We start from the raw sequence: 72,089 nt of genomic DNA on the forward strand, positions 1-72,089 counted from the left end.
TTTGGGCTAATGCACACGTATGAAAAAAACTAATAAATGTGCATGGTTTCTAGGAAAATCATAATAAAATGACTAAAAAGACCTATCTTATTAATTGTTTCACCATTAAATTTTTAATAGTAAGGGCAAAATTGAGAAAGCACAATAAATGTTTTAGTGGCATTCTCAAGTGACAACTATTTTGAAACAAGTCTTTTTTTTTTTTTTCAAAACGACAAATTAAATGGGAAGGAGGAAGTATTAATTAGTGGACAGTGGCATTTTAGTCTAAAAACATACATTTTCGTAAAATCAAGTAACATTTAATGAGATCCTTAATCCTTGTGCAAAGTTAAAAAAAACGACAATTATGAAGGAACAAAGGGAGCACGAGATTTTTAACTGAGGGATGGTGATGCTTTCAATAAAGTATCTAACCAGCAATATCCTAAATTTAAAATCAAACATTTTAATGGTCAGATCAGAAGAGATGGATCGAGACCAGAACACCTTTGTAATAGTCTAAAATGAGCTTCATATAGTGCATGAGATGCAATGTGACAGGATATTCGATATTTATTTTTCGTATTTCCACAAAAAACCCTTTATTTTAACCTGTAGTTTCTGGATTTTTTTAAAAGAAAATCAATAGCAGCCTCAGCAAAATCTGATTATCTAAAAATACCGAAAAACCTTAATTACCTTTGCTCTCAATGTCTCGACATCAGCTTTGAGGACTCTATTGTCAACAGCTGCTTCGTTGTACTTGTGACTTATGTCTGTAAGGCGCTTCAGTAAAGAAGAGTTCTCAACTCTTAATTGACCAACCTGTTATGTAGAAGCATAATATTCAGAATCTAACAGCACAATCAATTATGGGAAAATAACGGGAAAAAAATGAAGATATGATGAACACATGCGAGGCTGAACCTGCGACTCCAGGTCAGTCAAATGGGCCTGCTTTCTTCTTCTAGACCGCCGTGCTGATTCTCTATTTGAAAGCATTCTGACAAATAGTACAAATACATTTATTAAAGGGATAAAATATACGTAATCTTGATGATACTCGAACAATTGCTAAAATTCAAAATACAATAAAAAAAAAAATATATATATATATATATATATATATATATATATATATATATATATATATATATATATATATATATATATATATATATATATATATATTAAATGAGAAGACAACCTTGAACTTACCAATATATTGAGAAAGATAAATCGAGATTCTTTTTAAGGATTAAAGGAGAAAGAATGGCTTTTCGATCGTCTACGAAAAATACAACTGCAATAAAATCTCACCGCGATGAACGGATTTACTTGTACAACTATTTCTGCATTTGACTTCCTAACATGTTTTAAAAGACTATATATATATTGGGTAAAAAGCATATGAAACTAAAAGATTGAGGAGAATACCTTCGGACGCGTTTAGGGTCTGAAGGGCCCAAATTTTGATTAGCTTCATTTTCTCCGTCAGCTTCATCGTCATCCGACTGTTCGACGGACGATCCACTTGTAGTTGACTTGACCTGGGCCCCACATTTCTTAGATATAGCAGGCAAGGGAGGTACACCAACATCCTTATCTTGTACCTTTGATGAATCGCGTCCACTAGCTATAGTAGTAAAGAGAAAGCCAAATGAAAAATAATGAAATGCTTTAAAAAACACAATATTAACTGAAGTGATCATTGTTCAGTTTCGTGGGGCATTTTGTACCTCAGTTCTTACATATTCCAACAGTCTTTATGGTAATTTGTCTAAGCTCCGTATTTATATTAAGGCCAATGATGAAAAAATCGGGATTGAAGGAAAAACAGTTAATGCAACTGTTGTTGCATGATCGACATAAAGAATGTTTTTGTGGTTATCAATTTTATGATACTAAGACTCGGCTCGAAATTGTCTAATAATTAAGAGGATAGACAGACATCAACGAAAGAAACATCTACCGAGTTCCGTGTCGCATATAAGTAGAGGTTAATAGATTTAACATGCATAAATTACTACTGCTACATAACATCAATTTTACTATCACTATTTAAAGAAAGACAAACGCGACAGTTGAGAACGTCATCAAACTGAAAAGTATCTCCAATCACTCTTTACTTTTTCTATACTAAAACAAAAGAAAAAGGAAACGGAACTCCATTTTACAACAATGCAGTTGAACATTTTCTATACAGTTAAGTACTATGGGCTTGAACATTTTTAAATTTCGGAGTTCAGCGATCTCTTACCAGGCTGAAGATTTGGTGGTTAACCCAATGAGCGAGGGTTGACCGGAAGAAGACGAAGATATTTAATAATACATGGCTAAGAAATAGAGCTCATAAGTCGTAAAAAAAATGTAAAAGGATTCTTCCCTTTTTAAATAGAAAATAAAATGAAAAAAGATTTCAACGTTAGCATCTCAATTTTGTCAAGATACGGTCACTCACTTGTGAAACATTCTACGAATCTATTAATAATCAGATCCGGAATTGGAGATAATTTAAGATGCTATTGGATCAAACAATAGCATTCAATTTGCATCGACAAAATCACGATGAGTAGTAAAATAGGCATAATATATGAGTGTTATCAATGTATAATTATGTGAAATCAGGAGCATTTCGTTTATACAACAATAGTCTAACAGTATATGATTTCTTTCATAACCAAGTTTCCCTAATGTTTTCTTTACCAGCAACAATAAATGCAGCGACGTACGTGTAAATGATCGTGGACTCCCAAATCAATGTAGAGAGATACGACGACATGCATAAAAACAGTAATTCAAACCTTTGTAAGTAAGATGAGACCCGAGCTGCGACGTATTAGAAGCTTGAGATCCGTTTTCAGCTACCACAGCTGCAGATTCTTGAACCTTGCCACTGCTTCCCTAAATACATTGCAGATTCCCGATTTTCAGCATTTAGAACAAAACATACATAGATAAATCTTTTTATATCTTTTTTTGTTCTTTTTGCAAGTGTAATCTCGTAGTTAAGTCCTAGGGGTGTAAATGAGCTAGGGCTCGAGCTCGTCAAAATCGGCTCGAGCTCGAGCTTGAGCTCTCAAAAACAACTAATCTAGGCTCGAGCTCGGCTCGTTTACACACCTAATTAATGCACAAATCAAAGGAGATGAATGAAATTGGAGAAAAAAAATTTGACATAAATATCTACAAAGCAGAGGGTATAACGGGTAGAGGAATTGGTATTAATTGATGCAGCGATACATCTTTTTTTCCGGTGAAAGTTATAATTTCAACTTTCTCGAAATGGAAGAGAAAAAAAAAATCAAAATACCCGAGTCAAAGCGACGGCGGCGCAGGCCAGCTCGAGGCGGCTTTTAAGGAAGGCCTGATACTCATCAGAATCGACCGGAATATTCGGCGGTGGTGGTGGGTCCCCCGAAGCCAGCTCTAGCTTTCGCTGGTTACCGTTGACCTTGACCCCCACAGCGCTGAAATGATGGTTTCCTTTGATCTCAACGACGTCGTCTTGCGACGGATGCTTCGACAGCGTAGACGATTGTTGGGTGGTGGTGGTGGTGGTGGTGGTAGTGTTGTCAGGCAAGGCAGCCTCCTGGAGGAATCGCTGGAAGGCCCATTCCGACGAGCTACGGTTCATCCGCATCGACTTCGATTCCGCGGTGGTGGCGGCGGCGGCGGAGGAGGAAGACGGTTGGTCCGTCTCCTCGTCGTCGTCGCCGAGGCGAATAGGAGGGTGGGGTGACCAGAACTGGTCAGCGATCCCATCCACTGAAAACACTCTATCCATTTCTTCTCTCTCCCCTTCTCTCTCTAACTCTCTCTCTCTCTAAAAGCCTACTGCTGTGAATAAAGAAAAAACTTTGTACTATGATTAATTGATTATTATTCATTTTTAGTCTTTGAAATCTCATAATTAATAGTTAATTTGTATGGATATCAATTATTTGATTAAATTGGAGTAAACATCAAGTTTCTAAAAGGAGCATATAAACATAAAACAATGGTAAGTTTCAACTTTAAGTTTCAGATCACTGTCTCAACTCTCAAATGATTATCTTTAATTTGATAAAATTGATTTTCTTTTTCTTGGTAAAATGCAATTATTATATTTATATTATAGATCATAGTAACAGACTATTAATCACCAACAAAAATTTAACAGAAAAATATAATAATTAGTATAACTAATTACTATAAATTTTATTTGCCTGGTAACATAAGTATAACTAATTACGTAATTTGATTGAATTTGATGTGTAGTTAATATAATAATTGTTGGTCTTATTTTATTGGTTGATTTTTTCCATTTCTGTATTCCATTGGATTGAGGTGAATAGGATTCATTGATTTGATGAATTATTAACCAATTAACCAATGGGCACACACTTGTGAAAAAAGATATTTGTAGCTCTTAATTCTTTTTGTTAGTTTTTGTTAGGCGAGTAGGAGCCTTATGTGCCTTCTTACCAAGGAAGTTATTAGTCTGAGTTCAAGATCATCAAATAAAACAACGATATTTGCTCCTTACGCACCACAATTTCGTTGAACTCATTCGATTTTTCGGTCACACCGGTAACCTCGGATTTGATATCAATTTTTTGAACTCAACTACACGGATGCTTACCCAAACTTTAACTTCACAATTGATTAAACCAAACAGAAGCTTAGAAATGGTTCAAACAAATAATTAAAGTCAAATGATTGGGAAAACCACATTTTTCATCCTTTCAATTTTACACTGATTCCCTTTTCACAAAAATTATATATATATATATATATATATATATATATATATATATATATATATATATATATATATATATATATATATATATATATATATAACTCCTCATATTCAATAACTCAACACTTGTGAAAATTACACCTATTTTTCTCAAAAAATTAGATTCAATTTGCATGATTCATTAATTTATCATTTAAGTATAAAGTATTAAAGTGTAGACAAAAAGTGTGTAGTGGGATAAGGAAATGTAGAAAAGTCTTTGATTGGATAGATTAAGATGTGGCGGCTTATATCTATTTATATCTATATCTATGTCTATACTTATAGAGCTATACTTAATATTATGAGTTAATTAACAAAAACACTTCTATACTATGAACTTTGTATCATATATCCTGTAATATACATAAATACAAAAATCTCCTTCACATTACATTTTTTTCCAAAATAATGTATAAAGCCCAAAATATTAGGTTATCAATTTTTGACCCTTTTCAAATTCATTTTGAGGTTTTTTGGGGCTAATCCCTTGAGTTCTGTTCAGCTAACTTCCGATTTTTGAACAGCTGACTTTCTTCTAATTAGCTGACTTCGATTAGTTGACACTACGTCGTGTCGACAGAGTTCTCTAATTAGTTGACTTACGATTAGCTAACTTGATTTAGTTGACCAGAGTTTTTTTCGACCACAATGATTTAGTTGATTTAATGCCAACAGATATCAGCGACATCAACAAGTAATCGGAGATCTGATTTGTTGCGGTGGATCGGCAGCGGTGTTCTAACGGTCATGTCTGGGTGGGTAGTGCTAGCTGTGTTTTAATTATATATATTTTATTTTCATATAATTTTTGTATGTGGACTTGTGTGGAATGGAATTTTGAAAGGGTTTTTTTGGAACTTAATTTTAAGGGAATTAATTTAAAACAAAATAAAATGAGTAATTTGGTCAAAAGTGAAACTTAATTTTTTGGACCTACCTCAAATAACTTTTATTTACTACTAGGAATATCTCCCTTCGATTTCACTATTTTTTCACAAAATTTCTTTTTTTTTTTTGAAAAAATGGATTTATCGCTTGCCGGTTGCGCACCATTTCACTATTCCACCATTTTGGGTGGAAAATTTATATTTTGGAATGCATTTCACCAAATTTTAGACCAATTAATAAATAATAATTGTTGGCACGAGATTTCTATTTGTGAAGATTGAAGAAATCCGCCATACGTGGAAATTAAAGATTGGCAAAGATTTGTTTTCCATGTTTATTTTGGAATTAATTAGAGTCCTATTTTTGTAATATTGTTATTAGGACTTAGATTTATTTCCATGTATTATATTCTAGTTAGATATCTTTTGTACTTATCTAGAATATAAGTAGAAATCGACTAGGATTCTATTACCTAGTTAATCGATTTCTTAGGGCCCAAGTTAGGTTTAGGGTGGTGGATTTCGTGCCTATATAAGGCCCTCAACCTCATATGAGTCCGATGGAGCTTTAATAAGAAAAATCCCAGCATAAAGGCTTTGAAGGGTGCAGCCCGTGCTGCAGCCCTGTCTGCACGGCAGGTGTGGCAACAGAACAGGTTTCTTCTACCAGGCCATAAAGAAGATCGGCGTTTCGGGAGAAGTGCTTAAAAGATCTCGGGAGAGGTCGATCCGCCGTTTGAAGGAAGTTCAACATTGGAGGAAGTCCAAGAGTCCGGAGGAGGAATTGCTTTGATTATCAACAAGTTCGAGTCGTGTGCAAGAACGGCGTATCACATAAAGAGGGAGTCTTTAGTGTTTTATTAAGTCCTATTAATGTACACTTAAATCTGAACTAGTTTTGCAAGTCCTCGTGGATGTAGGGTACATTTGTATCCGAACCACATTAAATTGTTGTGTTCTTTATTCTGCTTTTCGTAGATTTATTACTGTGACAACACAACAATTCTGTTACGTCACCTAATGTCGTAACATGTAGTCTGTCTCAACAGATGAGTGGACTTTGATAGGCATTCAAATTCAACAATAATATTTCACCATTTATAACAAATGAAATTTGGTTTGGTCATCTATGGCAATTCACCATAAATTTCACAAAACTATAAATTTAATGTTTATAATAATTTTAGTATTATTTTATTTTCTAAATATTAATTATAGAACTAATTTTAAGTAATATATTTTTACCTATATAATTTAAAATTTATGTTATTAATTTTAAGACACTATCAAAATATGTAATTAAATTAGGGGCAATTTGTTATAGGTCCCTCTGCATAATAATTTATGTACATAAATCCAAGTCAAATCAATTGAAATCCCAAAAACTCTCTCTATCAAAACAAATTTCCAAACATCTCTCTTCCAAATATTAACTAAAAAATTAAATTAATTTGTAAAAAAAAATATACTATTCATTTTACAAACTCATACTCTAAAAATGCCACCGCCGCCGTGCCACTGCCTATTACTCCGTGAACTGCAAATAACAAACTTAAAATTAGAATTTATATTATTGAATTGTAAACAACCAAATACCTATGATTTCGTCAAAAAATGCAAACAGCAAACTCAAAAAAAAAAATCCAGAATTTGCATTATTGAATTGCAAACAAAAAACTACATATTGACTTCGTCAAATGCAATAACAAACTGAAATTTTTTTTCTTTAATTTTTATTATTGAATTGCAAGCAATAAAACTATCTATGACTTCGCCAAATGCAAACAGCAAACTGAAAAAAAAAATCAGCATCATTAAAATCATAAAAAAAAAATGTGTTTATGGAACACGTTGCAAACAGCAAAAACATTAAATAAAGTGTTTGTTAAATGTAACTTAAGACATGCCTTGCAAATTCTAAACCAGAGGATTGAATCTCAACACCACACGCAATTCTTCAAACAACAAACAAGGTTAAACCAACCTACAAACGAAAATTGCTAACAACAAACGATGGGAAGGTTCTACATACGGAAGACACAATGAGAATTTTGAATAGGATTTTAGATTTCTGAATTGCTTTTTTTTAGGGGGATTGGATGTTTGTTGTCCTCTTTAAAATTTTCACCAAGAAATCATCTCAAAATCTAAAAAGATCCTTTTTTTTTATTATCTATAATATTTCTTCATAAAAAACAAATAGAGAAAAGGAAAAAGAAGGAGAAGCACGAGAGAGGCGTGATATACGGAGAGAGAAAAGGAGAGTTGAACGATTAAATATATGCTGAGAGAAATGTGATTGGAGAGAGAAATATATGAGATTTGTTTTCTTATTAATTGAGGGTGTTCATGTCTATATACTAATTAATTTATTTTATTTATATTATTTTTTTGGGTCAAATGACCTATATTCATCTAACAACTAGAATCTCCACCTAATATAAGTCTAAAATAAGGGGTGTCTAGCAAATTTCCTCATTAAATTAACTCAAATTATTGTACATATAATAAATTTACACATAAAAAATAATCTAAAATAAAAACGTAACAAATAAACATCCCATTCACCATTACTATCATCATTATCACCATCATAATCTTCTATATCGTTTATTTGACCACGTTTATCCCACAAGTATGCTACCAGTTTTGTTTTTAGTTCATTGTGTTTTCCTTGATTATTAGATTTTGATGCCAATCAAGAAAACTAACATATGTCGTGTTATTAAAATCTCTCAAAAGTTCAGGAGACAGGACAGAGGACGAACTTTCATAGTCAACGTTGGTCGGAGATTGAGAATCATAAAATATATAAGTATTTTGATATCCGTTACGTTCTTCCTCAACTACCATATTTTGCATAATGCTTTATTTTTTGTACTAATAATCAAGAATTGTTTTCCCCCACTTGTTGTATTAAAACCAAATCGCAGGCTTCTGATAAAAAACGAGCAGATCTATTAAGATTTATAATATGAATACATTTTAGGATTCCGTTTCCTAGTACCATGGCTAAAATGAACTCGTGCCTCGAGCATCTCTTCTAAGTTGATGTTCGAATATCTTCTTGTCATTTTTACCCCATCCTCCCCCCCCCAACTGAAATAAATAATGTTCCGATGGAACCTTCACTTGTACCATAAATTAGATAGACGAACAAGGCATTAGTCGTTTCTATTCCTTACTATTTTTTTTTATTACCAAGTAAAATGACTGCACCAAATTGAGATCGTTAACAAGATGAATATGCTTTTAGGAATCACTAAATCCTATAAATGATTGGTTAATTCATGTAAACATGAGTTCATGCAAGTCTTCTTTCTTCTAGAATCGAGCGGCTCCTCTAATAATTACAAATCGAGTTTGAATAACTCAAAATGTTCTTTCAACATCTTTGCGATACGATTCATGTTTCTGTACGAAATAGTTTTATTCAACACATTTGGGTACATTAATAGCTTGTACCAAATATATAGGTTATGACGATCAAGACTATTAATAGTTTATGAGAATTCATTTTATATAATTTGCGTTGTAGTTTATTATGTTTTGTCATCATGTTATATTGTTTGTTGTTTTTGTTGACAAATAGAGAATGGTGACTTGATTTTTCATTAACCGAGAGCAAGAATATATATAAGAATATTGCTAGGGTTTGCACCTATCTATGGTAAATTGCTAAACACAAGTAATTACAAAATACAAGGAAAGAGAATATATTTACTATATATTTCCTCTAATATGCCCCCACAAGATGGAGCTCCGGAAGAGACGCCAATCTTGACTCTAAGTGTCTCAAACCGGCTGCGAGAAAGAGGTTTGGTGAGGGCATCAGCAAGTTGGTCGGCCGAGGAGACATGAGCGACTCGAAGAACACCAGATTGAACTTGTTCCCGAATAAAGTGATAATCAATCGCCACGTGCTTCATGCGCGAATGAAATACGGGATTAGAGCAAAGATAAGTAGCACCCACATTGTCATAGTAAATTGACGGTTGATTGGGAATGAAAACACCAAGATTTGTGAGAAGAGAGCAAATCCAAAAAAATTCAGCAGCAGTGGCAGCAACGGATCTATACTCGGCTTCGGTGGATGATCGAGCGACAGTACGTTGTTTCTTCGACGACCAAGAGATAGGATGACCTCCAAGATATACAATATGTGCACTGGTGGATGTATAATCGTCCTTGTTGCCAGCCCAATCGGCATCAGAAAAGGCATGTAAAGATAATGGATTATTCGTGAGAAAGAATAGTCCAAACGTAGATGTACCACATAAATACCTGAGCATGCGTTTTGTTGTGTGCCAATGTTCCGTGGTTGGACGATGCATAAATTGAGATATTTTATTGACGGCATACGAGATATCGGGGCGAGTTAGGGAAAGGTATTGAAGGTTGCCAACAACAGCTCTATATTCACTAGGATCAATAAGAGCTGTACCGGAGTGAAGTGATAGTGTATTACCTGTTGCGAGAGGAGTTCCAACAGACTTTGCACCAGTCATGTTCGTCCGAGACAGCAAGTCGGTGATATAACGGCGTTGGGTGAGAAACAGACCCGACGAGGTAGAGAGAACCTCAATACCGAGGAAGTACGATAATTGACCAAGATCCTTGATAGAAAAACGATGTGCCGTAAGATCTATGAAATGTTGAAGAGCAGCGGGATGTGTACCTGTGATAATAATATCATCCACATAAACGAGAAGGAAAATGGTAGTGTCACCGGAATGGATAACAAATAACGACGTATCTGCATGAGAATTTGTAGAACCAGATTGGAGAAGAAACTGTCGAAGCTCATGACACCAAGCTCGTGGAGCTTGTTTGAGACCATATATAGCTTTCTTGAGTTTACACACGTGAGTAGGATTATCCTTATCAATGAATCCTGGAGGTTGGCCCATGTAGACATCTTCGGTAAGGTGTCCTTGAAGGAATGCATTATTAACATCCAACTGTCTTAAAGACCAACCCCGACTGATAGCCAAGCTGAGGACTAAATGAATGGTGGTGGTTTTGATAACGGGGCTGAAGGTGTCGTGATAGTCCACTCCAGGGCGTTCGTGAAAGCCCTTGGCAACAAGTCGAGCTTTATACCTGTCAACAGAGCCATTAGGAAGATGTTTAGTACGAAAAACCCACTTACATCCAACAAGGTTTTGTATAGGATTTGATGGAACAAGGTCCCATGTCCTATTCCGAACAAGAGCATCAAACTCATCTGACATAGCCTGTTTCCATTTAGGTTCTTTAAGTGCTTGTGTCACAGTATGAGGTTCAACATCGGAAGATTGTTGAACAATAGCTGTGAGTAGGGGTGGGTTTGGTAGGGCAACCGTACCAAAACCCTTCGATCACTACCATTACCAAAGTTTCGGTATATCAAAATTGATTACCATTACCCTACCAAATGTTTTGGTATACCGAGTTTCGGTGTACCAGAATTTCGGTAGGGTATGATAGAGTAATATGTATTACCGATTTTAATAATAAGAAAGTTTTATTTTTAAAGAACATGTTACTAGGAAAATGCATAATAATCTGGAAGCAAAAATAATCAATGCTTAGAGTAATCATTTAAATAAAATTCATAATGCTTCCAATTAAAATTATCATAGTACAGAAGCTATTTAAATATACCCAAACTAGAAGCATAACCAGGTGACAAAATAATTTACTTATCAAAAAAAAAAGGTGACAAAATAATTACAAAACTAACTTGATAAAATTCCTCCTGGCAGCATAAACTAACCAAACTAACAGGCATATTGACATGTTCTAAACATAAAACTCCCTGCACAAAAAAGACAAAAGAAATTCTCCCATATTCCAGCAGCTATTTTTTTAGGAAAAAAAAAAAAAAACAAAAGAAATTCTCCCATATTCCAGCAACTGTTCTTTTAGGACAAAAATAGCAGCAAAAGATAGGCCGGTAACATCATTCCTTTTGTGAAGATTGGATATCTGCTGCATCACAAGAAGAAAAATATTTAGAGAAAATAACTTAAAATGAAAATTCTTTACAAATTTACTAAAGAATTTTGAATAGTTCTTACCTTTTTCAACTTCTTCCATTTCTTTATAAAATTGAAGCATATCTTCAGTTGGCTCTTTGTAGAGATTTACTTCATCTACCCTAAGCCAATCACTGGTACATACTAGTGCCTCTACCATTCTCGGAGATAATGATGCTCTAAAAGGATCTACAACCCTTCTCCCTAAACTAAATGCATTTTCACTAGCCACAGTAGAAGTGGGGATAGCAAAGATGTCTTTTGCAATTTGTGAAAGAATAGGAAACTCTTTTGTGTTTGATTTCCACCAACTTACAAGATCAAAGCCACCACCAACAACCAAGCTTATGTATGGAGCAGCAAAGTACTTATCCACTTCATTAGATATCTCCGAAATTCGTTTCTCTCTTCTTTCCTGTACAAGTTTCTTCATCATTTCAACTTTGTTCTCATCGCCCCCACAAGCTTGAATAATAAACTCCTCATTTAATTCCACATCTTCCGCTGGAACTCCAATGGTAGTGAAAGAAGTCTTTCAATACTCATTATACAAATCAAGCAAACATTTTTTGATTTTTTTAATCATCAAATCCACCTTTTCATCATCCCATCCAAGTCCTTTGAGATTGATCGTAATCATTTGAAGCTTAAAGCAAGGATCTAGCACTTGAGCAAGAAAAATTAATGGGTTGATTTTTTCTAAACTTCCCCAATAATTATTAAATTTGCGCATCATTGAAGTGGCAACCTTTTGCAAAGTAGGATTAGTAGCATCGTTCTCTTTTTTCTCAATTTCTTTTGGCAAAGCAACCACTTGATCCCATAGTATCGTTGATGTGATTCTTTTGGTTGCGCTAAGTTTCAAAGTAGAATAATAGAATTTTTTAAGAAAGTGGGTAAAGGCCTGTGACTTCTCCCAATCCTCCTCTACAGGAGGGCCCACTCTCTTTACCAAATTCTTCTTTGAAAACATCTCCATTTCTTCAAAGTAATCACGAAACTGAACATTCCCTCCGCCATTCGAGAAAATATCTTTCTAAATTTGTATGCAACATCAAGCATTTTATATGTTGCATTCCACCTTGTGGACACATCAAAAGGCACATTTGACATTTTATCCATCTTGAACAAAATAGCAAAATCCCTAAACTTATCCAATCTAGCCGGCGAAGAATGTATGTACTTGACACAATTTCGAATTCCTTCAATCGACTTAGAAAGCTCTTTCAACCCACTCTTCACAATCAAATTCATGACATGACATGCACACCTCATGTGTATGTACTCTCCGTCAACTAAGAGGGAATTCATTTCTTTTAACCTCTTTTTCATATAGCCAATAGCAACCTCGTTTGCGGAAGCATTGTCAACCGTAATACTAAAGATCTTCTCTATCCCCCATTGGTTCAAGCACACCTCTAGAATCTTCGCAATGTCTTCTCCCTTGTGACTTGTGATCTTTGTGAAATTTAATACCCGTTTGTGCAACTTCCAATCACTATCCATGAAGTGAGTTGTAACTACCATGTAGTTGACGTTTTGGATTGATGTCCAAGTATCAGTTGTGATACTTACTCTTTGATTACGCATTGCTTCGATTATTTTCGTCTTCTCCAATACATACACATCCCAAACACCTGCTGCAATATTTTTCCTATCTGGAATCTTGAACCGGGGTTGAGCCTCTATCATCATAGTCATAAACCCACTACCTTCAACAACCCTAAATGGTTGTTCGTCCATGATGACAAACATCACAACCTTTAGCTCTAGTCTTTTCTGGTTAAAAGTGTGGGGAACCAACGCACCACCCAACGTTGCGTTTGTTAGGACCGATTGATTTTTGTCACGTTTCACATATAACGGAGATGCTTCACAAACCTCTTTAAGGTGATATCTTATACTCGATGTCCCATTTTTCTTGGAATCAGCTCGACACTCTTTGTTGCAAATCTTGCAAATTGCAACTTCAACCTTTTCTTGATCACCCACTTTTCTTATCACTTTCTTTGCATATTTCCATACAAGTGCTCTTCCAGCAGTTACTTCAATCTCAACGGCATCCGTTTCTTCACTTTGTGGTTCAGAATCTCGGACCTTGGATCTGAGTTGGGATAGGGATTGTGACTGAGATAGAATGGTCGGAGATGGAGGTGTATTACTAGAACCGATTCTGGACTCCATTTTCAGCTTTTACCTACATATAAAATTAAGGGAAAAATGAGTTTTCTCTAATATAGAAACCCTAAATTAAAAACATTTTGCGAGATATTGCCGTTTGCAAGTGAGAAGACACAAGTCATACCGGGGAATCGAGGAGAGAATGAAAAAAAAAAGATGCAAAATATATATTATCAACATATGCAAGTGGAGAGAGAGAGAGAGAGAGAGAGAGAGAAGAGAGAGAGAGAGAGAGAGAGAGAGAGAGAGAGAGAGAGAGAGAGAGAGAGAGAGAGAGAGAGAGAGAGAGAGAGAGAGAGAGAGAGAGAGAGAGAGAGAGAGAGAGAGAGAGAGAGAGAGAGAGAGAGAGAGAGAGAGAGAAGAGAGAGAGAGAGAGATTTAGAGAGATTACCTGAAGTTTGGAACTAGCAGATCAAAGATCAAGTGTGTGAGTGTGTGTGCATGACGGCGAAGTTGGAAGGTAGTCTTGGAAGTTTGAAGAGACTTTGAGAAATTAGGGTTTAGAAGAATATAAATCGGGAGGAGTAATGAATTGGGAGTCAGACTTTTGAAGTCATATTTTTTATTTTTTAGTACATTAAAAAATATTAAATATATAAAAGATCATATTTTTTATTATTTAATAATAATTCGGTAGGGCAGGGCAATACCAAAATAATATCATTGGGTACCATTACCCTACCCAAAAAACTCGGTAGGGTACGGTAGGGCACTATTACCGATCGGTAAAACATTTTTGGTAGAATGTCGGTATGGTAGGGTAGGGCAATGGGTTGGTAGGGCATTTTGGCAAAAAAAAACCCACCCCTAGCTGTGAGAGTCAGTTTTTGAAGCTTTTTATGAATGTTGTTTTTGGCTTTGGTGGTCATGTGATGGTTATTTTGTGGGACTGTGCTCGAGGGGGATTGGTGATGAGAAGAAGTGGATGTGGTCAGTGCAGATTCGGGAGTGGTATTGGTGGTCAAGTGGATGGTGGGATCAATTAGTGGGGGTCCGTGAGGAGGATTTTCAGTTGGGATTGTCGGCGGAGTCATATGATTACCTGAGGTTATAGGTGGGGAAATAGTGGTGCACAGGGGCTCTTCGCGCGATGGCGTAGTGAGTGGACAGTTCTGTGTATAAACGACGGAGATGGGTGGCAGCCACTTAGATACTATCAGGAGTGGGACGAGAGAGGTGAGGATTATGTGTGGCAAATGGAAAGGTGGTTTCAAGAAACTTGACTTGACGAGAAATGTATATTCTAGACGTAGAAAAATCGAGACAAAGGTAAGCACTTTGAGTAAGAGAGTATCCGAGGAAAACACATGGAGTGGAACGAGGATCAAGTTTGTGTTTGGAGTAAGGTCGAAGACACGGATAACATAAGCAGCCAAACACACGAAGTTTAGTGTAGTTAGGTAGAGAGTGAAAGAGCTTGGAAAAAGGAGAAAGAAGATCAAGAGTGGGTGTTGGCATTCGGTTTATAAGATAGACAGCAGTGGCAAATGCGTAGTTCCAGTAGATTAGAGGGATTGATGCATGATTAAGAAGAGAAAGACCCGTTTCAACAATGTGACGGTGACGACGTTCAGAAATACCATTATGTTCTGGGGTATGTGGTGGTGTTGTAAAATGGGAGATACCATGGGTGGATAAAAATGTTTTGAGAGCTTGATATTCACCACCGTTGTCAGAGTAAAGAGTGACAAAACGATGTTTGAATTGGTTTTCGACTAACGCTTTGAAGCGTACAGAGACTCATAAACATGGGATTTTCGTTTGAGTGGGTAATACCAGATGTATTTGGTGTAATGGTCGACAAACATAGTATTGAAAACCATCAACCGAATACACAAGAGAGGTCCATACATCTGAAAAGACAATCTCAAGAGGATGAGTGGAGATTAAAGTGGATGAAGAGAATGGAACTTTGTGGCTTTTATTGCAAGAACAAGCATTACACACTAATTGGGAAGATAAAGTACGGGATAATGGTAAATTAAAATTAGAAATAATATTCTTAAAAATAGCAGAAGATGGGTGTCCTAGTCTAGAGTGCCACTCGCACGAAGTGGTCTTGACACCAGAGAAAGCAAGTATTGGCGAGGAAAGAGATTAAGGGATTGCCACTCATAAACACCATCTTTAGGTTTGCCCGTCAAAAGAATTACCCCTGTGCGTAGAGCCTTCACATGAAAAAAAGATGGTGAGAATTCTATAGAAACATGATTATCACAACAGAATTGATCGATGGAAATTAAGTTCTTTTGCATAGAGAAAACACAAACGACACTATGTAAAGTAAATGTTTGTGAATGGGAGGGTAAGATGGCGGAACCAGTGTGAGTGATTTGAAGACCGAAACCATCGCCAATGACAACATGATCTGAACCGTGATATGGGCTATGAAGAGAGAGATTACTCAAGTCGGACGTGACATGGTGCGATGCTCCACTGTCCAATAGCTAAGGAGAAGTGTTGTTGGTTGTAAGAATAGCATGGTTTGCACGAGGTTGCCACGGTGTGGATGGACGAGATCCGTTGTGGCTGTGTGGGCGAGGATTTGGTGATGGTTGATGAGAAATAAGGCGAAACATAGGGCAACGCTTGGCGGTATGACCTTGAGCTCCACAGGCCTAGCAATGACCAAGGTAAGGGTTTGGTGGTCGTGCGATGGGATTGGGTGAAGAACCGGAGTATGGCAGATTGGCCGAAGAGGGGTGCCAGTTTGGACGGTATCTTGATGTTGTTGGATTTGCTGTCACAGGGAGTGGGAGATGGATGGATTGGTTGGCTTGAAGTGAGGCTTCTTTGTTAAGTAGTTTCTCATGGAGTTCGGGGAACGAGATGGGTGAGTCGCGAGCATTGACGGCATCAATAATGGATCTGTATTCATCTCCAAGCCCGTCAAGAACTCTATCGATTAGATCCTCATTGTCAACTGGTTTCGCAAGGAGAGCAAGTTCGTCTCAACGAGCTTTGATGGTGTTCATATATTCAGTGATTAACGCCGAGCCCTTCGTGCACCGTTTCAACTGATCTTTTAATTGCCTAATGTGACCACGTGATGGTTTGGCATGTGTATTGAATAGGGTATTCCAAGCGTCAACTGAAGATGTCGTGCGAGCAATGAGTGGTTGTAAAGGAACTGATATAGCACCAAGGAGAGCACTAAAAATCAGTCGATCTTGACGTTGCCAAAGGGTATAAGCCGGGTTTGGAGAGCTGACACCATTAGTTGTGAGCATGGGGCTGGTATGGTTTGAGTCTGCTCAATAAAACCTTGCAGATCATAGCCTTGAATGAGAGAATGGATTTGTAGACTCCATGTGAGATAATTGGTGGCAGAGAGTTTTGTAATATTTGATAGATTTATGGTGAATAAAGTATATTGTGAGTCTGGAGTATTATTGAGGGTGATATGTGTGGTGGTGGCAGAAGGATTTTCATCAATAGCCATTAAAAAGATGGGTGGTAAGTTATTTGCTGTGGTGGCGGAAGAAAAAAAAATGTTGAAGAAGAAAACCACAGCCCAAGGATTATATTGCTCTGGATACCATGTTGACAAAGAGAGAACGGTGACTGGATTTTTCATTAACCGAGAGCGAGAATATATACAAGAATATTGCTAGGGTTTGCACCTATCTATGGTAAATTGTTAAACACAAGTAATTACAAAATACAAGGAAAGAGAATATCTTTAATATATATTTCCTCTAAAACTTGAGTAATGCATTTCAATTTAAAAGTCTTGTCATGTATTTCATCAATTAAAGTGTGTCTCGTTAATCATTCTATTGTTGATTATTATATTTTATCAACAAGAATTAGAGTATTAGTTAAATAGAAAGAATGAATTCGTCAAAATACAAAGATATACAAATTAATTAAAAATAAATATATTTATATGTATTAAAAAAATATTAATAATAAAAATATTTTGAAATTTAAATTAATAATTAACACTAATGTATTTCAATAAATATGTTAAGAAGTCGGTAATCATGTTCAATTAGTTAAAAATGTTATTTAATATGAAATTAATAAAATTATATTAATTACACTATGTAATATTCTCACCCCTATATTAAAGAGGAAATATAGTACTTAGTAGAAAAATGGGAAAATAGTTAAAGAGTGGGAGATGAAAATTCTTTCTCCAAAAAGTTCGGTGGAAGAATAGGTTTTGGGAATATAGTGATACTAGGGTTGGCCATCATGGGAGGCCAAAACAAAATCTCCATAATTGTAGGTGTACTAAATGATTAGGAATTTAGCGTTGGAGACTAAAAATACTTAAATTACACCTTTAAAAAAATGGTGATGTGTAAACCTGTAGGAGATACTCAAAGAGCATTTTCCATCCTTAACACTATTTTTTCACCAAATCTTTTTTTTTTCGGTTGAAAAATGGGTTTATTTTTTATATGTAGCACACCATTCTACAATTTCACTATTTTTATGACAAATACTATATTTGGTCTCCCACCAATTCCATCAAATTTTACACCAAAAAATAAAAATATTAATATTTCACAATTTTGTCATGTATAGAGAATAAGATTTGGTTTAACCTCTCATTACATTTCACCAAATATGTCACAGAATTATAATTTTAATGTTCATCGTAATTTTAATCTATTTTATTTTCAAAATATTGATTGAAGATCCGATTTGAAGTAAAATTTTATTGATAAATAATTTAAAAATTGTGATAAAGTCAAACAAAAAATTATTTGAACATGAACGAAAATCAACTTAAATTATTATCTTATATTTAAAAGGAAGATATTTTGAACTACAGTCCTAAACCTAACCTAGGGGCAATTTTGTAATTTAATAAATATCATATTTAAATACATGAATTCCCTGTATTTTTGGACCCCATGTTTCTAATTTTCTGCCAATACACTGTCTTTTATGTTTTTCTTTTCTCGTTTTTTAATATTATATTTAAGGGATTATTTGAGAAAAACCCCTCATATGCTTTTTGTAGTTAGTGTAGACCCAAAGAAATCCCCTTTTTGTGATAAATCTACATATATTTTAAACAATATTTTTAATATTTTTTTTCTATAATACCCTTATGTATATATGGTCGTATATTATTAATGGAATTAAGTATATTTGTCCCGTATTTATTTTGCACGTTCTCAATTCCAACCCTTATTTTTCTCTTTCCCAACCGTGCTCTGCCTTTTCATCTCTCTCTCTCTCAGCGACGACCATTCTTGTTAGCACCGCCATTCTCACCAGAAATTCATCGACCATTATTTTCACAGGGGAAAAAGGCATCTTGCTTCTATGGTGGAGCACCTCCGTGTTGTGCTGGTGCATGAAAGCTTTTCTGGGCCTTCCTGGTACGTTCCCTCCGATCTCTGTAGATGCCCAACCAACGGAGATGTTTCTGAACTTCATCAATTTATTATTTTCACTATATTAATGTGTTCATGAATTTTAAGATTCATAGTTTTTATATTTGAGATTCAAAGATTTTTTATTCAATTTTATTTGAAGATCGATGACCAATAAAGAAGAATAAAATCAATATTACTCAATGAGCAATTATATTTTTATTTCTTTATTTTTTTAGTAAAAATACAATAAGCGAATTAATAAGGTGAAGCACTAAATATTATCGAAAATTCCATAATTTACAAAAATATTTTTAAATTGTGGAATTTTTTTTTCTAAAAATTAGAATTATAATTTATTTATTTATTGTATTTTTTTGCTGCAATTGGCTATTGTTTGGCTGCTATTTTGCTGCTGCTGTTTTTGCTGCTATTTTTGCTGCTGTTTTTTTTTGGCTTTGTTGCAATTTGCTGCTGTTTGGCTCCTAATTTGCAGCTGGTTTTGTTGCTGTTTTTGTTGTTGTTTTCGTGTTGGTTTGTTGGTTTTTAAGATGTTGGTTTGCTGTTGTTTTTTGTTGCTGTCATTTTTTCTCTATATCCATAAATAAATTCTATATAATGGTTAACAAAATAGAAGTGACAACTAGTCGAATTGTTGAATGAGCTATTATATATGAGATTTTCAATACACTTTTGAGGCTCCTTCATGTTTTCGGTCACTATTTGTTATTATACTTTTGCTGTAATTTTTTAGTGGATTAACTTATTTCGTAGTGGATTATGTTAATATTTTAATGGATTTCGATAATTTTTGTAGTAGGTTCTGACGAGATTATAGTGGATTTTAAATTCTTGCTTTGGAGACCGATTTTTAGTGAATGAATTAAATTGACACGTTGTTGTCTTATTTTTCTTTGGTTTAGGTTCTTGCACAAGCGGGTGATGGCAGCAAGTGGGACGATGTTGGGTGATGATAAGTTTGTAGTGTTTATCACCGGGTCACTCTAACCTAACGAAAACCACGAGCAACACTATCATAAATTCGGAAGTTTGTAGTGGATTTTGATAAGTTTGTTGTTGATGTATAAGTGTTATTCTACGATAAGATTTTAGTGGATTAACCATATATTACGTTAATTTTGTAGTGGATTACTTTAACCTATAAAGTGGATTTTGATAACTTTGTGGTGGATTAACCATATATTACGTTAATTTTGCAGTGGATTACTTTAACCTATAAAGAGGATTTTGATAACTTTGTAGTGGATTTTGATAATTTTGTAATGGAATAAGTTAATTCGTAGTGGATTAAGTAATTTTTTATTCGATTTCGATACGTTTGTAGTGCATAATATTAATATTAAAGTTGATTACGATAATTTCATACGTATTTATACGTTAATCGAATAGTGGTTTTTGATGAATTTATAGTGGTTTTCAATGAGTATGTAGTGGATTTCAATCCATATATTACGTTAATTTGTAGTGGATTACTTTAACCTATAAAGTGGATTTTGATAACTTTGTAGTAGATTTTGATAATTTTGAAATGGATTATGTTAATTCGTAGTGGATTATGTAAGTTTTTATATGATTTCGATACGTTTGTAGTGCATTATATTAATATTAAATTTGATTAGAATAATTTCATACTGATTTCTACTTTAATCAAAAAGTGGTTTTCGATGAATTTATAGTGGTTTTCAATGAGTATGTAGTGGATTTCATTTTTTTGTTAAACTTGCGGTAAAAAAAAGCTAATTACAAAAAATGAAAATTGAAAAAATATATATTTTTTTTAATCAAAATTACAAAAAGATTGTATAAAAGAATGAAAAGAAAAAATGAAATGCGTGATTTGCATTCAGAAATTTGGGGGAATTGGTGAGAGATTTAAGGGGAGTTATTTTAGGGGAGTTATTTTAGGGGAGTTACTTTAGCAACAATAATTTAATTATATTTTTATGAATATAATAGGGGTAAATGAGGTATTAACCTTAATGAGGTGTTATCCTAATAGTAAATAAAAAATGGATTTACGCCTCTAAGAAATTTGTGGACCCCATCTTCTATTTTTTTGTGATTTAATAAATATCATATTTAAATATATGAATTCTCTATATTTGTGGATCCCATGTTTTTAATTTTCTACCATGTATTTGAATACACTGTCTTCTATTTTTTTTTAATATCATATTTAAAAACATGAATTCCCTATATATGTGGACCCTATGTTTCTAATTTTCTGCCATATATTTGAATACACCCTGTTCTATTTTATTTTATTTATTTTTTCTAATTTTTCTTCTCCTCTTTAACAATCCACTAACTCACCTTCATAATATGATCTCAACCCATTGTCAATTTCATTATTCTATTTAAACTCACGAGAACTCCACCAAAAACTTACATTTTTTTTTTTGCCAAGCCTCTTCTTCTTGCCCATTTAAAATTTTGTTCGTCTTCTTATTCCTCACAAACTATATTTAACGTAACCAATTGCTTTCTACAAGTAAACAACAATATTTGTTATTTAGATTTATTTATATCATATGTTTAAATTTCACATTACATAATAGTTGCTAACGATTTTGATTTTTTTGTACAACTCAGGCATAATTTCCGTTTAAAATGACTCCCGTATGACAGTCATATGCCTTCACATAATGTTCATCTCTTTCATTCTTTGGTTAACCATCGTATTATTCGTTTTCATAAACATATTATGCCATTTTGTTTTATTTTATAAACTCATTATCTTTTATCACTTCAAGGGTTACCGTCTGTTAACGTTGGAGGCACAACAATTATTCCAACATTGGTCGCATTGCTTGGCAAGGTGTTCCGACGTTTTCGCGGGAAACCTATCGTTCAAACAGATTTTACTACAATACAATCCACTAATGCATTTGTGAAAGAAGAACCTGAATCAAATTTCTCACGGAGTTGGTCATATTGTAAGAAAATTTCAGCGAACGAGTTCTTTTTAAGCTGCATATATTGTGACCACTGTCTATTTCAGCGAACGAGTTCTTTTTAAGCTGCATATATTGTGACCACTGTCCATATTGTGAGGAAATATCAGCGAACGGTTCGATTCGAACAAATTAAAAAACCGACAATTTTAATTAAATTTCAGATCCGATTTTTCAATTTTAAACAATTTAAAAGATGGAAAAATTCTAAACAATATTTCAAAAATATTTTAGACTTTTGAAAACTCTCAATTACATAATACAATAATCGCTACTTTAATAAATCGAACATGCATCAAAATAATAGCATATTAAAAACGCAATTAATTGCGCAACGAGTTCTGATACCACTGTTGGGAATCCGACACGTGTACGCAGCGGTAAACAAAAATTTTATGCGAATTAAACGAATTTAAAACACATAAACACATGCCCGATAATTGAAAACAATTAATTGCGTACCTTTGCGCTTCCAGCGAAATTAAAAACAACATACATGCGAATTATTTAATCGAAATTAAATCAACTAGCATGCTCGCATTAAATCAAATAATCATGCTCGCAGTAAATAATCAATATCATGTAGTCACCCAAAATCATACAACATACTTACTAAACGAACATGCATATTTAATTTAAATAAAACCGAATCGAACGACAACGGATTCGAAACTTTACCTCTTGAAGCGTGAGGTAGGCGCACTTAACGAAGCTAGATTGCCACGGAAACCAATCCGTGCAATCCGGGGCAGCAACGGCGATGCGGCATCGGCGATGATCCGAGCTACGGGGACGCGTGTGGTTCACGCGCTGACTTCGAGCGGCGCATGGAGGCGCGTGCGTCGTCGGCTCGGTGGCTGCTCCTCGATTCTTCGATCTTCCTCCTTTCGGATTTCACCTCGTATACTTCAATCTACTAAAATGTGGCACTAGACACGCAGTAGTTAGAATAAACGGAAAGAATAAACAAAGAAAAGAACTACCACGAATTAATCGTCCAAGGGAGGCCGATTCCGGAGAGTGGACGGCGACAGCGGCGGTGTTGGCCGCGGGGGGAGATCGGCCGAGAGAGATGGAGCAGCTAGGGTTAGTGTGTGAGTTGTGTGTATGTGCAAGACCTATAAATCAAGTATTTATAGTGTCTTGTATAAAAACCCTAACGGGCTTAAGTTGGACCGGGCCCAACAGCTTAAGTTCGTTAGTTCTTTTACTCGCTCGTTTCTCTCAATTCGATGATCGGAAAATTGTAACAATTACATTTTCGGAATCATTATAATGTCCTCGTCATTACGAGTGCCAATTCTCAATTTCCAACTTTCTAAAACTGCAAACCCTAATTCAGTGCACTTTCTAAATTTGGAAACTTCCCGATTTGAAAAGTCCACTAAGATGTTCGCCTATTCTTTTCCTTTTCTTATTCTCATTCATAATTCCAAATTACGAATGTTGGACCCGATCATATTGACTTCCAATCATGCAAAGATAAAACATTTTTACCTTTGACCGTTCATTCAAAGATCTCATGTGCACGAGCAGTGTGACCCTCGATTGTTCAGGTGTAAGCTAGCCATGGGACCACAGCCCTTTGTGGTCAAAACTCGTCCCTTAGAGTTACGATTAAGATGAAGCTCGTTTCACCTTAATCAGCCAACAAATCAAGATTGGCATCTAGCAACTACGCGTCATGATTCCCCAGATACAAATGAAGTGCCTGCAAGAACCTTTTGATACAGTTAGCGTACAATACGATCCCTTCGATTCATATGTCCCGATTGAACTAGAGGCATTGGTTCATCGAGACCTCCTTAGTAGTTCAATGACTATGCGATTGTTCTAAGTGTTGTAATTGTTACGTGCATGACTTAGAGAATCGAATTCTCTGATCATCACTTAGTCAGCTCTGGCCAAAGACTTAGAGATTACAAACTGTGAGAACACACAGGACATCCAAGACTATTCTAGCGATCGAATCCCCGACTACAATGCACAGATCTCCCACTAGATTTCGGACTGCACGAACACTGGCCCTTGGGGTGGTCCTCGGTGGAACTCAGGGACAGGTCATGATACAGCTGATCCTCTAGTGAAGTCACGGTGATGTCTAGGTCATAAGGACTAATGGTGTACAACTAAACCATAGATATCTCTACTTGATTATTGAGAACCACTTAGAGATTTCTAGGGTGAGGGAGTTCAGTGAACTCGTCAACTTACGAGCACCCACTTATGCATGCCGATATCACAATACCGTTTACTGATGAGATGCAGTACACATACACTAAGTGCTAGTCTCTTAATGGAAAAGGCCGATATCCTCATTGGTGGCGTAACCCTTCGACTAGGAACACGTTTAACATTCATAATACTATAGTAAATATCTCATGATCCTAACGATCAATTACTAATACTTGTAATAACTGTAAGGTCTATATATATGCTTGTGACAAAGGGACAAAGATATAGAATGCCAATGTGTTTTATCATTCATACGAAAAAGGTTTGTTTATTACAATAATAAATATGAAAGACCACAGCCACAAGTTGGCTTGTTGGTCACCTACTCTAACAAAATTTGCTTTTTTGATCAATTGTTTTCTGCTTAAACATACAGGTGAAGTGAGTTTTTCGTATTGTTATATTTTTATTATAGTTGAAGTATGTTTTTTTATTGTTATATTTTCATCACCAATATAAAGAGTTTGATTAATGCAATTTTAATGTTTTCTTAGCTAACATACATCAGATATCCGTTTTCTTTTCTCCATTTATTATTGTCCAGCGACTTATGCAATTTATTTACAAACTTTGATTTTTTTTTTCTTTTTCTCTTTTAATTAGATGTTATTAGATAAAAATTAGAAGAGTTTTCTTAATAAAATTATATGCATATTTATATATAGACAAATAAATTCAGATGCTACCTAATATAAAATAATATGATTAATATAATATATTTAATCTCATTAATATAATATAATAACACCGCAAATTCATCTTTTATAGTCACTACGAATTTAATAAATAAAATTTCTAGGAGTTATCGTGAGAGGCCTGAAGAATGCATTCTAACATATGAACAAATTTAATTTTTAAGAAAGCGAAGTTTCGATGAATTTTGAAAAATCACATTAAAAACTTTTATAATTAATAAAAATTAAGTTAGTGGGATAACTGTTTGGGAAAATGAGAGATAACCCCCTCATTCGGTAAATAATATAGTCTTGGCCCAATTTATAATTGACCATTTGTAAATAAACTCATTTAATATTTTCTGAATTGTGTGACCCCTAAGCTTATGTTAATGCCCATTATGCCCTTTTTTGTCCATATTTTTCTCTATTTTCTCTCTTCTCTCATTATTTCTCTCTTATCCGTCAATTTTATATTCTCCATTCACTTCTCTCCTATTTTTCCTCACTTTTGATGCGTTGTTCTTTTACTCTTCTTTTCTCTTCTCTCTCCTCTTTCTCTCTTTTGTCTCTCTCTCTCTCTTCTCTCTATTCCCGTATCTTTTTCTTTTATTTTTTTTCTCCCTCTCTCCTTTCTTCTCTCTGGCTCTTCTCTCTCTTCTTTCTCTTCCCCCATTTCATCTCTTCTTGTCAGTTTATGTTTTTTTTTCTCTTTATTTTTATCTATTTCTTCTCACTAATTTACCTTTTCTTCTACATTTCATTTTTTTGTCGTTGAAATCAATCTATTTTCTACTCTATGAAATTCATGTTTTCACCGGAGATGAGATTTTTATCATGAGTATTCGATTTTATAACACCATAGTCTCTTAAATTTAAAAATAATACGGTGAATTAATGAAAAAATTATAGTTGACTATTATTTTTTTTATAGTTGTCAGGCAACAATATAGTTAACTACCATTTTTTTATAGTTGATATCGTAAAAAATATAGTTGACTATCTAATTTTTGTAGTTGACTTTGGGAACAATATAGTGAACTCTCCGATTTTATAGTTGACTCTGAGTGTAGATGACTACAATATTTTATGTTTTTCGACAACAATGATTTCTTCTTTGTTGTGAACTCTGATAAAACAAATTTCATAGGAAACAAATATTTATGAGTCAACAAATAGTGCGACTATAGATCAGTAGATCTAAAAAACAAGCTTGTTTACAAACTCCATTTTTTAGTAATCAACCATGGAAGAACTCTGAACCGTCGCATATGGTCGTCGCATTTCTTTGATTTCGCGTCACTAAAATTAGGGAAAATTCAATGATTCATGTATGAAAAATAACATAATTAATCAAACACCTATTAAATCTGCAACATATCTAAGTGAAAATCGATTGTCGATTTCAAGCTTTTTGTTGCATAGGAATTCTGTACGAGACTTCGATTTGTGCTTCGAAGACGCTGAGAAGGGTGAAAAACATAAATTATGTTGTAAAACTACAGAAATTAAATTTAATAGAAGTGGATGGGAGCCATGAATGTATAGGAAACTACATGTCTTCGGTTTGCTAGCTTTCACCATTGTTGCCGGCAGGTATTTCTTTGCAATTCGCACAAATCTCAGTTTTTTCTTTTGTGAACGAATGTAGCAAACTAGGGTATTGTTGGAACCCGAAAAGGATTGTATATATTTTGTAGATTTTTTTGCGATTTTCTTGGAATAAATGTCGTAAACTAGCGGAAATTTGGAGATACGTTACATTGAAGATCTGGTTGAAGATTTCGTGATTTAGGGGAAACAATGGGGGGGTCATTGCTATTGAAAAATATGGGGGTAGTTTAGTAATTGGTAAATGTGAGGGGGTTTGACCCATTTAAAATAATGATAGGTTACTTAATATTTTTTTTGTAATTAGGGGTTTATGCCTCATTAACCCAAAATTTTTTTGTATATACATTAAAGCCCATGTCTAATTGTAACCACCAATAACACACGTAACTAAAGTTTGCATGAATTTTGAAAAATCAGATTAAAAACCCTTATAATTTAACAAAATAAAAAAATTAAGTTAGTGGGATAAAAGTTACCGTATATACATTAAGGTGGTGTTTGCAAATGCTTTTTGAAAGTGATTATGCGGTTTTTTTTGCTCATAATCTGTTTTTAGGTGTTTGCAAAATCAACTTTTGCTTTTGCTTCTCTTAAAATAATCTGATTTAAGCTATTTTTTTAAAAGCACCCCTAACCCTGCTTTTTCAATTTTAGTTCATTTTCCGAAATTTTTGCAAACACCCCCAACTTTTAGAAATAAGCACTTAAAACTAACTTAAATCACAATCACTAACTTCTGCTTTTAAATAATCATTTGCAAACACCACCTAAATCCCATGTCTAATTGTAACCACTCATAACATACGTAACCACCCATAACACCCACCCATAGTACACGTAACCCCCCATAGCGCAAACCCTCTACTTCACTACATGTTGGGTTTTTATTAATTTATTTATTCGCAAGATGATTATATTTTCTACGTTGTTTAATAGATGATCAATTTCCTATTCATTTTCCCACTACTTAGGTGGTTACCGTGTGTAAAACACAACCGAAACATCGGTTTTATCTATATATATGTATACATATTTCATTCTCACATTCTAGCTCATTCACTTTTTAATATGTATATCCTGAAACTTTTGTAAGATTTCTACAATGGCTCCCAATATCATGAACATTGTTGACCTTAGTCCGACTACAATAGCTTGGACGGTTATTGTACGAGTAATGTTGTTGTGGTTTGTTCCACATTATGATAAAAAAAAATGTAATTGTTAGTCTTGATATGCTTCTCATGGATTTCAAGGTGATATGCAAAATTTTATTTTATTTTTATTTTAATACGTCTACAAAACATTTGTATGCTGTTAATAATTAATATATACATTATATATATACTTATGGCAGGGCGGCAAGGTACATGCCAGCATTAAAAAGTAACATATGAATACGTTCAAAGCTAGAAGGAAAAATATGCATGTTATGCAAATTCATTGTTAGTCCAAACAGTGGGAACACTCGAATCACTGTCCATCGGTACAAAATTACAAGCATTGGATCAACCATCATCACATCATTCGGTGCAGAAGAAATTCCTAATGTTAACTTTGACTTTATGGAGTTTAAACAAATTTAGAACAACAACAAAGATGATTTGTTAATATGTAAAATTCCAATTTTAGTCTCTTATTTATTTTCACTCGGTTATAGTAACATCAATTAATTGACTGTTTCTTAGATGTAATTGGGCATGTGGCCGAGACAAACCCAACAAAGGAGATAGCCATCAACGGAAGGACCAATAAATTACTTGATGTAGTTCTTCAAGACTTGGAGTAAGAACAATTTTGGTTTATAATTCATTAGAATTGCAACTGTTTTATCTAAAAGCAAAATTTTTAACTAACTTCAGCATTCGTTTTTAATTATTATGTTGAATGTTTTTTCTTTGTTTTTACGTGGGCAGTGGCAACAAAATTAATTGTGGTTTGTGGAACTCATATGCTGATAAGTTGGATGGGTTCTTCGTCAATCACGACCCACAAAGTCAAGTTATCATTATATTGCAACTTTGCAAAATAAAGAGTTTTAAAGGTAGATATCGTTATTTGGTTCAATAGCTGTCGTCTTTATGTCTTACTTATTTTCATAATAACCATGTTCAATATAATATATATATATATATATATATATATATATATATATATATTAAATTATAGCACAGATAAAAAGAATATTCCCTCTCACTATCACGGATAAAATATGCTCATAAACTCAAACTTGAAGGAGGCTCTTAACTATAGGGACAAGTAGTCTATGTGTCCTTTATTTTTCACCAAGTATATTTAAAAACCATTAAATATAAAGGAAAATAAACAAAAGCCAAGGTCAATCTCTGCAAAAATGTTGGTCTATATCTTGAAAACCCTGTTATCTCATGGACAACTGTACGTAGCTATTTCGAGGTTTACCAGTCCAAAATGTTTGAAGATACTTATAGTTAACAAAGAAGGAAATACTTCAAAAAATAAAACAAACATTGTTTATAAAGAAGTTTTTCAAAATTTAAGGTAATTTTTTATGTACAGTTTTTCAAATTAGTTCTTATGTATGCCTTATATTCAACTATGCATAATGTGTTCTTGTTTCGCAGAGTGTGAAGATGCAATATCATTAAATTGAATGTATTGCCACAAAGTTCGAATTGTCACACAACATCAAAGGTTATTGTTTTCCATATATTTGTTTCGTATTTTTTCTTTCAATATTTTTTTGTGTTATTTGAACTCATATATGATGCTATTGGGAATTGTTAATCTGCAGTAATGTCATGGGTACCGGTGAAGTGCACACATTTTCTGAGCGGTTAAAGTGTGATTTTTAAGTGTGTTTTTATAGGAATCTTCTTAAAGTGTTTGCGCGCCGCCCCCTTTCTCTATCTGCACCGCTCAACGAGCAATCTCTGTGCTGTGGTAACCAACCACCGTCGCCGTGAACTTTCCGGGCAGCAACACCAATATGTGGGGTGCTACCCATCCAAGCAAATATTATGCATAGTGGATTTTGACCTTTCATTATTAAATCCACTGTTGTGCAGAGTGGTTTTTATTATTTCCATTTATTAAATTCACTATTTATGCAAAGTTAATTTTCACCTTTCCATTTATTAATACACTATTGACATTAATATTTAAAGTGAATTTCGTTAATGCCATAGTAAATTTACGTTAATTTCATAATCGTTTTCGATAAATTTTAAATAATTTATGCTTTCAGTTAATAGTTCAAATTCTTAGTTTCAGACTTTCAGTGATTAGTGGATTTTAAAATTGTGCTTTCAATAAATAGCGGAATTCAGTTTTAGTGGATTTCATTTTAGGTAAACTTGATGTTATAGAAAGAAAATATAAAATAACCAATTATTATTTATTACAACGAAATTATATAAAAAAAACACATTGTTTTTTAAAAACAAATATCGAAAACTAAAAAATGGAAACAACACCAATTGAAAGGGTTAATGGCAAGGAGGTCCATGACAATGACACTTAATTTAAAAAGGGACATCTAACTTTTTTGTCTTTCAAATAATTCCAGCTCATTCAAACTTATTTGCAAATAAGGAAAACCCTTTTATATATACCTGATGTGTATAATTGGAGTTAGACACAAAATGCTCAAATTGGCCCATCTAGAGGAAAAACCCAATTAACACTGTTAAGTACATTCAACCTGTCCCACATTGGTTTTTAACAAGAAAACCACATCAAACTCCACCTATAAATATGTGTTATCATACACCTAAGAAGGTACGCACTATTTAGGAAATTGATTAATATTATTTGCTTGTATTGTGATAGTTTTCTGCCTTGATCATCGGAGGACAATCGCCGGGCTACCCTATGCATGTCACCTAGTGTTTTCAACTGTTTTGTAGGTTAACGAGTGAAGCGGTCCCTTCGACTACCTTATACGCATGGCAGTGACTCTCAGCATTCTCTACCCTTGTTGGCCTAAAGACTCTTGGGTTGCCCAATTGACTGAGCAGTATCATTTTAATGTCGTCTGTGCGAATGCAAACTAGATCGCGTGTCACGAACGGAGGTGGTCAAGGCGATCTCAACCAGCCGCCTCGAGGTAACGGCAGAGTCCTAGAGCCGCCTGGAAGGAAAATAACTATGTGAGCGACCAACGAAGAGGGTCAAGGCGATCCCAAACAACCGCTTCAACGTAGCGGTGGAGTCTCAGAGCCGCCTTGAAAGGAAAAGAACTACGGGAGCGTCCAACGAAGGCGGTCAAGGAGATCTCAACCAATCGCTTCAAGGTAGCGCTGGAGTCCTAGAGCTGCCTTGAAGGAAGAGAATAACGGAGCGACCAACCTTGCCGGATCTTCAGCGCCGGTCATCATGACTGTAGAGGAATTACAAGCCTTAATGGAGGAGACAACGGCCAAAATAACAGCTTGGGCAGCGGCGGACGTTGTAGCTCAGTTTATCAATGCTCAAGGCACAACTGACTTTGAAGAAACTATTCCTATGAGAAGCGATCCTACGGATTTCGTGCATGTCCGAATCGTGGAGCTCCATGACTCAGAGGAAAGAGTATCGCTCAGTGGCCAAAAATTTTCCTCCGAACGAGCTTCTCGAAGATACGTTCACCGCCACTCACCTCAGCGTATCACATCCTCATACCGCGCACCTGGAATATTCATTATATTATTGTCCCCAACAGTAATATTACTGTCTAAGACAGTAATTTTATGTTTGGGACAGTAATATTAGTAATATTACTGTTTTGGTATTCAATATTACTGTTAAAGTCAATTAAGAGTTAAGTTTCAGTCTCCCACGGTTAAATTATTGTTGGAGACAGTAATTTACCAGCCAAGACAATAATATTACTTAAAATATTTCTTTTTAAGAAAAAAAAATTCAAAAAAAAACACAAAAAAGTCAACGGCAGTACCGGCCGGAAAAAATTTCAGAAAAAAAAAATTTCAAAAAAAAATGTCAACGTGTAAAAAAAATTTCAAAAAGAATAGGTCGGAAAAAAAAATTATTTTTTCAAAAAAATATGAAATGAGGGTTAATGTGCTATATTTGTTTAAATTCGGGATCATTGTGTAATATTTAGAAAGTTAGAGTATAATGGATGGAATGGATAAAAATTATATTGTATAGGGTATTTAAATAAAAGACCTGGAGATGAGTTTATTTGGAAGACTGTTTTTTGTCTGGACCAATGTGCATTTAACTCCATTGTCATGTCCCTCTTTGCCATTTGACCTAATTGAAATGAGGGGTCTATTTTAAGGAGGGGTTATAATAGGATTCTAAATTGGGGCGATTTGCATATCTACAAGACCTTTTAATTGATTTTCCATAATAAATACAATAAAGCAAATTTAGTATTTTGTTATGGGATGAGTTATCTCAAATATGAGATTTAAATTTGGATTTATTACTCTACCTGATACGAACCCCGTAGAACTTGTTACGAGACCCTAATACCCTACGCGGAAGCAAGATCGAAAACATCCAAAAACAAAGATTCAAAGGGGTGGAACCGCGACCCGTTGCCTATAAAGAGGCAAGAACCTTGGTATGTGAAGACGCCACAATCGATTGTGAAAGATCGATTGATAAGTCGGGGTGAACAAACGGAATCCACCGATATGTTCGAAGAGTTCTTAAAGAACCAAAGAGAATAATCTCAATTAAATCATCAAAATTCGTCCAATAAAATAAGCCAAATTGGCAACTTATTCATAAGGTCTAAAAAGACTCCTTTTTCACAAGGAAAAGGACTCATACCTAAACTATAATAAGGAAATAAATAAATAAGCAAATCCTAAGCATAAAAGACTCTAAAATAATAAAAACATAATAAATACTAAATTAAAAACGTGCATAAATAAATTAGATAACTTGATCTTCAAGTCGACTTCTCGATCACCCTTCTTAACTCGCGACATTAGGCTGTGCACGTGCATGCAATTAAAGCTCAATTTTGACATTGTTCCACTTCGCATATCTCTTTGCTCAAAACATGAAAGTTGTAGATCGTTTAGTTAGCTTTTCGAATCATTTTGAATCAGCTCAATTGGACTTCGGATGCGAGAGTTATAACTCGAATGGTAAACTCTGCCAGAATAGGCGAGAATCTCGGATGCATGGAATTCGACTTGTCCAACGACTTTTTCTCTTTCTTTTCTTCCAATTCCTAACCACGGACTCTTCAATGATCTTATTCAACCCTTTACTCTCCAAGGACAGCTCGAATAATGTCTTTCAACTCGTACTCTTTCGCGTCTTCCAATTCTTCGTCATGGAGCATCTCTGGATCGTATCACTACCGAAATTGAATGAGGCGGTTTCTCAAATAGCCCTTTAAATTAATCTTGAGGATGTTGAGAAACAATGGTGCAAGAATGAGAAGTGATAGATACGTTAGACTATAAAATTGGCTGGAATAGCTCAGTTGGTTAGAGCGTGTGGCTGTTAACCACAAGGTCGGAGGTTCGACCCCTCCTTCTAGCGTATTTATTTTTTTAATGAGGCCCGCTTGTAAGTTCATTTTCTTAATAGAAATAGAAATTTTTTGACAAAAAAATAGGGATATGTTGGACTTTAGAATTTTTTTGACAAAAAAATAGGGATATGTTGGACTTGAATCTTAAATTATAGTGAAATCATTCAATCTTAGATGCTCAAGCCTATTTCCTTTCTTTGTGTGGATGCGCTCAAATACATTCCAACTACACTCGCATCCAGAAGAGGAAGCAGTTTGACCAAGGATCTTTATAGCCAATTTTTGTAAATTTGGCACATCAATACCAAATACTCTCCACCATTCATCTATTATAGTTATCAACATTGGTGTATTTATAAATCAAAACGAGTACGAATGCAATAATTGTAAAACAAACTATAAAAAGTAAAAAACAATAGCATCATAAATTAATATTTACCTGGTCTAGTGGTTTTATAACAAGCAATTGCCTTTGAACAAGAAAAACCATTCTCACGCTCTCGAAAAATTCTTAACTCATCCAGTATTTTTAGGCTATCGCCGCCTTCCACCTTATCCGACACATTGATCACTCCACGCATAATCTCAAGCTTTTCAGTAAGAAGATTGATCGTATTGAAAAGCAGGGTTCAAATAATATGTTGTTGCATGGAGATCTTTTGTCAGCATAAGATCCCATCTCCAGTCTATAATATTAGTGTAGGGCATGTAGTCTTTTCTTATGTTTAAAAATATTCATAATTTCCAAATGTGCCCTGTGCATTCTCTCATATATATATATATATATATATATATAAAAGCAACAATGGTTTCTCATCAGTATCGCAGAGCCGCAACAAGTGTATCAACGGTGTCGTAATCTACAAGATCATCAAACAACTGTCCCAATATTTCTCATCCAATACAATTTGTTTTACTTCTTTACCTATTTCACTTTCAAATATTTCTTGAACTCAGCGCTAAGGACCAAACCCTGCAAATCGTCCTAATGCACATGTAAGCGTTGTAAAGCAATGAATGTAGTAGTAAAATGGGTTGCAACATGACGGATAATTTCTCGCCATCATTGTCTCGCCAAAATGGAGTGGAAAGTTTATGCTCTAGCAAGTATTCCAAGCTTTTCTAGTATGTTATAATAATGAAAGACCCATGAATTTGGTAGGATCTCCATTTTTGAACTACCATCAATATTGCCAAGAATTTTTCGCATAGATAGATAATCCATTGTTCTTGGGGCCTAGTGTCTTGATGAGGTAAAACAAAGGGTGACCTCCTTGCATTAAGACAACTCCTAGCCCATGGTAGCTTGCATCTATTTGTACAACAAAAGACTGAATAAAGTCTGGCAGATGCAACACATGGGTGATGATCAAAGCCTCCTTAAGCTGGTTGAAAACCTTGGTAGCCTCTTGACTCCGCATAAATTGCCCTTTTTTTAATAAGGCAGTTAGAGGTTTGGCAATTCACCCATAGTTCCTTACAAACTTCCCGTAGTACTCCGTTAGGCCAAGAAACTTCCTCAAGACCTTGATGGTCTGTGGAATAGGCCACTCTTTTATATATTAAATTTTATTCGGATTCACCCCTACCCCTTCCTGGTTAATGATGTGCCATAGATTCTCCACTTGGGTGATGATCAAAGCCCCCTTAAGTGTTGGGAATCGGACACATGTACGCAGCGAAAAACAAAATTTTTTATGCGATTTAAACAATTTAAAACACATAAACACATGCCCGATAATTGAAATCAATTAATTGCGTACCTTTGCGCTTCCAGCGAAATTAAAAACAACATACATGCTTAATTATTCAACCGAATTTAAATCAATTAGCATGCTCGCGTTTAAATCAAATAACATGCTTGCAACAAATAAAACGATTTCATGTAATCACATAAAATCATACAAGAACGAACATGAACATTCTATTTAAACTTAAACGTGTTAAGAACAATGAATTCGTGAGTTTACCTCTTGAAGCGTGAGGTCGGAGCACTAAGCAAGACGAGATTGCTACGGAAACCAATCCATACAATCCGGGTCAGCAGCGGTGGAGCGGCAGCAGCGGCGAGACGGGCCACGGCGGCGCATGTAACTCACGCGCGGTCTTCTGGCAGCGCGTGGGGATGCGTGCGGCTTCGGCTCGTGTGCTGCTCCTCGATTCTTCGATCTTCGATCTTCCTCCTCTCGGATTTCACCTCGTATACTTCGATCTACTAAACACGTGGCACTAGACACGTAATAGTTAGAAAAATGGAAGAAAAGAAAGAAGGAAAGGAATACCGAAAGGGATCGGCCAACGGATGGCCGATTCCGGCGAGACGGCGGCGGCGACGGCGGTGGCGGCCGCGGGGAAGAGTGGCCGAGAGAGAGAGAGGGACGGCTAGGGTTAGGGTTAGGTCTTGTGTGTTTTGTGCAAGACCTATAAATCATGTATTTATAGTGTCTTGCATAAAACCCTAACGGGCTTAAGTTGGACCGGGCCCAACAACTTAAGTCCGTTAGTTATTTTACTTGCTCGTCTCTCTCAATTCAATGATCGGAAAATTGAAACAATTACATTTTCGGAATCATTATAATGTCCTCGTCATTACGAGTGCCAACTCTCAATTTCCAACTTTCCAAAGGTGGAAACCCTAATTCAGTGTACTTTCCAAATTTGGAAACTTGCCGATTTAGAAAGTTCACTAATATGTTTGCCTATTCTTTTCCTTTTCTTATTATCATTCATAATTCCAAATTACGAATGTTGGACCCAATCATATTGACTTCCAATCATGCAAAGATAAATTATTTTATCTCTGATCGTTTATTCAAAGATCTCATGTGCACGAGCAGTGTGACCCTCGATGGTTCAGGTGTAAGCTAGCCGTGGGCCCACAACCCTTTGTGGGCAAAACTCGTCCCTCAGAGTTACGATTAAGATGAAGCTCGTTTCACCTTAATCACCCAACGAATCAATATTGGCGTCTAGCAACTACGCGTCATGATTCCCTAGATACAAATGAAGTGCCTGCAAGAACCTTCAGATATAGTTAACGTACAGTACGGTCCCTTCGATTCATATGTCCCGATTGAACTAGAGGCATTGGTTCATCGAGACCTCTTTATATGTTCAATGACGGTGCGATCGTTCTAAGTGTTGTAATCGTTACGTGCATGACTTAGAGAATCGAATTCTACAATCATCACTTAGTCAGCTCTGGCCAGAGACTTAGAATGATTACAAACTTTCAGAACACACAGGACATCCAAGACTATTCTAGCGATCGAATCCCCGACTACAATGCACAGACCTCCCACTAGATTTCGGACTGCACGAACACTGGCCCTTGGGATGGTCCTCGGTGGAACTCAGGGACATGTCACGATACAGCTGGTCCTCTAGTGAAGTCACGGTGATGTATAGGTCATAAGGACTAATGATGTACAACTATACCATAGATATCTCTACTCGATTATTGGGAACCACTTAGAGATTTCTAGGGTGAGGGAGTTCAGTGAACTCGTCAACTTACGAGCACCCACTTATGCATGCCGATATCACAATACCATTTACAGATGAGATGCAGTACACATACACTAAGTGCTAGTCTCTTAATGGGAAAGGCCGATATCCTCATTGGTGGCATAACCCTTCGACTAGGAACACGTTTAACAGTTATAATACTTAAGTAAATATCTCACGATCCTAACAATCAATTAGTAGTACTCGTAATAACTGTAAGGACTATATCTATGCTTGTGACAAAGGGACAAAGATATAGAATGCCAATGTGTTTTATCATTAATACGAATAAAGGTTCGTTTATTACAAAAATAAATACGAAAGACCACAGCCACATGTTGGCTTGTTGGTCACCTACTCTAACAATCTCCCACTTGACCTAAAGCCAACTACCCATGAATCGCAATCCCATCGACTCTCGATGTTTCTCGTGGACCGATCTCGGTAAAGGCTTCGTGAAGGGGTCTGCAACGTTCTCTTCCGAGGTGACTCGTTAGACTTTAACTTCACCTCTATCAATGATCTCTCGGATCACATGATACTTCCTCAGAGTATGCTTCGACTTCTGATGAGATCGCGGCTCCTTAGCTTGCGCCACGGCTCCGGTGTTATCACAGTACAACGGTACTGGGTCACTAGCATTAGGATTGACACCCAACTCTTGGATGAACTTTCTTATCCAAGTCCCTTCTTTTCCAGCTTCGGATGCTGCAATGTATTCCGCTTCAGTAGTGGAATCAGCCGTCGTGCTCTGCTTGGAACTCTTCCAACACACGGCACCACCATTAAGCGTGAATATAAATCCAGAGTTCGACTTTGAGTCGTCCACATCCGATTGAAAACTAGAGTCGGTAAAACCCTCTAATTTCAACTCGGTACCCCCATAGACCAAAAATATATCCTTAGTTCTTCGTAAGTACTTGAGGATATCTTTCACGGCTTTCCAATGTGCCGGTCCGGGGTTAGACTGATATCTGCTTGTGACACTCACAGCATACGCAATATCAGGTCTCGTACACAGCATGCCATACATTATGCTTCCTATGGCAGAAGAATAAGGCATCCTTTTCATCTCCTCGATTTCACTAGGTGTTTGAGGACACATAGATTTCGAGAGACGAACACCATGGGACATTGGCGAGAATCCTTTCTTCGATTCTTCCATGCTAAACCGTTTCATAACGGTGTCTATGTACAGGCTTTGGGATAATCCAAGCATCTTTCTTGCTCTATCTCTATAGATGCGTATTCCTAATACATAAGATGCTTCTCCCAAATCCTTCATCGAGAAACGTGTAGACAACCATGCTTTCGTTTGTTGCAACATTCCTACGTCATTCCCAATGAGTAGAATGTCATCAACGTGAAGCACTAAAAATATCACTGTCCTCCCACTAACCTTCTTGTATACACAAGGTTCTTCCGGATTCTTCTCAAAATCAAACTCTTTGATAGTTGAGTCGAACCTAATGTTCCAACTTCGGGATGCTTCCATAAATGGATCGCTGGAGCTTGCAAACCTTTTGCTCACTTCCAGAAGATATGAAGCATTCCGGCTGCGCCATGTAAATTTCTTCCTCAATGTCTCCATTAAGGAAGGCGGTCTTCACATCCATTTGCCATATCTCGTAGTCGTACCACGCAGTTATGGCCAGCAAAATTCTAATGGACTTCAGCATCGCGACTGGCGAAAAGGTTTCCTCATAGTCAACACCTTGTCTTTGAGTGTATACTTTCGCTACCAATCTAGCTTTATAGGTCGATACCTTTCCATCCACTCCAATTTTCTTCTTATAGATCCACTTGCAGCCTATAGGAACAATTCCCTTAGGTGGATCTACCAAGGTCCACACCTTGTTGGAGTACATGGATTCCATTTCGGATTTCATGGCAGTTAGCCAATGTCCCATGTCCGCATCCGATACGGCCTCATTGTATGTTCTTGGATCTTGTCCAAGATCAACATGATCTTCATCATTCTCGAGGAGGAATAACCTATCCGGCATTTTCCGAACTCTTTCGGATCTACGTACCGTAGGTTCAGGAGGTATATTAGTGGTTTGTTGTATTGGTTCGATTACTTGTTCTTGCGCTTGAACTTCACTTTGTGGTTCTTGAACTACTTCAAGTTCTATCATGCTGCATTTTCTATCCGATAGAAACTCCCTTTCCAAAAAGGTGGCATTTCTCGAAACAAACGTCTTTGCTTCCTTGACATAATAGAATTCGTATCCCATCGAGTCTTCGGGATACCCCACAAAGTAGCATAGGTCGGATTTACTATCCAACTTGTCTCTCACTAATCGCTTCACATAAGCGGGACAACCCCATATCCTAATATGTTTGTAGTTGGGTTTCCGGGAATGCCAAAGTTCATAAGGTGTGGATTTAACTGCTTTGGTGTTAACTCTATTCAGCAAATACGCGGCAGTACGAAGTGCATGACCCCACAAGTATGCCGGTAAGTTCGAGAAGCCCATCATTGATCGAACCCTATCCAATAAAGTTCGATTCCGACGTTCGGAAACTCCATTGAGTTGAGGAGTTCCAGGTGGAGTCCATTGAGATTGTATCCCATTCTCTTTTAGATAGTCAATGAACTCGATGCTCAAGTATTCACCACCACGATCGGATCGCAGCTTCTTAATACTTCGTCCGAGTTGCTTCTCTACTTCGTGTCTAAAATATTTGAACCTTTCAAATGTTTCGGACTTGTACTTCATCAAGTACACATACCCATACCTAGAATAATCGTCAGTAAAGGTAGCGAAGTAGTTGTATCCACTCTTCGCACTAACACTTAGTGGACCACATACGTCTGTATGGATCAAATCCAAAAGACCCTTGGCTCGTTCCATTTTCCCTTTGTAGGGTGACTTGGTCATTTTCCCTTTAAGGCACGATTCACAAGTTTGTAGTGATTTCACGTCCTCCAAAGAGAACAATCCTTCACTAATAAAATCATTCATCCTTCTTAAAGAGACATGACCTAATCTAGTGTGCCAAAGTTGTGCGGGGTTTTGATCTATCTCCTTACGTTTTGCTGATATAACATTAATAGGTATTTCATTTGGATTTAGTTCATACAAGTTGTTTAATAGTCGTCCTTTGCAAATCAAATTCTCATTCTTTTGTATAATGCAAATCGAATTTCCAAAAACAAAAGTAAAACCTTCAATATCTAATACAGGAATAGAAATAAGGTTTCTAATGAAGGACGGAACAAATAAACAATCGTTCAAAACAATAGGAAAACTAGAATCCAAAACATTTAAGTAAATCGTGCCAATGGCTTCAGCAGCAACTCTTGCTCCATTCCCCATCATTAGGTAGGTCTCACCCGCTCTAAGCTTTCGACTTCTTGTCATTAGCTGCAAATCATTGCACAAATGTGAGCCACAACCCGTATCCAATACCCAAGAAGAAGAATTGACAGACAAATTTACATCAATGAAATACGTACCCTTTTCAGAACTTTTCTTCTTTAGGTAAGCCTTGCAGTTGCGGCGCCAATGTCCTTTCTTCCACAATGATGGCAAGCATCATCAACTTGCTTGCTGACCTTTGCCTTGGGGCCCCCACTACATTCACCCACTTCGAACTTGCTGTTTGGGAAGGGAACTCTTTCCTTTCTCTTCTTTTGGGAAGAACTCTTCTTTCCAGAAGTAGCAGCAATGAGAACAGATTTCTCTTTCTTAATGGTGGACTCGAAACCGACCAACATGTTCATTAACTCATCCAAAGGAGGATCTAGTTTGTTCATGTTGAAGTTCACTATGAACGATTCATATGAACTAGGAAGAGACAACAGGATCAAATCCAACGAGAGCTCGGCCGGGAGGGTGACATCGAGATTCACTAGCTTTTCAAGGAGAGTGATCATTTTGAGACAGTGCTCATGGACCGAAGTCCCTTCGCGCAATCTCGCCGTGATCAACTCCATTGTTGCATCGTACCTCGATGCCCTAATATTCTCACTATACATGCTATCGAGATGAGCCTTTATATCGAAAGCATGCATGTGAGACTCATATTTCCTCGCAAGCGCGGGCTCCATGGCGGCTATCATATAGCACCTAGCATGTGTGTCATCCTTCTTCCATGCTTCATAAGTTTCCTTTTCAGCATCAGTCGTTGTGGCAGGTATAATGGCGGGAAGTCTCTCGTTCAAAACATAGAGACGCCCCTCAACGGTTAGCACAAGATTAATACTACGCAACCAATCTAGGTAATTAGGGCCATTGAGTTTATTGTCGAGGATTGACATTATGGGATTCTTAGACATGATTATCTGAGAGGTATAAAGAAGAGGATTATTAGAGATTCGCGTTAAATGATTGTTTACAATTAAATGTTTGGTCTTATGTTATTTAATTGTTCTCCCACTAATTTTATCGAGTTCCACTTCCCTCTAGTAGACAAACGAGAAAACTGATTTTTCTTAATGGGCTTTAGGTCCAATAGACAAATATAACCCGTAGTTAATCTAGCCCGATTATATTTGCCCAAAGGTAGATCACAATCAATCATATCCACAATATGACCCTAAATTAATTTTCCTCACACTTGATAATGACCTAAGTTAATCTCGCGAATATCAAAATCGTCGTGTGTCAAGTCTAACCTACCAATCAAAGATGCTCATAGAACTTGATTATGCCAAACTAATGCAGTCCCTAGTTAATCTAGCCGACAACGTTAATCCAACATAACCCTTTTCTATGGCTACCTTCATCGCTATGTCAATTGGATTACAGCTTACTTTACCATAGTACTCCCCGCTAACACGGCTTACTGCACTACAGTAAAGGGCTACACATAATCCAACCGTTGGCAGAAGGAAAGAAATAACTCAACATATTGGGTTTTTCTTTATAGCTTGAAATGATTCTTAATTAGATTAAGAATGGGGGATTTTTATCAAAAGTTTTTATCTCATCAGAAGGTTCGGATTGGTCTATGTGATTCCTACATCTATGTTCTCTAAAAGTATATGGAAACGCATATTGTCCTAAGAGGAACATACGACCTAACTACATAATTAATTACATTAATTAATTATCGGGTTTTCAAAATAATTATAGAACCTCAACTAGCATAAATCATTCAAATAATGCTGAGGTACTACTAATTAAGTTGAACTATACTCAATATTATATATGTGTTCTATTAATTGAAATCAATTTAACAATTTAAATTAATTAATTAATCTAACACCTATTTACTAAAATTTATGATTGTTGACTCGATTATCTAATTGGTATTAATTGAAAATAATTTTCCAAAAATTAAAATCAATTTGTTTTAAGTTTAATTTTAGAAATCTGAAATTTTTTTTTTTTTCAGCGAACCGGTTCGGCCGACCGGTCTGACCGGTTCCGACCGAAACGGTCCGGTTCTGCCCGGTCCAGTTGACCCAAATCAGTGGGCCGGGTCAGTCAGACCGAGAACCGGTCTGACCGACCCGAATCCACTTGGATTCGGTCAATTTGATCGCACACAACCATCGAACCGGCCGGTTCGACCGGTTCGATCCAAACAATTAAAAAACCGATGTTTTAAAAATAATTTCAGATCCGATTTTCCAATTTTAAACAATTTTAAAGCTGGAAAAATTATAAACAATATTTCAAAAATATTTTAAACTTACGAAAACTCCCAATTACATAATACAACAATCACTACTTTAATAAATCGAACATGCATAAAATCATAGCATATTAAAACGAACGCAATTAATTGCGCAACGAGCTCTGATACCACTGTTGGGAATCGGATGTTGGGTTTCGGGCACGCGTACGCAGCGGAAAACAAAAATTTTATGCGAATTAAATGAATTTAAAACACATAAGCACATGCCCGATAATATAAATCAATTAATTGCGTACCTTTGCGCTTCCAGCGAAATTAAAAACAACATACATGCTAAAGTGTTTAACTGAATTTAAACCAATTAACATGCTCGCGTTTAAACCAACTAACATGCTCGCAACGATTAAAACGATTACACATAATCACATAAAATCATACGAAAGCAAACATGAATATTTAGTGTTTAAACGTAAACGAATCAAGAACATGAATTCGTGTGTTTACCTCTTGAAGCGTGAGGTAGGAGCGCTAAGCAAGTCGAGATTGCTACGGAAACCAATCCGTACAATCCGGGGCAGCAGCGGTGCGACGGCAGCAGCGGCGAGACGGTCACGGCGGCGCGTGTATCTCACGCGCGGTCTCACGATCCTAACGATCAATTACTAGTACTTGTAATAACTGTAAGGACTATATCTATGCTTGTGACAAAGGGACAAAGATATAGAATGCCAATGTGTTGTATCATTAATACGAATAAAGGTTCGTTTATTACAATAATAAATACGAATGACCACAGCCACATGTTGGCTTGTTGGTCACCTACTCTAACAATAAGCTGGTTGAAAGCCTTGGTAGCCTCTTCACTCCACATAAATTACCCTTTTTTTAATAAGACAGTTAGAGGTTTGGCAATTCACCCATAGTTCCTTACAAACTTCATGTAGTACCCCGTTAGGCCAAGAAACCCCCTCAAGACCTTGATGGTCTGTGGAATATGCCACTCTTTTATACATTGAATTTTACTCGGATCCACCCCTACCCCTTCCTGGTTAATAATGTGCCATAGATACTCCACTTGGGTTTGATGAAACTACATTTAGAAGCATTAGCATAGAGTGGATTCTTCCTTATTATCCCCAATGTTGTCTTTCAAATGTTGTAGGTGCAGATCCTCATTCAAGCTATAGATGAGGATGTCATCAAAAAACACCAAGAAATACTCCCTAAGTTGTGCCCTAAACACCTCATTCATTAGGGATTGGAAGGTGGCAGGTGAATTTTTAAGGCCAAAGGGCATTACCTTAAACTTATAGTACCCGAGGAAATCACAAATGTAGTCTTTGGTATGTCTTCAGGTTTTATCCTGATTTGATGATACCCTGCCCTGAGGTCTATCTTGGAAAATACCTTAGCCTTTCGCAATTCATCCAGTAGATCATGAATACGAGGAATTGGGTAACTGTCCTTCGTAGTTAAGGCATTTAGCCTTATGTAGTCCACATAAAATCTCTAGGTTGTATTTTTTTTTTCACTAGAAGCACTAAAGAAGAAAATGGGATATTGCTAGGTTGTATGACCTCTGAGTGCAACATTTCATTCACCATTTTCTCAACTATGGGTTTTAGCGAGAAGATTATTACTTATATCCATTGATCCACTTTAAGTATGTTGATCATAACATGACATATATGAGTTTTCAAGAACGTGAGCGTGTCTACTTGAAGTTGAAGCCCTACAAACAAATGAGCCTCATAAGGAGTCACATTTGGAAACTTACCCCTAAGTATTGTGGACGATTCAAAATTACTAAGAAGATTGGAGATATCGTCTACGAATTGGAATTACCCAAGATAGAAAAAATATACCATGTTTGTTATGTGTCACAACTGAAACGAAAGGTAGGAAATGCGATATAGTTACTGAAGTCATACCTCCAATGGGTGAAAGGAAACAGTTTATGCTCGTGCCAGAGAATGTGTTGAAACGTCGATTAGTTAAGAGAAACAACGCGGTCGTGAGGCAATGGCTTGTGCAGCACCTTCCTAGCGAAGAATCCACCTGGGGAGACGCCGAGAAAATGCTACGAAATTACCCTGCTCTACAGCCATGAGGCATTGCTGGAGTAAGAGAGAGGTAATGTCACGATTTAGGGAACTTGAGCTAGCAATTGAAGTTAAGTGACAATGTTTTAAGAGAGGAGTAAAAGACTGAACAAAGTACCTTTTTTTTATTAGTTAAATGCATTTTCTATTAATATCGATGAATAGACTGCAAGACACGTACCTGAAGCACGTGAGCTGCAAACCCCTCTGGAAATGCCACCTGGATTTAGGGCTACCAACTCTACTATAAATAGAAAGCTATGGAGGAGACTTACCCAATTTGGAATGATAACTAGCTAAGGTAATTAAGTAGAGATTCTTCTATGTAAAGACTTCTATCTGAATTAACATTTCCATTATAATATCCAGCTCACTTGGAGCTTATGAATTCAATGCAATTCCCTTTTTATCCTAGCAATTTTCAATACTGTTTCATGGTTCAATTTACTCATTACTACACTTCGGCAGGACTTATCTAGGTCGGGTTTGTTGCAATTCCATCTCCGACGGGAATTATCTAGTAGTGTTTTTGGTGGGGTGGAGAAAGCTAGAAGAAACCTGCTTTTGGTGATGGGTCTTGGGTTGATTGGAAGAGAGGGATTGATGAAGAGGCGACGGAGGCGGAAGTGTGCGAGGCCAAACTTTTCCAAGGTCGTTTAGGCCCTCAAATAGGCGTTTTTGCCATTTTAGGAAAGTTCTAAACAATTCATAATTAATTCTAGAAAATTTGGATTTGAAAACTGCAAATTGGGTTATTTCTAGTTTTCGGTATTCTATTAGTTTGAGGAGTTATTTCGTTTTTATTTTTTTTGATAATTTTTTCGTTTTCCTAGTTTGATTAGGGGTTTTTCCGTTGTCATTAGTATAAATAGTTGCTATAGAGTTTACTTTTCAGCATCGTTTATTATCAATAAAACTTCCAAATTTTCTTGTGGATTCCAAAGTTCTTGTGTTCTTTCGGATTAATAATTCGTTGCAACTAATTATTCCCCGTGCTTCCGTTCTGCATTAGGGGGTTTCTGAAACGATCAGGGATGGAATTGAAAATGTTAAAAACTTCATTATGGGGCTTACATAAATAATTCTTAGTCAATTGTAGTATTTATAATTTTTTGACTGGAAGGGTAATTATGTCATTCACAATCCTCTATGTTCTTTCTTCTGTTGTTCTCACTGTATGTTCTTTCCATCTCTCTAAAACCTCACCTTCTCTCTTACCAGTGCGTGAAAACACCTATTCATCGAACAACATGCCGGAGAAGAAACAACCCTCGCCGCGCGGATAGTATACTAACTCTCTTCCATTCGAGCTTCTTCGGTTAGTCTCTCTCTCTCTCTCTCTCTCTCTCTCTCTCTCTCTCTCTCTCTAATCTCTCTCTCGAATTTCCCCTGTGTTGTTAATTACTATGAAGAATCTTTCACAATTGCGGAGATTATCCACATTCCTTAACACAACAACCGAAACCCACCTCAAAAACCCAATTGATTTCTCAGCTCCCATCAATCACAAGAAAACCCCAATTTTACTACCTCACAGAACGATGCCTCCAGCCAAAGGTCAAGACTTGGATTTCATAAACATAGCCCACAGCCATTTGATTCATTCCGAATGGGATAAACTCAACAAATTAGCCTCCGGTTTCACCCCATTTCGAATCAAGCACATTTTGCTGAAAACCCGACAAGATTACGTTCTCTCTCTTCAACTCTTCAACTGGGTCGACCTAACCAATTCCCAACTCAACACCCTCGATGTGGTTTCCATAATCCTCCACATTTTGACCAAGAATCGCAAGTTTAAATCCGCCGAATCGATTCTCAGGAGAACAATCGAGACGCGTGGTGGTGGTGTATCGGATTTGGATTTTACGCGAAGGGTTTTCGAGGCCTTGGTATATTCTTACAGGATGTGTGAATCTTCCCCACGTGCTTTCGATTCCTTGTTTAAAACCCACGCGCACATGAACAAGTTTCGGAATGCTTCCGATTCTTTCTGTTGGATGAAGGAGTACGGATTTTATCCAAATATCGAGTCGTGTAATGCATACTTGAGCGCGTTGAACGGTATGAACCGTGGCGACATTGTCCTGGCATTTTACAAGGAGATGCGCCGGTGTAAAATTTCGCCGAATGTCTACACCGTAAATATGGTTATTCGGGCTTACTGTAAAGTGGGGAAATTGGAAACGGCGGTTGAGGTTTTTAAGGAAATGGAAGGATTAGGGTTAGTTCGTAATGTGGTTTCTTACAATACTATGATAGCGGGTTACTGTAGTAAAGGACTCTCGAGCAGTGGTTTGAAGCTCAAGTATACTATGGAGAAGAACGGGGTTCGACCGAACGAAGTGACGTACAACACACTTATGAATGCTTTGTGCAAGGAGGGGAAATTGCACGAAGCGAATAAGCTTTTCAAAGAAATGAGAAGTGTGAATGTGGGTCCCACTACTGTGACTTACAACACGTTGATAAGTGGTTACAGTGAAACTGGGAATAGCGAGATGGGGATTCGGCTATTTGAGGAGATGTCGGCGAGTGGTGTAAAGGCCGATATTTTGACTTATAATGCTGTGATCATGGGTTTGTGCAAGGAGGGTAAAACGAAGAAAGCTGCGTATATGGTTAAAGAACTCGATAAGGAGAAGCTGGTGCCGAATTCGTCGACATTTGCTGCTCTTATTACAGGGCAGTGTGTGAGAGAAAATGCTGACCGTGCTTTTCAAATATACAAAAGCATGGTGCGGAGTGGGTGTGGGCCCAATGGAGCAACGTTTAAGATGATAATATCTGCGTTTCTTAAGAATGGCGATTATGAAGGAGCGTTACAGATGTTGAGAGAGATGATGGGGAGAGCTATTGCTCCTGATTCGGATACGTTATCTTCTCTTTTTGACGGACTTCAAAAAAGTGGGAAAGGAGATTTGACCGTGGATTTGTGGAGCGAGATAGAATCGCAACGGCTTATGCCTGAAGGTTTTGTGAAAACCACGATCGGTTCTTGACTTGTCGGAAAAAAGGAACTATCATTATGCAGTGAATCGGATGTTTTATGATTACATTGAATTAGCAAGAATTGCTACTTCTTACCTTGCACTCGCTGAAGTTTAGTTCAGCGGAAGTGATCGTTTGCCTGAAAGCAGCAGAGTATATATGAAAGGTATGTTGAAGCTTTTTGTCAATACATATGAATTAATCTGTTATTGTTACTTTCCGTGTTTGTGTTGACCGGTTATACGAAAATGTTTCTAAACAAATTCTGCCCGTTTTATGTTCACAAGTTTTCGTCTAAACAAAGTCACTATTTTTCGTACTACTGGGTGCTTTCGGATATCAAGCATATCTGTCGTGCTTTGGCTTTTTAAATGGGTTTTAAATCATTGAATTAGTTTGGCAAGTATGTAGCTAGAGGGTATCAAACTTATTTGAATGAAATGATCGATAAGATGATTTTTTTCGTATGTAGCCGTTGCAGAGTTTTGGAAGGTGATAGATCAGTCGTAAATTGATTTCTATTATCTATTTCAGATGGCTATTCGGTTCGATAAAGCCTCTGTTTTTGTGCTTTATGGTTCATTAACATAATGTTTGGTTGCGGTAAACGAGTTTTCAAAGTATTGCATTTTTTTTTCTCAAATATATATGTGTTATTAGGAAATAAATATAAAACGTGTACGAACTTCTTTATGTGTAGACAGCTAGTTGTTCTAAGGAGAAAAGAAGGTCTGAATTGCAAGATTGATGCTGCATATATATATATATATATATATATATATATATATATATATATATATATATATATATATATATATATATATATATATATATATATATATATATATATATATATATATATATATATATATATATATATGTGTGTGTGTGTGTGTGTGTGTGTGTGTGTGTGTGTGTCTGTTTCTTGTTGTTTGACCGTTTTCGAGAAATCTTGGAATAATCCACACTTTTTGAAAATATTGTGGCTCGACTTCTCCAGCTATTTGTACCTGCATGCATATAACTACCATATTTCTTCTTCTACACAAATTTCACTATAGATATATAGAGATTTATTCTTTTCACCTATTTGTTTTCAGATTGTTGGGGGCTTTCTGGAATTTGTTAAATGACGATCCAATCGTTGCCGGATTTAGTATGCTACCAAAAGATCGATCATCTAATTTTATGTAAGAAAAAAAATAGAATGTTTCAGTCTTCGATCAAAATAAATTCGAATTTTAATTGTTTTTTTTTTCTACAGGACCAGCGAAAAATTCGTAGTTCTGAAGCTCGAATAAATGGAAAATATAAAAATATATACTCAACAACACGCAAAAGTGATACAGTAATGTTTGATCGTCCAACTCTATGTAAGTTGTTAGCAACAAGCTTGATGTATATCAATATATTCATTCATTGAGAGTACTATTATTTAGTCCTTGTCATCAAAAGATTCTTTTTAAATAAGACTATTTTTTTTATTCCTTATTTACTTTTTTAAGAATTGGGTTGGCATCTTGAAGGATTTTGTACATTTAAAACGATAAAAAATAATCAACTCATAACAATGACTAATTAATTGTCTAACTTTAAATCCGAACTCGGAATATTTCAATCCTCGATCGAATTTAAATTAGTTGTTATGGTTTGGAATCAAATGATCCACATGGCAGAGGCCTTACCATAATCGAATATTGTTGCGCTTGTGTGTGTTGAATTTCTGCACCGTCAACTTAGAATTTGTGCATTTTCTACCACCCGATTTTATATAGTGAATGGTTGCGCTCTGGGTGGACCCGTGGACCCAAGACTTTTTATAATTGGGACGATTTTGATTTTATTTTTTCAGAATAATACATCAGTGAATAGGTTTAAAAAAATTAGCGTTCGAGACATTGTTCGATTTTTTCAGAGGAATTCATGAACAAATGCAAAGTAAATACTTAGTACAAGTTTTAACTATACTATTTTAATTCGTAATGGTAAATATATATACACACACACAAATATGGAAACTGAAATGCTAATTGCAGTGTGGTTTTTACTGAAATTGGTTTATTTGCTGCAGTACTCTCATTTGTCAATTTTCTAGCTTTTAAAAAAAATCGAAACTCTCTCAACTAAAAAAAGTCGAAAACTTAGAATTTGAAGTTCGTTCGACAAATTTGAAACCAAACAACAACAATTTTTTCGATGACCAATCGAGATTGCTTTTACATGGTAAAATCGAAGAAAAAAAATTTGAAGGGAGTGATCGTGTTGTGCAGCACATGGAGTATAAAAAAAAAAAAAACAAATTAAGTACCCGTCCTCTAGAGGACGGGAGTCTAGGGTATAGTTTCTTTTTTTTTTTCTTTTTTCTTTTTTTTTTACTTTATTCCTTAGTATTATTAATATACTAATTATTATTTTTTCTAATTTGGTAGGGTGAAGATGGTTATTCTAACGAACAATTTGACGATGAATATGCAAACGAGTACAATAATCCCAATATGTGTTATCATGTTTTTCAAATAATTACAAAATTCGATATTTACAAAACATTTGGGGATTAGAGCCCTTATTTATAAAATATTACTTAAAAATAGTAAAATACCTAAGATTTGTTTTACTCTTGGGGGTCACAACCCCTCCACCACTTAAATGGTCCGACATTGGTAGCGCGTGAGGTCGTACAAAATTTAGATTTCATTTGTTTTCAAAGAAAAAAAGATTAGTGACACAATTGTTTTTCTAAAGTTCAGTTAAAAAGATCAAAAAACTAGTCATCAATAATATGTAAAGGGACGGAATAATGCCTGTTTATTTAATTTTTGTTATGCAAAATTGGAATATATCAAACGTCGACTAGTTTAAATTTAGATTTTAGTTTTTTCTTCATTTTTTTCCAGAGAATGTACCAATGACAAATTTGTTATTCTTAGCCTCAATAAAAAAAAAATTCAAGAAAAACTCAACATGCAAAGTGATGCGATATTGAAAAATACGAACAGATGTTTGCAAATAGCAATCCGGATCGAACATTCAGATAGAATCATACGCTGTTCTAATTTTAGTTCGAGCGGCGGACGGACTTTACAAAAAATAGATCAAACTTGAATTAGTCTAAGTCACAAGAAAGTCTAAGTTCAACTCCTACTAGTTGAAAGGATAAGGATTTTAGGTTTTTCACTAGACACAAGCTCTTTACAGGATTTGCGGAGGTGACAAAAGAACGACGTTTTGCGCGAGTCTTAAAGAAAGCATCTGATACTTTCGTGGCCTACTTAATATAGCGGCAAGGGCAAAAACACATATATTTTATTTAATTAATGGACGCAGTAATCACTCTCACCCCCATGGCCGCCCTTTCCCACCAATTCTCCGAGCCAGCTCGAAATCCTTTTTCACTGACAAATTAGTAATAACAAATCAAGAATTAGAGTTACATTAATAAGTAAGAGGTGGACGAGACACAATAAGCACAAGAACTAGGTCACAATCTCAGCACCTAAAATGCAGGCATAGAATGCGAAGCTTATAATATCATTGGAGACAGTGGGGACAGAGTACTATGTTGAGAAACAATAAACGAATAAGGGTATTTTAGTCATTTCCTACATTTATCGATTTTCTTAATACGGGAGCAACAATTAAACAAATTAAACTACAGGCTATTTATTATTGTGGAACCACCTGAAAGTGCAGACTTTGCAATGATCCTCACATGTATGCATTAAAATGAAATAAGATAGGATGACCATGTGTAAAGAAAATGCAGTTGCAGGTAGTGAATGCTACTTGTAATTAACCAAGAACTAAACACAATAAAAAAAGGAAGTGGAACTTACTCAGCGTGACGCGCTTTGCATGAATGGCACATAGTACAGCCTCTCCAAACAACTCAACTATGTAATCCTCGGCAGCCTAGAACAGCAATCGGAAATAGATAATATGCTAACAATGGTGAGAAACAGCAAAATTAGGCTAATAGTATGTTCTTCAACTTGAAATACTTTCATCAGGCAACAACAAGTTCTATAAGCTAAAATGCCTGATTTTTTTAACAGAGATCTGACAATGGAAGGTTCAAAACATCCTTATCCTTGACTTTTTTAATCGGACACTAATGGAAAGAATATGTTCTGAGGATCAAGCAAATAGTATAATGCAGATTATCTGAACACAAAAGCTCGGCAAAGCCTTCGAAAGGGAAAATTGGAAACATAATAGACATGCAAGAAAGTTATAGTAAGGCGATGGAATCGAGTCCAAGAGAATTTGGTTGCCTAATTTGGATGAGGGGAAAGGAAAGACTGAATGGATGGTTTGCATTGAAAAAGTTTAGATAATTTTGCAAGAAACTAACTGAAGTGTTATAACAATTTCAAAATAAGCCGGAAAAAGTTAACAAACCTTCGTATGGATACATATGGATTAGTTACAACAGTAAAGAACAAAGAGGGTGTAGCTTTTAATCTGGACCATAAGGCCAAGATATTGAATAACGTACCGACGACTGTTTTTACCTTTTAGCAACAGATGGTATCCAAAATTATGATCAGTACATTAGCTATGAAATGGAGGTAATTATCAGGAATGAAAATCACAAATCTTAACTATTTGGTCCGAGAATTAAAACAAATTGTCAGAAGGTTATTCACGTTGTAGGAATTTCTAAACAAAATTACTAGCACAGTTTCTTGGAGGATATTTTAATATTGCCTTCAAATTCAGATTTCATGTCTGGTACACAGAATACTTTCGCAGGAACAAGCGATTCAAAGCATGCTCATTCACATATCTAAAATATAAAGACATAAGTATATAACAGGGAACAAACTAGACAATAAAGTTGCAAATGTGATGTTAATGCTAACACATTCTCTAACAAAAGTGGATCTTTTTAGGAGACGTATACCTCCTGAATGACAACTAAGGCTTCTGCTTGCCATCGTGCAACGCTTGGGGCATAGTGGAAGCTGATCTCTCTTACCTGTGTTAAAACGGAGAATATGTTGTTCAAATTTTCAGGAGAAACTAGTGGACAACATGCACAAGATATTTCCAAAACTGTGCAACTTTCTGGTAAATGGTTATTTTAACAACATTGTAAGAAGTAAAAGTGACTAGATAAAAATCATGCTACTGAACATGATAAGAGGCAATAATGTATACTGTTGTCCAATTATAATAATAATAATTGATATTTCGAATAAAGCTTCTCAACTAAACAACTCACTGCAAAACCAGAAAACCTCGACCTAGTTAACTCAGTCGTGAATAATATACGAACGCACTATTCTATGAGCAAATGTAAACAAAAGAGGAAGCAGCAGAGGGAAAAAGTTGGTGTGTCAAGAAACCAATACTTAGGACATTGCTTTCAGTTTGCCATTTGGGAAATTGTTGGCGGTTCAAGAAAGGTAATGCGCACATCAGCTTTTTGGATCTAAAATAGTTAATTAGGAAGTGAGATGCCTTAGTTAAGATGTACGAACTAATTTTTCGAAAAAAAACTATAGCATACTGAAAAAGCAGTCATAACTTATAATAGCAAAACAATGATGTAGTAAGCTGTGACAACTGTGAATATGCCGTAGCCTAGTATTTACATCACAAGCAAAAGATCCCGACTCATTATACAGTTAAAAACTACACAAGTGAATGGTCCAGCAGACAATGAATTGAAATAGGCACATCAAAATTTCAATCCTAAGGAAAACCAGTCCCCATCTTGCATCTAACAAACATTGCAAAATTTGCATGTCTGCTGGTTTTAAGTGATCATAAGCAAACAGTGTATGTTTGTCTAATCTTCCCCTTCTAGAATAACGCTGCAACTAGGAAAATACGAAGCTCGCCAGTTAGTCTAAAGACTTTGCAAAGACTATTTATCGACTCCACCAATAATAGAAGTCTAACGAATGGGGAGTCTTCTTGGACACTGAGACACCTACTGCCACCTCCAAATATACATTACAACAAGAACTAGACACGGGTAGTTCATAAAAAATTTAGTAAAATGTTCGCCTATGCTACTTTATTCGGCAACTTACCTATTCAATGACTTCGAACCCTAGATATTCCAAAAATGGATACTAGGTTGTTATTTCACAACAATTGCAGTCCCAACTGACTAGTTAATTAAACACACCGTTGCATATTAAATCCCTATAAACATGGATTCTAATTGCTAGGCATCATATACCAACAAACCACAAAATGTGACTTTAAAGTTATAAACTATGTCGTAGGTTGGAAATATTACAGTTCGAATGAATGGAGCAGCAGGAATTAGAAGGTTGCAGGTCTTCTGATATTTCCGAATCTCACGTAAAGCGACTGTTCCTGGCTTACGCCTTCTCCGTACTTTTCCATCACTCTTTGCTGGAAAAACAAACAAAAAAAACACAAAACATCACTCGGCACTTCCTAAATTGAACCCGAAATTAAACAAACACCCAAATTACGAAAATGAATAATTGAAAATAAAGAGAAACTAACTTGGTGTAGCAATTGTGCGAGGGCTTCTTCTCGGAGTGGACTGATAAAGAAATTGAAAAAGGTAAGATTAAGGAATTAGAAATACCGAAAGCGTAACGAAGAATCAAAAGTACTTGGAATCTGTAAAAAATGATTATTCCGCCGTGCCTGAGGCTGAGGAGTGGAAGTTGAAGGGTTAACTCCTGCAGCTTCGGTTTCAAACCAGGAAAAAAAGAAATGGTTAGGGTTCCAAAAATACAGAGAGAGGAAAACAAAATTAATTTAGCACAGAGAGTTAGTTAGTGTAGAATGCTTCTCACCGGAGGGTTTCTTGCGAGAGCCTTTTCGGGCGCTTTGTTTCGTTCTCGCCATCAATTTTGGATCAGAGGTTTTTTAAGGTGCTGAGAAATGAGAGAATTTTGCGTTTTGGGGAAAATGTTTCCCGCTCCGTTCTATCTATTATCTATATAGGGTAAATTACAAACACCCCCCTGAGGTATGGTCAAATTACAAAAACACCCCTCTTGTTTGGATAATTACAACCACCCCCCTCAGCTCTTCAAATTTAGTGGAATCTTCGAGATTATATGAAATATTATCACTTTTGTACCCGTTTTATACCATTCAAACTCTACATTATGAAGTAAGATGATCATAATATGTGATTTTTAGCTTGTGTATATCAGTTTGTGGTGCATCGGAAACTGTATTTTTACACAAAACTAATACAAACTAGAGCACATTCCACGGAATCTAGATGATTATATTGAATATGGCATAATAAGGGTGGATGTGTAAGAAAAAATCATAGTTGAGGGGTAGATGTAATTATCCAAACAAGAGGGGGTTTTTGTAATTTGACCATACCTCAGGGGGGGTGTTTGTAATTTACCCATCTATATAATATAAAAGGGTAAATTACACCTACACCCCTAAGCTATGCTAAAATGACTTTTAAGGTCCCTGTGGTATAGGGGTGGCAATTTGGATCCGGTTCCATGGATCCGATTCGGTCCACATGGATCCACTTTAGATTAAATCTAGTTGGAATAAATCGGATCGGATCGGATCAGTTGAATTTTTTTTAAATTGGATCCATATGGATCCACTTTAGATCCATTGAAAATTTAACCAAAAAATGAAGAGGGTCATATTGGATCCAATCAAAACCCAATTAAATACTAAAATAATTTTCTCAAAAAAAAAAAAGTCAAATATTATTTTAATCGCTAAAATTTTCTCTCTCAGATTTCGGCCCTAAAATTTCTCAATCCATCGCCATTCTGCCACCTCCTCGCCGCCGTATATCGCTCCTCGCCACCGCACGCCGATCGCCTCCGTCAACAACCTCCACTCCGCTTGCCGCCGCACGCCACTCGCCACCACACGCCGCTCACCGCCGTCAACTGCCAGTACTTCCCTAAAGATCTCTCCCCAACTATTGGTGTGTGTGTATTTTGTGAGTGTGTTTTCGTTATGGGTTCTTTTATACGATCCATCGCTCTCTCTCTCTCTCTCTCTCTCTCTCTCTCTCTCTCTCTCTCTCTCTCTCTCTCTCTCTCTCTCTCTCTCTCTCTCTCTATATATATATATATATATATATATATATATATATATATTTATATTGTCTCCAGCACTTCATGGACTGAAATAGTCCGTTAGAAATCAATAGGACTAACGTTTCCTATACATTATCCCATTAGAATTTCTAATAATGTTTCAGGGATAGTTGTAATTATCGATACCATATAAACTTTAAAGTTATTTTAGCATACTTCAGGGGTTTAGGTGTAATTTACCCTATATAAAACGAAGATAGAATTTATATTTTCAATTTCCGCCGCACATTCTTTTCATTTCTTTCAATTCGGTTTACTTTCCTTTTATGACACCATTTCCACGGTTTTTACAATTCAATGAAAATCCTTTTCTGGAAGCTTATAACAATTTCCACACGTTTTTAATTAAGGCCTTTGACCGGTTTCATTATTCTATCCACAAAATCCGATTTTTATATTATCACTAGTACTTCACCCGTGCGATGCACAGGGTATTGAGAATTCTAATAAATATTTAATAATAAAAAAGTTCTTAAAATAGTAAGATGAATGGTGTCGCCGCCTCCGTCACAATATATCATCTAGTTTATTCTCGGAATTGGAATCAGAAGGTGGGTGGTGCGGGTGGAGAGATGGGGGTGGTAGTGGTGTTAGAGTAGGTGACCAACAAGCCAACTTGTGGTTGTGGTCTTTCATATTTATTATGGTGAAAAACAAACATTTTTCGTATTAATGATAAAACACCTTGGCATTCTATATTTTTGTCCATTTGTCAAGCATAGATATAGTCCTTACAGTTATTACAAGTACTAGTAATTGATCGTTAGGATCGTGAGATTTTTACTTAAGTATCATAACTGTCAAACGTGTTCCTAGTCGAAGGGTTACGCCACAAATGAGGATATTGACATTTCCCATTAAGAGACTAGCACTTAGTGTATGTGTACGGCATCTCATCAGTAAACGGTATTGTGATATCGGCATGCATAAGTGGGTGCTCGTAAGTTGACGAGCTCACTAAACTCCCTCACCCTAGAAATCTCTAAGTGGTTCCCAATAATCGAGTAGAGATATCTATGGTATAGTTGTACACCATTAGTTCTTATGACCTAGACATCACCGTGACTTCACTAGAGGACCAGCTGTATCGTGACCTATCCTGAGTTCCACCGAGGACCACCCCAAGGGCCAGTGTTCGTGCAGTCCGAAATCTAGTGGGAGGTCTGTGCATTGTAGTCGGGGATTCAATCGCTAGAATAGTCTTGGATGTCCTGTGTGTTCTCATAGTTTGTAATCTCTCTAAGTCTTTGGCCAGAGCTGACTAAGTGATGATTAGAGAATTTGATTCTCTAAAACATGCACGTAACGATTACAACACTTAGAACGATCGCACGGCCATTGAACAAATAAAGAGGTCTCGATGAACCAATGCCTCTACTTCAATCGGGACATATGAATCGAAGGGATCGTACTGTACGCTAATTATATCAAAAGGTTCTTGCAGGCACTCCATTTGTATCTAGGGAATCATGACGCGTAGCTGCTAGATGCCAATCTTGATTCGTTGGGTGATTAAGGTGAAACGAGCTTCATCTTAATTGTAACTCTAAGGGACGAGTTTTGACCACAAAGGGTTGTGGGCCCACGGCTAGCTTACACCTGAACCATCGAGGGTCACACTGCTCGTGCACATGAGATCTTTGAATGAACGGTCAAAGGTAAAAATGGTTTATCTTTGCATGATTGGAAGTCAATATGATTGGGTCCAACATTCGTAATTTGTAATTATGAATGAGAATAAGAAAAGGAAAAGATTAGGCGAACATCTTAGTGGACTTTCTAAATCGGGAAGTTTCCAAATTTAGAAAGTGCAATGAATTAGGGTTTCCACTTTTGAAAAGTTGGAAATTGAGCATTGGCGCTCGTAATGACGAGGACATTATAATGATTCCGAAAATGTAATTGTTACAATTTTCCGATCATCGAATTGAGCGAGACGAGCAAGTAAAAGAACTAACGAACTTAAGCTGTTGGGCCCGGTCCAACTTAAGCCCGTTAGGGTTTTATGCAAGACACTATAAATACTTGATTTATAGGTCTTGCACAAAAACAACACACGAAACCTAACCCTAGCCGCTCCCTCTCTCGGCCGTTCTCCCTCCCTGCGGCCACCACCGCCACCGTCGCCGTCCACTCACCGGAATCGACCTCCCCTTGGGCGATTAATCGTGGTAGATCTTTTTCTTTTTATTCTTTCCGTTTTATTCTAACTACTTCGTGTCTAGTGCCACGTTTTAGTAGATCGAAGTATATAGGTGAAATTCGAGAGGAGGAAGACTGAAGATCGAAGAATCGAGGAGCATCCCCACGAGCCGACGTCGCATGCAACCCCACGCGCCGCCCGAAGACAGCGCGTAAGCCACACGCGCCGCCGTAGCTCGCCTAGCCACTGCTGCCGTTTCGTCGTTGCTGCCCCGGATTGCACGGATTGGCTTCCGTGGCAATCTAGCTTCGCTTAGTGCACCTACCTCACGCTTCAAGAGGTAAAGTTTCGAATCCATTATCGTTCGATTCGGTTTCGTTTAAATTAATATATGCATGTTCGTTTTAATAAGAAACTTGTATGATTTTATGTGTCTACATGAAATTGTTTTTATTATTGCAACCATGATTATTTGATTTAAACGCGAGCATGCTAATTGATTTAATTTCGATTTAAGTAATTCAGCATGTATGTTATTTTTTATTTCGCTGGAAGCGCAAAGGTACGCAATTAATTGTTTTCAATTATCGGGAATGTGTTTATGTGTTTTAAATATGTTTAAATCGCATAAAATTTTTGTTTTCCGTTGCGTACACGTGTCCGATTCCCAACAAGTGGAGGGGCGGAGGAGCAACAGTAGGCCATGGTGGTTGGAGAGAGTGGAGGGAGAATGGTGAGATCTGGATATTGAGAAGAGAAATGGGAGAGAAGAGAGAAAAAAATGGAGAAAAGATTAGATGGAAGAAAGATGGAGAGAGAAAAGAATAATTGAATTAGAGTTTGGAAGGGTATATTGGACAATGTAAATGTGTGAGGAATACTATATGTAAGGCAAAAGGAGTTTTCTCAAATTATTACTTACATCACATGAATTTCTCTAATTTCCCTTATAAAAAAAGAATATAAAACATTTCGATCCAAATTGGAAATAAGGAGTATTTTCCTGTATATTGTGTTGAGGGGGTATTTGCTTTATCTGTAAGTAGGGGTAAATTAATCATTTCATTTAAGTTAACAACTCATTTTCAAATAAGGGGTGCTTCGCTTTGTGAAACATAATATAGGGGATTTATGCTAATTTTCTTAACACAAGAACTTTTTTAGTCATTCGAGATTACACAAGGGTTATATAAGCTCCAAAACAAATATTAGTTTTCGGACACAAATAATCTTGTCCGCCTCTCACGTGAAAAACGAAGAATCAGATTTTATCTTCATTTTTCTTCTTCTTCAATTTTCTAAGCTTTTGACTTAAAGCCTGATACTAACCCTTGGTGGAAAATTTGCTGCAAGGTGAAATCCAATTCCGAGTTAACAGAAAGCGATTTGGAATTGTTCCCACAAAGACTTCAGTAAGACCACAAAAAACGGAGGACATAACAACATGTAAGTGAATTGATTCTAATTTATTTTCTTATATATATATTTTTTTGCGAGCTAGTTGTTTAGATTTAAATTGTTGAACATATAATACGATTTTGCATGATCTCTTCTTTATGCTTGATAGATTGTCTATAGGTGCATGTTAAATAAATTTTGAACTTCCGTTGCGTAAGGTGCGTGCATAAATCCCAACAGATATTACGTGTTTACGGTTATTTGACAATTGTCTCCAAGATACAACGACTACAACTCGGACTATGAATACTCAAAATTCCGAGTACAACAAACATTATTTTGTGTCTCAAACTCTCGAATAGAATACGAAGAACAAAAATCTACGAAGAATACTTTCGGTCTAAATTAAATTTTGTCACGATTATATTGAAATATTCCAATTTTGCATGTACATACTATATATATAATTAAACATAGACTGAACCGTCAATTTATTTTCTTTAATATAATAGAGGTTGAGAAGTAGCTACAAGTTTGCCATTGGTCACCTGTTCTTTAAACAGTTGAAAGTTTGGGCGAACGGCAAAAAGACCCATCACATGGGACTTAAATGCATTTTGGTCCATCAAAAAAACAGTCTCTTAATTAAACTCATTCCCATGTCTTTAGTAAAAATTACCCTCCATAATATAATTCTTATTAATTTCACCAATTATGCTCTAACTTCCTTAATATTACACATTGACCCCCGATTTAAACAAATATATCACATTAACCCCCCAATTTTTTTTTTCAGAAAATAATTTTTTTTCTGAAAGGTTTTTTTTTTCCGGCCAGATTCCAGCGTTGACTTTTTTTTTTTTTTAACTTTTTTTTTCCTGAAATTTTTTTCCGGCCGGTCAACCACTGTTGACCGCCGATCTCGGCGTTGACTTTTTTTTTTTTGAAATTTACTGTCTTGGCTACTAAATTACTGTCTCAGACAGTAATATTACTGTTTGGGACAATAATATTATGAATATTATTTTTCCAAACAGTAATATTATTAATATTATTGTCTAAGACAGTTAAATTACTATTAGAGACAGTAATTTAGGAGCCAAGACAGTAATATTAATTACAATAATTTTTTTAAAGAAAAAAAATTAAAAAAAAAAGTCAATTAACAGTTAAATTAATGTCTCCGACAGTTAAATAACTGCCGGAAACAGTAATTTAGCAGCCAAGATAGTAATATTAATTAAAATATTTTTTTTAAGAAAAAACAAAATTATAAAAAAAAAAAAGTCAACGCCGGAGACCCGGCGGTCAACGGCAGTTGACCGGCCGGAAAAAAATTTAGGGAAAAAAAAAGTTTTTCAAAAAAAAAAAAAAAAAAAGTTAACGCCATGAAATTGAAATTAGGGTTAAAATTGGTTAATTGATATAATTTGGCTAAATTGAAATTAGGGTTAAAATTGGTTAATTGATATAATTTGGCTAAATTGAGGTGTAAATCATGAAATTGGAGTTGAATTGGGTTTCAATGAATTGAGGGTAATTTTGGTATATATAGAAGGATTTTCCTTATTTGCAAATAAGTTTGAATGAGCTGGATTTATTTGAAAGACAAAAAAATTGGATGTCCTTCTTTTAATTAAGTGCCCTTGTCATGAGCTTATTTGCCATTTACCCTGAAAGTTTAGAGCATTTCCAATGTTAAACGTAATCTCTAATACTTAGAGTGCCACATATGATATATTCAGATTTTTGTTAAAATCATCTCCAATGTAAATCTTAAGAAAAATCTCTAAATGATGTGGCAATGAGGTGGCACTTGTGATCTTGGAGATTCTTAAGATGACACTCTGAAATTGGAATGTAGTCTTCAGGATCTCTAAAGTGCCAAGTCATTATTTAATTCAAATTTTCTTTTATTGCCAAGTTATTATTTAATTCAATTTTTCTTTTATTTTTTATTAAAAAATAAGATAATTAAATTATCTTTAAATGAATTTTATTATATTTCTATTCTTATTCCACCTTTTTCATTATTTTATTGGAGTTATATATTTCTCTGAAGATTCGACTTTCAGGTAAAAATACAAATTAAATACTTAATTTGTTTTAACAATAATTTTTTCAAACTTTACATCAATTAAATTCATGTGATTTCTCTAACTTAAAACAAATGAACTATACGGCATACGCATGATCTATAGAAATTGATAGTTTGCATACAATATATGTTCATGCTTTAACGAAAGGGAAAAATGTCAATTTAAAATTGGTTCATTAAAATATTTAACTAATGAATGTTAAAAAAAATCCTATCTACTTATTTTTCTCTCTCTTAAAATAAATTTGAATAAACACAACTAGTATTAAAACGGGAATGAAAAGTTTTTCTCTTGTTGGCGGAATAAGTTTTTTTTTTAATAAATTGATCATTTTAATTTTAATTTTAAAAACCCAATAATAAATTACACATAAGAAAATATTTTGAGTCTTGAGTGTTGCATTGGAGAAGACTTTGCAGTAGAAAATCTCAATCTTGCCAAATATGATAGAAAAAATTTTAAGATTCATATTTAATACTTAACACCTATGATTTTTAGAATTTTACTTGAGTTTAGCATTGTATATGCTATTAGTCTAAATTGAACAAGGAATTGGAATATTATATTCCAAATTTTTATCTATAAATTTGGACGATCTCATTTATTAATTATTGTGTCACTTTGCATGTTAATTACATTTTTTTTGTTTTCGATCAATGTTGAGAAGTACAAGTTCACTGTTGGTCCTTTTTCTCCAAAAAAAAAATGAAATCAAAATTGGAATATTTCAAATCTCGATCAATTATTAGATTTAAACTTTTTTTGTTTTGAGAAAAAAATGACTAGTGGTAAAACGAACCTACTCAACATGCAAAGTGATTCAATAATGACAGATAATCTAACTATATATGCAATTCTAATATTTCAATACTGATCGATTTACATGCAAAGTGATTCAATAAGTTTCAGTATCTTATGTATATTGCCATTTATTTAAGAATATATATTACTCAATTTAAAAGTCTAGTACTTTAATTTATCAACATGGAAAGTGAAGCAGTAATATTTCAATATAATCCTCGATAAATTTAAATTTAGATTATATTTTTTTCCGAGAGAAATACCAACAACAAACTTGTAGTTCTCGTCATCGATGAAAATGATACAATAAATTTTACTCAACGCGCAAAGTGATGAAATAATTACAGATTATACATGCAAAATTTAAAAAATTTATCTGTCAATCACTTTAAATTTCGATTTCAAATTTTTTTCGAGGTTCTAGTTTCGAGCTTCAATAATTAAAAAGATTTTAAAAAAAATATATCTACATAACCTGCAACCTTCAATAATGAAAAAAGATTAAAAAGAAAAAAGAAAAGAAAAAAAAAACTTTCTAATTAACATGCAACGTGGCGCAATAATGAGTACCGGTCGTCGTCTAACTTTTGATCGACCGGCCGGATACAAATTCTTTACTAACGTTAAAGATAATCAAATGTATACCATTTTATTAACAACCTGCTAAATACGAGAAACACGTGCATGCTTATTAATCGAACCTAAAGAACTAAAATCGAACTTATACCATTTATTTAAAAATGCATTAACACTTGACAAGTTTCGCGCTAGCTCGCCTTAGTATATACGTTTTTCAAATATTCACTAGTTACGGGAAAATAGGTAAATATTTATAGATTTTAATTAAAATAAAATGAATTTTAACCATATTATTTTTTAATTGCATCCATATGCATTGATGTATATAGCTACTACTACTATTAGAACTATAGAACCTAATTATATTATTTTTTTAGCTCATAATCAATATAAACTATAATAATCCATTAGAGAACCAAATATATTTTCTCATAAATAAATAAATAAATAAATAAATAAATATGAAAAGCATTTTTGCAAAGATGACAAACTCATGTAATGATTGTGCCATCCATAACTAATGTGCCGTTTTAATCCTCTGACCAATATCTGATTTTAAAGGAAATATAATCAATATTTGAATTATTTCAAATCATGTAAAGACCATATTTAATTTTCTAATGGAATACTTGTAATCTTTGAAATATATTTTGACCTCTTTTATAAATATTAAAAAGGTATAACAATGAAATGCTTCATAATTCTCATTTCCCACTACTTACAAAATAAATATAACCAAATTAATGAATTAATAAACATTAATTTAATTAAAAAAATGAAATATGTTTTATATTTCAATACAATCTAATTTAAGGACATGTATAATGAATTACCAAATGCAATTTAATTGAAAGATTGTGTAATCATCATTATGGAAATCAAGGAGTGGCTTATATCTCTAATCCAAAAGAAATTCTTGAAAATAATAATAAATTGTTGACCACATTAAATATAATACGACCAGCTTACTAAAACAATGGCATCTGTTTATGTATAAATATACATCCAACAAAATAAATAAAAATGATTGATTAAAACAAAATTAAACCCTAGAAACAAAAAAAAACATGACAAGGAAAAAAATCAAGCATGAGCAAATCGCAAACGAAAGCAAGAGAAACGCAGTTTTCCGAAAAAGGGTAGAGAGTTTGCTCAAGAAGGCGAACGAACTCTCGATCCTTTGCGGAATCGAGATGGGCATAATAGTCAAACGGGGAGAAGATAATAACCCGAACAACGCTAACCCTATTTTTTGGCCTTCCCCGGAAGTGTTTACGGAGAGGCTCCACAAATTCACCAACTTTTCGAATTTCGAAATATCCAAAAAAATGGTGACAAAGGAGAAATACATGGAGCAGGCGCTGAATGCCGAGAAAGCGATTCTGTCGAAATCGAAAAAAATTATCGAAGTGAAAGAGTCTCAAGAATCGATCAAAGAAGCAATGAAAGGTATGTGTATCGATGAAATCGATACATCTCATTTGAATGAACTCAACTTGTTTGTAGATGAGATGTTGACGAAACTAGGCGATACGACGGATGATAATAATAATAATAATAATAATAATAATAATAATAATAATAATAATAATAATAATAATAATAATATTAATATTAATATTAATAATATTAATATCAATAATAATATTAACGACAACGAGCAAGAGCCGATGGATTTGTTGGAGAATATGAAGAACGATGGTTGGTTCATCGACACCATGGCCGAGAGGCAAGAGGAAGAAGTTGTTGCCGGTTTTTTTGAAGTGCCGTGGAATAATATTATCGGTGGCGGCGATGATGAGACAGCTGGCACTTCTTCGGCTGCTTCGCCTGCTAACGGAGGGTTTCAGTAGTACAAGATCTATCTGCATTTGTTTTTTTATTATATATCATATAGTAGCTTCCTTTTTTTTTTTAGCATTCCTAAAATAAATACTTTTGTAATTAGTGAAAAAAGTTCTTTACCTTCCTTTTCCACAATATGATTGAGGTTTAGGCAGGTAATGTATTTTGTTCATTGTTATGAATGTATGGAAATAATAATAATATATATTTTGTTGTAATAGTACATCTATTATGGGTATAATTAATTACAACACACCATTTTTCACCAATACTCTAATTTAGAATATTGTTTGATTAATTAATATGCATTTTTATAGAATTGACTACAAATATATCTTGTAATTCAATAAAAATAATATTATATTAATCCTAATATATCTATGAAGATTTTCTTTTTCTATTTTTTTTTTATGGAAAAAGATTTTCTTTTTAATTATTCAAGGATACAGATTTTCTTTTTCAGTATCCTTGAATAATTTTGTATGAAAAATCTGAAAAGCTATTTTATATACAGAAGATTAATCTATAATGAATCCGCAAAAGAATTACAAAATTTTAAAAATAAACGAATTTTATCCGAAAAAGAAAAATAATACTTGGTTATATTTTAATTTATAATTTATATTATAATTATTCCTTTTATTACAAAAGATTAATTTTATAACTTATTTTATAACACGCCGTTGAAAAAGAAAGTACGTCGTGATTCGAATATAGAAGGAAATTTAAGTACAAAATTACGTTAAAAAATATTAGGAATTATCATTTAACCAAAAATAAAAGTTAAATTCTTAAAGATCTTATGTTGCACCACTTACATACGAATTTTATTTTATTCAAATGTTCTAACTCGTTTTCAAATACATTACCTTCAATGGAGACACGTGCTTAAAAAACGAAAAGGAAGAAGTTATTCAGAAGGAGATAAAATTCAACAACGTGTTCGAAAAAGTATTGTATTAGCACGGTTGTCCTTTAACCAAAAATATAAGTTAAATTCTTAAAGATCTTATGTTGCACCACCTACAAATGAATCTTATTTCATTTGAATGTTCTCTAACTCGTTTCCAACTACATTACTTTCAATAGAAATACACGTGCTTAAAAAACGAAAGGAAGTAGTTATTCAGAAGGAGATCGATAACATTCAAAAACGCTTTCGAAAAAGTATTGTATTAGCACGGTTATCCTTCAACCAAAAATACAAGTTAATTTTCAAAAGGGAGGAACTAAATTCATAAAATCTCGTTCTACACCCTTTGATCTCGAACTTCCTGGCCCGCTAACTCCTTTATATTCTTCATTTCCCCTCAATTCACACACAAACCCTAGCAGTACTAAAATTAAACATGCATAAGAAACTATTAACATTAACTAAACAACCAAAAATATTTAACTAATTATCAATCAATTATCAAATATGTATTAGTATTTTAATGAATTATTACTTATTATATATGTTAACAAACAATAATTAATTTTTTTAAGTTTTTTTTTTCTCAAAATATTTCCAAAAACATCCACAGATCAACCACAAGTTGTCCCACATATGAAATTAATTATAAAAATTCACTATAGATAGAACATAAACTTGATTGTCGCCCGTGTTTACAAAGATTAGGGGTGAAAATCGAATTTATAAATTTTAGGATTTTTGAGTGAGGGGTTTCGTAAAAAAATCATGAGAAAGTTTTGGAAAACAAAGGAAGGAAGGAACACGGGTTCTTCGGTGTTGGGGAATTTTAGAGAGATAAATGTTTTAAGTTATGTGCGACATTCGTAAACTTTAGTACATGATTTAATATTTCTGTTTTCAAATTATATATTGCACCACTCGCTATATATTCTATGTACTACAAAATCTGCAAACATAGGCACATACATTTTAATTTTCATTACTAATTAATAATAAGAATCTAGAAAAATATATATATAACGCCAAACGTAGAAGCATGCAAATTAAAAACTATTATCGTGAGATCAAAAAAAATGAAATAGAGCAATTTTACTTTCAATATTTTAAAATTAAAATATAATAACTGTAAGCTTGTTATATCATTCATTTATACAAACCGAATTTTGTAGCTCACTTCCAAATTAAATACATTACCTTAAATAAAGTCTAAAGATACATTTGGTTTAAAAAAGGAAAGAAACAGTTATTCAAATATAAAAGGAGTTAACTAATATAACTACTCGTTCCAAATGTATTATTAACCAAATATAGTGATTTTCATTCTACCAAAAAATAATACAAGTTAATTAATGCAAGAAGAAGAAGAAGAAGATTTTTTGGAATAATACCAAAACATCCAAACTTGCTTATTCGTATAATATATTGTGTTTTAGTTGCAATTTTTCATTGTTGGCTAATGTTTCATGTTTGTACAATTTTGAAAAGATTACAATAGACTACAATTTATACACATTGCATTTGAAGTTATTCTCTCACTACAAAAAAAAGTATTTTATGTGACAATTTTTTGTGACGAAACCAAATTTTGTCACAGTAAAAGGGGATATTGTGACAAAATTTCACATCGTCACATAAGTGAACATTTTACGTGATGAAGGTTAATTTCGTCACATAAACTTTATTTTATGTGATAATAATGAAAAATCGTCACCATAGAACATACAAGATCTTTAAAAAATTGACGGTTCCTATTTTGTGACAAATATTTAGGTTTCTTATGACAAAGTAATTTTGTCACAACATAAAAATAATATAAATTACTAAAAAATCTCCTCCAAAATTTCTAGACATGCCCGATCCCTTTCTTTTCTTCTCTCATAAATCCCTTTTTTTTCCTTCTCCTTTTTTATTTGTTCATTTTTTAATTGAAGACCATCGTTGCACCACCACCACCATCATTGCACCGCCATCGTTGCATCGCCATCACCATTGATCTGGCTCTTCGATCTGGCTTTCGCGTCCACCACCATCGTTGCACCGCCAGTGTTCGTTTGCCTTCGCCACCGCCAGTGTTCGTTTCCCTTCGCCTCCGCCAGTCTCAATCGATTGAGGTATAATTTCTAATTTATTTTTCTCTCCATCTCCCCTCTTCACTCTAACTCCACCACTCCCGTTTTCTTCTCTCCATTACTTCAATGGAATGTTAGGGTTTCTGCATAAAAGGGCCAAAATTCCGTTATGTTCTCAAAATTAAGTTACGCAGTTTTGTGATTTTATTTTTAAAACCTATTTAGGCTGATGTCAAAAATTGCCGAGGTTGGAGTCGATCGGAGCTCGTGAATGGGAATTAGGATTCTCAGCCATTAGGTTCTTCGTTCAATACATTTATCTTATTATCTTAACTCTTAAGCTATAGAGGTTGTCTCGTCCATCTATTGATTACTCTTTTTTTTTTTTTTTTTTTTTTAATCTTAGATTCCATTATTGAAGCATAGTTCAAACTGCAATTTGAAGATAACAGTAATACATTTTGAGCTGAAAGTAAATTTTTGGGTCCCTTTGCTCCATTTGTTTGTCAAACATAAAAAATTGATCTACTTTTACAGCACGTTTTGGAAAGGGGAAAACCGCTTGTACGGAGTCAAAATATCCGCAAATTGTGTGGGAAAATTGTACAAAGGAGCCAGCACAAGTATGCATCAAATGTTGTAGAGAAATGTTTAGAGTTTGGCGATGCTGCTGAACGGGAGTTCTTGATTGATGAGATCCTTCTGCAGTTTGAAGACAATGACAATTTACTGGTAAGAGAATCTGTTATTCAACACCTTGTTTGAAGAATAAACTATATACATTCTTTATCTATACCTAATTGATGTCTCTTGGCATCATTCTTTCTGCCCTTTTAACTGGCTAACAATATAATAAGGATTTCAGCGTGGATGTGCCTTTGTTAATCAGTTGTTTATTTATTTATTTATTTTTTTCATTTTTAGGTGATGATGAAGGACCAGTTTGCAAATTACGTAGTCCAGAAGATTTTTGAAATTAGTAACGATACACAGAGAGAAACATTGCTTCATCGAATTCGGCTTCATCTCATTGCTTTCTGTCTTTTTTCAGTTTTCAATTTTCAATGATGGTGAGAACGTTATATAGAACTCGTAAAAGATCTTTCTGCAGCTGTGTTAATGATTGCAACTAACTGCAGTTGTTGATTAATGTATGCAGATAATGGAAGTACCTCAGAGCCGTAGGGTTTGCTTTGAGTGTCGGAGAATTATTTTACGAGATTCTCTGCTCTTATCTGACATTGAAAGTGGATAGCTGAGATAAGCTCATAATACTCCAACCTCCGGTCGACAAGTGCTAGGCAGTGCTTTTAGAAGTGAGGTTGAAATTACAATGTCGGTACGTATATGTGAGAATTTACCAGTGTGGTGTAAATTTTAGTACAAATGTGTGAGTAATGTATAGATAGAAGCAAGGGACTTGCTTAGGTGTAGTTTGAATGTTGATTCGTCAATCTGTAGAGTGTGTGTTTTATTTGAGGAATTGAGTTGCAAATCATGGTAAGGAAATGGAATTATCAAACAAATAATAAGGTTTTTTCTGTATGCCTTTGGATCAATGCATTAATCACTAAAGAGTGTTTTATATTTACTGTCCATTTATCATTATTTTCGTATTAATGGATGTACACACTTTGACTGCAGGTATACTGATGTGGTTTGGTGCTCGGCTGATGAGTTCTTCATTCCGCCTCCGACAACCCTCTCCCTCTGCCTCCCGTCCAAACCAGGGGAACTTGGTTTTGCAGAAGTTTCAGTCAAGATTCATCACTATGCTTGTGATCTATAACTGCTCAAAACTCAACTATATCGGAAAAATTGGCTGAAATATATATATATATATATATATATATATACACACACAACATTTTTGTTGAGTATATTGTGTAATGCTTACATTTGCATTTGATTTGAGGTTATGTGTTTTTCTTTCAATCGTAGTTTGATCGAAATGCAGCATAGTAACAAAACCGTGCAGCTTCTGCTGAAAATAACGTTGTTTTGTTTCGCAGACGAAATCGATGGCTTATGTCTGATCATCTTTCTTGGCTTATAGCTGATACCCACTCAAGCTAATAGAGACCACTCAAGCTTACTCGGGCAAGATGACCTATGGGTATATTTCTCTCCCTTTCTTGATACTTAATATTATATGCATGTATTTGGATATATTATATGCAATGATATCTCTGTAGTTTTAGTTTCTATGTAGCTGAGTGTACTTTGGTTGCGGATGTGTAAGTCTTTGACGGCGTATTTGTGGAACTTGTTAGAAGTTAGAATCCTATGTGATTATCTATTATGATATTGGTTGTTTTGTCTAGAAAACTGGACCTTACAAGAAGAAGCAGACATTTAAGAAGTTCAAAAATGCTTTCCTATGTGTTAACATCAATTACATTGGAGACCAAAAAGAATAGGAAAAAAAAATAACGCAAGAGCATTTGAATGCTTTCTTTATTTTATTTTTTTATTTTTTTATTGATTGAGGTAACTGCCATAACATTTGTTTTATTACTAATTGTTTGTGTTATACGTATATTTCATTTATGTCTAGAACTAATGGAGGTAATGTTTTTCTATGTTATGGATTAAGTTTTGTTGGTACAGGTTGATAGAAGGTACAAGTACTTCTGTAATTGGATGGAAAAGGAGTATCTTCACTATTATAAGTAATTGCTGCAACTGTTAAGAGATGGAATTACGGCCACAAAGAAGGCTAAGGGGAAGAAGGATACAATATCATTAGGTGCAAACTAATGATTATAGCTTTTATTTATATTTTATTATAGCTTTTGAGTGTAAACTAGAATGTGAGGTTTTCTGTAAGTGTGATAGTACTACTACATATTGCAATATAAGTATTTTTTTTATTTCAGAATCATTCTTTAGTTCAATAAAGTTTAATTCTATTATTTTTGTATATTAGAAAAGTAAAAATTAAGGCAGGTATATATTATATGATAAATTATGTTGTCAGGTAAATTCTACATTATAAAAATGTATTTTATGGGACGAAATTTTTGTCTCAATAGATCTTGTAGTTAATGTGACGAAATAATTTGTCACAATAAGCAGCACCTACTGTGACGAAATAAGCTTGTTGCGACAAATTTAAGTTTTTTATGTGACGGACATTTTGTCGCAAATACACACAATTCTGTGACGAAATTACATTCCGTCACAATCTGTGGTGACAAAAACAGTATTTCGTCACAAAACACCTTTCGCGACAGGCCCTACGCGACGAACGCTGCGACGAAATAATTTGTCACATAAATGTTTATGTGACGAAAGTTTAAGTTTGAGTGACAAATTTTTTTGTCACATAAAATGCTTTTTTTTGTAGTGTCTCCTTAGGCCCTATTTGGTTGGCAAGATAAGATTAGCCAATATAAGATTAAATAATCTAATGAAACCCAATTATTTTATTGGAGTTCGCGGCGTCCAACAAAAAAAACTTACTAGAAGGCAAGATAAGCCAAGATAAACCATGATTATATAATTTTGGCGGGTCAACCCGGCAATTTATTGGGGATACCAAACATCAAATTAAGTCCAACTATTTTGTTAATCATGGCTTATCTTGACAACCAAACGGGGCCTTAGTGTATTCTAAATCCATTAAACTACATATTGTATACATGATCAATCGATTGCAAAGTTCATCAAACTCAAAAAAATAAAGAAAAAAATATTTGGATCTTAAAGTACGTCGTGATTCAAATATAGAAGAAAATTTGAAGTAGTACAAAATTACGTCGAAACATTTAACCAAAATATAAGTTAATTTCTTAAAGATCTTATGTTGCACCACCAAAAGCAAATTTTATTTCAAACAAACAAACGTTCTAATTCATTTCCAAATACATTACCTTAAATAGAGATGCACGTGCTTAAAAACGAAAGGGAGTAGTTATTAAGAGGGAGATAACATTCAACAACGCGTTCAGAAAAGTATAATATTAGCGGTTATTGTCCTTTAACAAAAATACAAGTTAATTCTCTTACCCTTTGATCTCGAACTTCACCACAGAACTCCTTTATTGTCTTCATTTCCCCTCTACTCACACACAAATCTGAGCTCTAAAATTAAACATTTATGACATTAATTAAACAATTAAAAACATTTAAATAATTATCAATCAATTATTTTAATGATTTTTTTTTGAGTAAAATGAATTATTACTTATTATATGTTAATTAACAAACAATTGTTAAATTTTGAATTAAAAGGTTTATTTTTTTTCAAATGGTTTCCTAAAACATCCCCAGATCAACTACAAGTCTTCCCAAACATCAAATTAATAATAAAAATAAAATGATAGAACATAAACTTGATTGTCGCCCAAGTTTACGAAGATTAGGAGTGAAAATCGAATTTAGAATTTTTAGGATTTTCGAGTGAGAGGTTTTGTAAAAACTCCGCCAAAGAAGAAACCCTAGCACCGCCGAAGAGAACCACCACCAAACAGAGAGAATCGGTTTTGTGTTGAGGAACCCTGAAATCGATTCATGTAGATGAGCACGAAATTCATTTATTTTTAATTTTGTAATTGTTGAATTTATTTCTATTTTCTAAAACAACAAGACGAAGAAGAAGAAGTTTGAACTTAATTGATTTCAATCATTTCTTCGATTTTGACTTATGTTTGATAGTAGAGATGCATCGTTTTATTGTGCAAAAAATACTTCCATGGGCCATTGTATGCTTTTTATATGTCTTAAAGTGAAAATACATAGTATATGACGTGTGATAGGTATGAGACTGGACGAGGATATTGATGTGGAA

General features: G+C 35.0%; 4 protein-coding genes, 2 long non-coding RNA genes and 1 other non-coding gene across 12 annotated transcripts in view; 5 read left to right on the top strand and 2 right to left on the bottom strand.

Annotated features, from left to right (window-relative positions):
• Positions 1 to 4,218, bottom strand: part of LOC105974564 (light-inducible protein CPRF2-like) — a 4,949-nt gene extending 731 nt beyond the window's left edge. Inside the window, exons 1-5 of the mRNA XM_012999678.2 lie at positions 3,296 to 4,218; positions 2,787 to 2,886; positions 1,420 to 1,618; positions 910 to 985; positions 682 to 807 (exon numbers count right to left, since the gene is read on the bottom strand). Of these exons, the coding sequence (XP_012855132.1) occupies positions 682 to 807; positions 910 to 985; positions 1,420 to 1,618; positions 2,787 to 2,886; positions 3,296 to 3,769 (975 nt within the window). The 5' untranslated portion in view covers positions 3,770 to 4,218. The remainder of the gene's footprint in view (positions 1 to 681; positions 808 to 909; positions 986 to 1,419; positions 1,619 to 2,786; positions 2,887 to 3,295) is intronic.
• Positions 4,219 to 19,061: 14,843 nt separating this feature from the next.
• LOC148772318 (uncharacterized) lies at positions 19,062 to 20,504 on the top strand. The gene is made up of 2 exons (XR_016030086.1): positions 19,062 to 19,198; positions 20,116 to 20,504. It is a non-coding gene; the product is annotated as an uncharacterized LOC148772318 (long non-coding RNA).
• A 12,598-nt stretch (positions 20,505 to 33,102) lies between these two features.
• On the top strand, positions 33,103 to 33,176 carry TRNAN-GUU (transfer RNA asparagine (anticodon GUU)). Its single transcript has one exon. It is a non-coding gene; the product is annotated as a tRNA-Asn (tRNA).
• Positions 33,177 to 45,532: 12,356 nt separating this feature from the next.
• Positions 45,533 to 48,851, top strand: LOC105974569 (Tetratricopeptide repeat (TPR)-like superfamily protein). 2 transcript variants are annotated; one of them, XM_012999683.2, is made up of 3 exons: positions 45,533 to 47,526; positions 48,461 to 48,550; positions 48,625 to 48,851. In XM_012999683.2, the coding sequence occupies exon 1, from the start codon at positions 45,776 to 45,778 to the stop codon at positions 47,369 to 47,371; it is 1,596 nt and encodes a 531-aa protein (XP_012855137.1). In that variant the 5' UTR covers positions 45,533 to 45,775; the 3' UTR covers positions 47,372 to 47,526; positions 48,461 to 48,550; positions 48,625 to 48,851. The 2 variants fall into 2 exon arrangements, with proteins under 2 accessions (XP_012855137.1, XP_088683360.1); XM_088827234.1 differs by lacking the exons at positions 48,461 to 48,550; positions 48,625 to 48,851 and having other exon boundaries at positions 45,562 to 45,687; positions 46,192 to 47,520.
• Positions 48,852 to 50,320: 1,469 nt separating this feature from the next.
• Positions 50,321 to 54,285, bottom strand: LOC105974576 (histone H3-like centromeric protein CENH3). 2 transcript variants are annotated; one of them, XM_012999691.2, is made up of 7 exons: positions 54,149 to 54,285; positions 53,997 to 54,037; positions 53,850 to 53,889; positions 53,614 to 53,732; positions 52,264 to 52,338; positions 51,194 to 51,269; positions 50,321 to 50,752 (listed from the first exon to the last, which is right to left on the bottom strand). In XM_012999691.2, the coding sequence occupies exons 1-7, from the start codon at positions 54,198 to 54,200 to the stop codon at positions 50,694 to 50,696; spliced, it is 462 nt and encodes a 153-aa protein (XP_012855145.1). In that variant the 5' UTR covers positions 54,201 to 54,285; the 3' UTR covers positions 50,321 to 50,693. The 2 variants fall into 2 exon arrangements, with proteins under 2 accessions (XP_012855145.1, XP_012855146.1); XM_012999692.2 differs by having other exon boundaries at positions 53,997 to 54,031; positions 54,149 to 54,264.
• Positions 54,286 to 63,534: 9,249 nt separating this feature from the next.
• On the top strand, positions 63,535 to 64,496 carry LOC105974536 (MADS-box transcription factor PHERES 1). Its single transcript, XM_088814918.1, has one exon. It carries the CDS (start codon positions 63,535 to 63,537, stop codon positions 64,318 to 64,320), a length of 786 nt encoding a protein of 261 aa, XP_088671044.1. The 3' UTR covers positions 64,321 to 64,496.
• Positions 64,497 to 67,070: 2,574 nt separating this feature from the next.
• On the top strand, positions 67,071 to 70,178 carry LOC105967280 (uncharacterized). 4 transcript variants are annotated; one of them, XR_001173651.2, is made up of 7 exons: positions 67,071 to 67,339; positions 67,523 to 67,595; positions 67,835 to 68,029; positions 68,222 to 68,367; positions 68,457 to 68,636; positions 68,942 to 69,413; positions 69,908 to 70,178. It is a non-coding gene; the product is annotated as an uncharacterized LOC105967280 (long non-coding RNA). The 4 variants fall into 4 exon arrangements; XR_016035122.1 differs by lacking the exon at positions 67,523 to 67,595 and having other exon boundaries at positions 68,942 to 69,212; positions 69,310 to 69,413; XR_016035121.1 differs by lacking the exon at positions 67,523 to 67,595 and having other exon boundaries at positions 69,894 to 70,178.
• The last annotated feature ends 1,911 nt before the right edge of the window (positions 70,179 to 72,089 follow it).

The sequence above is a fragment of the Erythranthe guttata genome, chromosome 2, assembly GCF_056151865.1.
Source record: "Erythranthe guttata isolate IM_541 chromosome 2, IM_541, whole genome shotgun sequence".
Lineage (NCBI taxonomy): Eukaryota > Viridiplantae > Streptophyta > Magnoliopsida > Lamiales > Phrymaceae > Erythranthe > Erythranthe guttata.

Coding starts and splice junctions, on each gene's coding strand:
- LOC105974569 (XM_012999683.2), top strand. CDS start 45,776: ATGAAGAATCTTTCACAATTGCGGAGATTATCCACATTCCTTAACACA.
- LOC105974576 (XM_012999691.2), bottom strand. CDS start 54,200: ATGGCGAGAACGAAACAAAGCGCCCGAAAAGGCTCTCGCAAGAAACCC. Junction 54,038..54,148: donor CTCTCGCAAGAAACCCTCCG/GTGAGAAGCATT, acceptor TTGAAACCGAAG/CTGCAGGAGTTAACCCTTCA. Junction 51,270..52,263: donor CCTTAGTTGTCATTCAGGAG/GTATACGTCTCC, acceptor TTGCTGTTCTAG/GCTGCCGAGGATTACATAGT.
- LOC105974536 (XM_088814918.1), top strand. CDS start 63,535: ATGACAAGGAAAAAAATCAAGCATGAGCAAATCGCAAACGAAAGCAAG.